We start from the raw sequence: 72,089 nt of genomic DNA, 5'->3' as shown, positions 1-72,089 counted from the left end.
GAAACAGATATCCTCACACAAAAACTAGTGAAAAGCATTCTCACAAACTACTTTGTGATGTGTGCTTTCAGCTGACAGAGTTGAACCTTTCTTTTGATGGAGCAGATTTGAAACACCCTTTTTGTAGAATCTGGATGTGGACACTTGGAGAGCTTGAGGCCTGTGGTAGAAAAGGAAATATCTTCACATAAAACCCAGCAAGAAGCATTCTCAGAAACTACTTTGTGATGTTTGGATTCATCTCATGGAGTTGAACATTCCCTTTGTTAGAGCAGTTTTGAAACACTCTTTTTGTAGAAACTGGAAGTGGACATTTGGGGAGCTTGGAGGCCTGTGTTAGAAAAGGAAATACCTTCACATAAAACCTAGAAAGAAGAATTTTCAGAAACTAATTTCTGATATTTGCATTCAACACACGGAGTTGAATATCAGTTTTGTTAGAGCACTTTTGAAGCACTCTTTTAGTAGAATCTGCAAGTGGATATTTGGAATGCTTATGGGAATTCGTTGGAAACGGGATATCCTCACATAAAAACTACACAGAAGCATTCTCACAAACTACTTTGTGATGTGTGCATTCGACTCACAGAGTTGAATGTGTCTTTTGATAGATAGAGCAGCTTTGAAACACTGTTTTTGTAGAATCTGCAAGTGGACATTTTGAGCACTTTGAGGCCTATGGTGGAAGAGGAAATATCTTCAAATGAAAACTAAACGGAAGCATTTTCAGTAACTTCTATGTGGTGTGTGCATTCAACTCACAGAGTTGCACATTCTTTTTGATAGTGTAGTTTTCACACACTCTTTTTGTAGATGCTGCAAGTGGCTATTTGGACTGCTTTCAGGCCTTTGGTGTAAACGGGAATATCTTCAGATAAAAACTAGAAAGAAGCCTTCTCAGAAATTTCTTTGTGATGTGTGCATTCAATTGACCAAGTTGAACCTTCCTTCTGATAGAGCAGATTTGAAATAAGCTTTTTGTAGAATCTGCAAGTGGATATTTGGAGCACTTTGAGGCCTATAGTTGAAATGGAGATATCTTCGTGTAAAGACTAGGCAGAAGCATTCTCAGAAAGTAATTTGTGATGTGTGCATTCAACTCACAGAGTTGAACCTTTCTTTTGATAGAGCAGTTTGACACATTCTTTTTGTAGAATCTGAAAGTGGACATTTTGAGCACTATGAAGCCTCTGGTGGAAAAGGAAATATTTTAACATAAAAACTACACAGAATCATTCGCAGTAACTGCTTTGTGGTGTGTGCATTCAACTCACAGAGTTGAACATTCCTTTTGATAGAGTAGTTTTTAAAAACTCTTTCTGTAGTATCTGCAAGTGGATATTTGGACTGCTTATAGGAATTCATTGGAAACGGTATATCCTCAGAGAAACACTAGACAGAAACACTCTCACAATCTTGTTGGTGATGTGTGCATTCAACTCACCGGGTTGAAGGTGTTTTTTGATGGAGCAGTTTTGAAATGCTGTTTTTGTAGGATCTGGAAGTGGACATTTTGACCGCTTTGAGGCCAAAGATGGAAAAGGAAACATCTTCAAATGAAAACTACACAGAAGCATTCTCAGTAACTTCTATGTGGTGTGGGCATGCAACTCACAAACTTAAACATTCCTTTAGATAGTGTAGTTTTGAAACACTCTTTTTGTAGAATCTGCAAGTGGATATTTGGACCGCTTACAGGAATTCGTTGGAAACGGATATCCTCACACAAAAACTAGAGAAAAGCATTCTCACAAACTACTTTGTGATGTGTGCTTTCAGCTGACAGAGTTGAACCTTTATTTTCATGGAGCAGATTTGAAACAACCTTTTTGTAGAATCTGCATGTGGACATTTGAAGAGCTTGAGGCCTGTGGTAGAAAAGGAAATATCTTCACATAAAACGCAGCAAGAAGATTCTCAGAAACGACTTTGTGATGTTTGGATTCATCTCACGGAGTTGAACATTCCCTTTGTTAGAGCAGATTTGAAACACTCTTTTTGTAGAATCTGCAAGTGAACATTTGGAGAGCTTGGAGGCCTGTGGTAGAAAAGGGAATACCTTCACATAAAATCTAGAAAGAAGAATTTTCAGAAACTAATTTCTGATATTTGCATTCAACACACGGAGTTGAATATCAGTTTTGTTAGAGCACTTTTGAAGCACTCTTTTAGTAGATTCCGCAAGTGGATATTTGGAACGCATATGGGAATTCGTTGGAAACGGGATATCCTCACATAAAAACGACACAGAAGCATTCTCACAAACTACTTTGTGATGTGTGCATTCGACTCACAGAGTTGAATGTGTCTTTTGATAGAGCAGTTCTGAAACACTGTTTTTGTAGAATCTGCAAGTGAACATTTTGAGCGCTTTGAGGCCTATGGTGGAAAAGGAAATATCTTGAAATGAAAACTAAACAGAAGCATTCTCAGTAACTTCTATGTGGTGTGTGCATTCAACTCACAGAGTTGCACATTCTTTTTGATAGTGTAGTTTTCCCACACTCTTTTTGTAGATGCTGCAAGTGTCTATTTGGACTGCTTTCAGGCCTTTGGTGTAAACGGGAATATCTTCAGATAAAAACTAGAAAGAAGCCTTCTCAGAAATTTCTTTGTGATGTGTGCATTCAATTGACCGAGTTGAACCTTCCTTCTGATAGAGCAGATTTGAAACAATCTTTTTGTAGAATCTGTAAGTGTATATTTGGAGCGCTTTGAGGCCTAAAGTTGAAATGGAGAGATCTTCATATAAAGACTAGGCAGAAGCATTCTCAGAAAGTAATTTGTGATGTGTGCATTCAACTCACAGAGTTGAACCTTTCTTTTAATAGAGCAGTTTGACACATTCTTTTTGTAGAATCTGAAAGTGGACATTTTGAGCACTATGAAGCCTCTGGTGGAAAAGGAAATATTTTAACATAAAAACTACACAGAAGCATTCTCATTAACTGCTTTGTGGTGTGTGCATTCAACTCACAGAGTTGAACATTCCTTTTGATTGAGTAGTTTTGAAAAATTCTTTTTGTAGTATCTGCAAGTGGATATTTGGACTGCTTATAGGAATTCGTTGGAAACGGGATATCCTCAGAGAAACACTAGACAGAAGAAATCTCACAAACTTGTTGGTGATGTGTGCATTCAACTCACCGGGTTGAAGGTGTTTTTTGATGGAGCAGTTTTGAAATACTGTTTTTGTAGGATCTGGAAGTGGACATTTTGAGCGCTTTGAGGCCTATGGTGGAAAAGGAAATATCTTCAAATGAAAAATACACAGAAGCATGCTCAGTAACTTCTATGTGGTGAGGGATTGTAACTTACAGAGTTGAACATTCCTTTTGATAGTGTAGTTTTGAAACACTCTTTTTGTAGAATCTGCAAGTGGCTATTTGGACCACTTTCAGGCCTTTAGTGGAAACGGGAATATCTTCAGATAAAAACTAGAGAAAAGCCTTCTCAGAAATTTCTTTGCAATGTGTGCATTCAACTGACAGATTTGAACCTTCTTTTTGAAAGAGCAATTTTGAAACACTCTTTTGTAGAATCTGAAATTGGACATTTGCAGCACTATGAGGCCTATGGTGGAAAAGGAAATATCTTCACCTAAAAACCACACAGAAGCATTCTCAGTAACTTTTTGTGGTGTGTGCATTCAACTCACAGAGTTGAACCTGTCTTTTGATAGAGCAGTTTGACACACTCTTTTTGTAGAATCTGAAAGTGGACACTTTGAGCGGTATGAAACCTCTGGTGGAAAAGGAAATATTTTAACATGAAAACTACACATAAGCATTCTCAGTAACTTCTTTGTGGTGTGAGCATTCAACTCACAGAGTTCAAATTCCTTTTGATAGAGTAGTTTTGAAAAACTCTTTTTGTAGAATCTGCAATTGGATATTTGGGCTGCTTACGGGAATTCGTTGGAAACGGAATATCCTCTTACAAAAACTAGACAGAAGCATTCTCACAAACTTCTTTGTGATGTGTGCATTCAACTCACAGAGTTGAATCTTTCTTTTGATAGAATACTTTGAAACACTCTTTTTATTGGATCTGAAAGTGGACAATTGGAGCGCTATGAGACCTATGGCGTAAAAGGAAATATCATCACATAAAAACTACACAGAAGGATTCTCAGTAACTTCCTAGTGGTATGTGAATTCAACTCAAGGAGTTGAACCTTCCTTTTGATAGAGTAGTTTTGAAACACTCTTCTTGTAGAATCTGCAGGTGGATATTTGGACAGCTTAAAGGAATTCATTGGAAACAGGTTATGCTCACACAAAAACTATACAGAAGCATTCTCACAAACTTCTTTGTAATGTGGGCATTCAGCTCACAGAGTTGAACGTGTCTTTTGATAGAGCAGTTTTGAAACACTGTTTTTGTAGAATCTGTAAGTGGACATTTGGAGAGCTTTGAGGCCTATGGTGGAAAAGGAAATGTCTTGAAATACAAACTACACAGAAGCATTCCCAGTAACTAATTTGTGGTGTGTGCATTCAACTGACAGAGTTGAACATTCCTTTTCATAGAGTAGATTTGAAACACTCTTTTGGTATAATCTGCATGTGGCTTTTTGGACCACTTTCAGGCCTTCGGTGGAAACGGGAATATCTTCAGATAAAAACTAGAAAAAAGCATTCTCAGAAATTTCTTCGTGATGTGTGCATTCAACTGACAGAGTTAAACCTTCCTTTTGAAAGAGCAGTTTTGAAACACTCCTCTCGTAGAATCTGCAAGTGGATATTTGGAGCACTCTGAGTCCTCTGGTAGAATAGGAGATCTCTTCATATAAAGACTAGGCAGAAGCATTCTCAGAGAGTTATTTGTAATGTGTGCATTCAACTCACATTGTTGAACCTTTCGTTTGATAGAGCAGTTTGAAACCCTCTTTTTGTAGAATCTGAAAGTGGACATTTGGAGCGCTATGAGGCCTATGGTTGAAAAGGAAATATCTTCAAATAGAAACTACACAGAAGGATTCTTAGTAACGTCTATGTGGTGTGTGTATTCAACTCACAGAGTTGAACGTGTCTTTTGATAGAGCAGTTTTGAAACACTGTTTTTGCAGAATCCGCAAGGGGATATTTGGAGCGCTTTGAGGCCCATGGTGGAAAAGGAAATATCTTCAAATAGAAACTACACAGCAGCATTCTCTCTAACATCTTTGTGGTGTGTGCATTCAGTTCACCGAGTTGAACATTCCTTTTGATAGAGTAGTTTTAAAACATTCTTTTTGTAGAATCTGCATGTGGCTATTTGGACTGCTTTCAGGCATTCGGTAGAAACGGGAATATCTTCAGATAAAAACAGGAAAGAAGCATTCCCCGAAATTTCCTTGTGACGTGTGCATTCAGCTGACAGAGTTGAACCTTCCTTTTCATAGAGCAGTTTGGAAACACTGTTTTTGTAGAATCTGCAAGAGGATATTTGGAGCGATTTGAGGTCTATGGTAGAAAAGGAGAGGTCTTCATATAAAGACTAGGCAAAAGCATTCTCAGAAAGCAATTTGTGATGTTTGCATTCACCACACAGAGTTGAACCTTTCTTTTGATAGAGAAGATTTAAACACTCTTTTTGTAAAATCTGAAAGTGGACATTTGCGGCTCTATGAGGCCTGTGGTGGAAAAGGAAATATCTTCACATAAAAACTACACAGAAGCTTTCTCAGTAACTTCTTTGTGGTGTGTGCATTCAACTCACAGAGTTGAACATTCCTTGTGATACAATAGTTTTGAAACACTCTTTTTATAGCATATGGAAGTCGATATTTGGACCGCTTATAGGAATTCATTGGAAACGGTATATCCTCACATAAAAACTAGACAGAAGAATTCTCAAAAATGCCTTTGTGATGTGTGCATTCAACTCACAGAATTGAATGTGTCTTTTGATAGAGCACTTTTGAAACACTCTTTTTGTAGAATCTGCAATTGCAGATTTGGAGCGCTTTGAGGCCTACTGTGGAAAAGCAAAGATCTTCAAATAGAAACTACACAGAAGCTTTCTCAGCAACTTCTTTTTAGTGTGTGCATTCCACTCACAGAGTTGAACATTCTTTTTGGTAGAGTAGTTTTGAAACATTCTTTTGGTAGAATCTGCATGTAGCTATTTGGTCTGCTTTCCGGCCTTCGGTGGAAACGGGAATAACTTCAGAAAAAAACCACTGAGAAGCATTCTCAGAAATTTCTTTGTGATGCGGGCATGCAACTGACAGGGTGGAACCTTCCTTTTGATAGAGCAGTTTTGAAACACTCTTTTTGTAGAATCTGCAAGTGGATATTTGGAGCGCTTTGAAACCTATGGTAGAAAAGGGGATATCTTCATAGAAAGACTAGGCAGAAGCATTCTCAGGAAGTAATTTGTGATGTGTGCATTCAACTCACAGAGTTGAACCTTTCTTTTGATAGAGCAGTTTGAAACACTCTATATGTACAATCTCAAAGTAGACAATTGGAGCACTATGAGGCCTACGGTGGAAAAGGAACCATCTTCACAAAAAGCTACACAGAATCATTCTCAGAAAGTAATTTGTGATGTGTGCATTCAACTCACAGAGTTGACTCTTTCTTTTGATAGAGCAATTTGAAACACTCTTTTTGTGGAATCTGGAAGTGGACAATTGGAGCGCTATGAGAAATACGGTGTAAAAGGAAATATCTTCACATAAAAATTACACAGAAGCATTCTTAGTAACTTCCTTGTGGTGTGTGAATCTAACTCGAGGAGTTGAACATTCCTTTTGATAGAGTAGTTTTGAAACACTCTTCTTGTAGAATCTGCAAGTGGATATTTGGACAGCTTATAGGAATTCTTTGGAAACGGGATAATCTCACACAAAAACTAGACAGAAGCATTCTCACAAACTTCTTTGTGATATGTGCATTCAGCTCAGAGAGTTGAACCTTTCTCTTCATGGAGGAGATTTGAAACAGTGTTTTTGTAGAATCTGCAGATGGACATTTGGAGAGCTTTGAGGCCTGTGGTAGAAAAGGAAATATCTTCATATAAAACCTAGCAAGAAGTCTTCTCAGAAACTACTGTGTGATGTTTACATTCAAGTTATAGAGTTGAATATTCCCTTTGTTAGAGCAGTTCAGAAACACACTTTTTGTGGAAACCGCAAGTGGACATTTGGAGAGCTTTGAGGCCTGTGGTGGAAAAGGAAATATCTTCACATAAAACCTTCAAAGAAGCATTTTCAGAAACTACTTTCTGATGTTTGCATTCAACTCATGGGGTTGAATATACTTTTTGATAGAGAACTTTTGAAACACTTTATTGGTAGAATCTGCAAGTGGATATTTGAATCGCTTAGAGGAATTCATTGGAAACGGGATATCCTCACAAAAACACTAGATAGAAGCATTCTCACAAACTTCTTTGTGATGTGTGCATTAAACTCACATAGTTGAACGTGTCTTTTGATAGAGCAGTTTTGGAACACTGTTTTTGTAGAATCTGCAATTGGACATTTGGAGAGCTGTGAGGCCTATGGTGGAAAAGGAAACATCTTCAAATAGAAACTACACAGAAGAATTCTCAGCAACTACTTTGTGGTGTGTGCATTCAACTCACCGGGTTGAACATTCCTTTGGCTACAGTAGTTTTGAAACACTCTTTTTGTAGAATCTGCAAGTGGATATTTGGATCGCTGATAGGAATTCATTGGAAACGGGATATCCTCACACAAAAACTAGAAAGAAACATTTTCACAAACTACTTTGTGATGTGTGCATTCAGCTCACAGAGTTGAACCTTTCTTTTCATGGAGCAGATTTGAAACACTCTCTTTGTAGAATCTGCAAGAGGACGTTTGGAGAGCTTTAAGGCCTGTGGTAGAAAAGAAAATCTCTTCACAAGAAACCTAGCAAGAAGCCTTCTCAGAAACTGCGTTCTGATGTTTGCATTCAAGTCACAGAGTTGATCATTCCCTTTGTTAGAGCAGTTCTGAAACACTCTTTTTGTAGGAGCTGCAAGTGGACATTTGGAGAGCTCTGAGGCCAGTGGTAGAAAAGGAAATATCTTCCCATAAAACCTAGCAAGAACCCTTATAAGACTACTTTTTGATGATTACATTCAAGTCACAGAGTTGAACATTCGCTTTGTTAGAGCAGTTCTGAAATAGTCTTTCTGTAGAAACTGCAAGTGGACATTTGGAGAGCTTTGAGGCCCGTGGTGGGAAAGGAAATATCTTCACATAAAACCTAGCAAGAAGCATTCTCAGAACTACTTTGTGATGTTTACATTCAACTCACAGAGTTGAACATTTCTTTTGTTAGAGGAGTTTTGAAACATTACTTTTGTAGAAACTGCAAGTGGACATTTGGAGACCTTTGAGGCCTGTGGTGGAAAAGGAAATATCTTCACATAAAATCTAGAAAGAAGCATTCTCAGAAACTACTTTCTGATGTTTGCGTTCAACAAATGCAGTTGAATATACCTTTCTTTATAGCACTTTTCAAACAATATTTTTGTAGAATCTGCAAGTGAATATTTGGACCGCTTGTAGGAATTTGTTGGAAACGGGATATCCACTCACAAAAACTACACAGAAACATTCTCAAAAACATCTTAGTGATGAGACCATTCAACTCGCAGAGTTGAACATGTGTGTTGATAGAGCAGTTTTGAAACACTGTTTTTGTAGAATCTGCAAGTGGATACTTGGACCGCTTATAGGAATTCATTGGAAACGGGATATCCTCACTCAAAAACAAGACAGAAGCATTCTTACAAACTACTTTGAGATGTGTGCATTCAACTCACCGGGTTGAACGTGTCTCTACATACAGCAGTTTTGAAACACTATTTTTGTAGAAACTGGAATTGGACATTTTGAGTGCTTTGAGGCCAATGATGGAAAAGGAAACATCTTCAAATGAAAACTACACAGAAGCATTCTCAGTAACTTCTATGTGGTGTGGGCATGCAACTCACAAACTTAAACATTCCTTTTGATAGTGTAGTTTTGAAACACTCTTTTTGTAGAATCTGCAAGTGGATATTTGGACCGCTTACAGGAATTCGTTGGAAACGGATATCCTCACACAAAAACTAGAGAAAAGCATTCTCACAAACTACTTTGTGATGTGTGCTTTCAGCTGACAGAGTTGAACCTTTATTTTCATGGAGCAGATTTGAAACAACCTTTTTGTAGAATCTGCATGTGGACATTTGAAGAGCTTGAGGCCTGTGGTAGAAAACGAAATATCTTCACATAAAACGCAGCAAGAAGATTCTCAGAAACGACTTTGTGATGTTTGGATTCATCTCACGGAGTTGAACATTCCCTTTGTTAGAGCAGATTTGAAACACTCTTTTTGTAGAATCTGCAAGTGAACATTTGGAGAGCTTGGAGGCCTGTGGTAGAAAAGGGAATACCTTCACATAAAATCTAGAAAGAAGAATTTTCAGAAACTAATTTCTGATATTTGCATTCAACACACGGAGTTGAATATCAGTTTTGTTAGAGCACTTTTGAAGCACTCTTTTCGTAGATTCCGCAAGTGGATATTTGGAACGCATATGGGAATTCGTTGGAAACGGGATATCCTCACATAAAAACGACACAGAAGCATTCTCACAAACTACTTTGTGATGTGTGCATTCGACTCACAGAGTTGAATGTGTCTTTTGATAGAGCAGTTCTGAAACACTGTTTTTGTAGAATCTGCAAGTGAACATTTTGAGCGCTTTGAGGCCTATGGTGGAAAAGGAAATATCTTGAAATGAAAACTAAACAGAAGCATTCTCAGTAACTTCTATGTGGTGTGTGCATTCAACTCACAGAGTTGCACATTCTTTTTGATAGTGTAGTTTTCCCACACTCTTTTTGTAGATGCTGCAAGTGTCTATTTGGACTGCTTTCAGGCCTTTGGTGTAAACGGGAATATCTTCAGATAAAAACTAGAAAGAAGCCTTCTCAGAAATTTCTTTGTGATGTGTGCATTCAATTGACCGAGTTGAACCTTCCTTCTGATAGAGCAGATTTGAAACAATCTTTTTGTAGAATCTGCAAGTGTATATTTGGAGCGCTTTGAGGCCTAAAGTTGAAATGGAGATATCTTCATATAAAGACTAGGCAGAAGCATTCTCAGAAAGTAATTTGTGATGTGTGCATTCAACTCACAGAGTTGAACCTTTCTTTTAATAGAGCAGTTTGACACATTCTTTTTGTAGAATCTGAAAGTGGACATTTTGAGCACTATGAAGCCTCTGGTGGAAAAGGAAATATTTTAACATAAAACCTACACAGAAGCATTCTCATTAACTGCTTTGTGGTGTGTGCATTCAACTCACAGAGTTGAACATTCCTTTTGATTGAGTAGTTTTGAAAAATTCTTTTTGTAGTAACTGCAAGTGGATATTTGGACTGCTTATAGGAATTCATTGGAAACGGGATATCCTCAGAGAAACACTAGACAGAAGAAATCTCACAAACTTGTTGGTGATGTGTGCATTCAACTCACCGGGTTGAAGGTGTTTTTTGATGGAGCAGTTTTGAAATACTGTTTTTGTAGGATCTGGAAGTGGACATTTTGAGCGCTTTGAGGCCTATGGTGGAAAAGGAAATATCTTCAAATGAAAAATACACAGAAGCATGCTCAGTAACTTCTATGTGGTGAGGGATTGTAACTTACAGAGTTGAACATTCCTTTTGATAGTGTAGTTTTGAAACACTCTTTTTGTAGAATCTGCAAGTGGCTATTTGGACCACTTTCAGGCCTTTAGTGGAAACGGGAATATCTTCAGATAAAAACTAGAGAAAAGCCTTCTCAGAAATTTCTTTGTGATGTGTGCATTCAACTGACAGATTTGAACCTTCTTTTTGAAAGAGCAATTTTGAAACACTCTTTTGTAGAATCTGAAATTGGACATTTGCAGCACTATGAGGCCTATGGTGGAAAAGGAAATATCTTCACCTAAAAACCACACAGAAGCATTCTCAGTAACTTTTTGTGGTGTGTGCATTCAACTCACAGAGTTGAACATTCCTTTTGATAGAGTAGTTTTGAAACACTCTTTTTGTAGAAGCTGCAAGTGGATATTTGGACCGCTTATAGGAATTCGTTGGAAACGAATATCCTCACACAAAAACTAGAGAAAAGCATTCTCACAAACTACTTTGTGATGTGTGCATTCTGCTGACAGAGTTGAACCTTTCTTTTGATGGAGCAGATTTGAAACACCCTTTTTGTAGAATCTGCATGTGGACATTTGGAGAGCTTGAGGCCTGTGGTAGAAAAGGAAATATCTTCACATAAAACCCAGCAAGAAGCATTCTCAGAAACTACTTTGTGATGTTTGGATACATCTCACGGAGTTGAACATTCCCTTTGTTAGAGCAGTTTTGAAACACTCTTTTTGTAGAATCTGCAAGTGGACATTTGGAGAGCTTGAAGGCCTGTGGTAGAAAAGGAAATATCTTCACATAAAACCTAGAAAGAATCATTTTCAGAAACTAATTTCTGATGTTTGCATTCAACTCATGGAGTTGAATGTAAGTTTTGTTAGAGCACTTTTGAAACACTCTTTTAGTAGAATCTGCAAGTGGATATTTGGAAAGCTTATGGGAATTCGTTGGAAACGGGATATCCTCACATAAAACTACACAGAAAAATTCTCACTAACTACTTTGTGATGTGTGCATTCGATTCACAGAGTTGAACGTGTCTTTTGACAGAGCAGTTTTGAAACACTGTTTTTGTAGAATCTGCAAGTGGATACTTTGAGCGCTTTGAGGCCTATGGTGGAAAAGGAAATATCTTCAAATGAAAACTAAAACAGAAGCATTTTCAGTAACTTAAAAAGAAGCATTTTCACTCAACTTACAGATTTGAACATTCTTTTTGATAGTGTAGTTTTCAAACACTCTTTCTTTAGATTCTGCAAGAGGCTATTTGGACTGTTTTCAGGCCTTTGGTGTAAACGGGAATATCTTTAGATAAAAACTAGAAAGAAGCCTTCTCAGAAATTTCTTTGTGATGTGTGCAGTCAGTTGACACAGTTGAACCTTCCTTCTGCTAGAGTAGATTTGAAACAATCTTTTTATAGAATCTGCAAGTGGATATTTGGAGGGCTTTGAGGCCTAAGGTTGAAATAGAGATATCTTCATATAAAGACTAGGCAGAAGAATTCTCAGAAAGTAATTTGTGACGTGTTCATTCAACTCACAGAGTTGAACCTGTCTTTTGATAGAGCAGTTTGACACACTCTTTTTGTAGAATCTGAAAGTGGACACTTTGAGCGGTATGAAACCTCTGGTGGAAAAGGAAATATTTTAACATGAAAACTACACATAAGCATTCTCAGTAACTTCTTTGTGGTGTGAGCATTCAACTCACAGAGTTCAAATTCCTTTTGATAGAGTAGTTTTGAAAAACTCTTTTTGTAGAATCTGCAATTGGATATTTGGGCTGCTTACGGGAATTCGTTGGAAACGGAATATCCTCTTACAAAAACTAGACAGAAGCATTCTCACAAACTTCTTTGTGATGTGTGCATTCAACTCACAGAGTTGAGCATTTCCTGTCATTTAGCAGATCTGAAACATTCTTTCGGTAGAATTTGCAAGTGGACATTTGGACTTCTTTGATGCCATTGGTAGAAAAGGAAATATCTTCCCATTAAGCCTAGCAAGAAGACTCCTAGAAACTACTTTGTGATGTTTGCATTCAAATCACAGAATTGAACATTCCCTTTGTTAGAGCAGTTCTAAAATACTCTTTTGGTAGATACTGCAAGTGGACATTTGAAGAGCTTTGAGGCCTGTGGTGAGAAAGGAAATATCTTCACATAAAACCTAGCAAGAAGAATTCTCAGAACTGCTTTGTGATGTTAACATTCAATTCAGAGAGTTGAACTTTCCTTCTGTTAGAACAGCTTTGAAATACTTTTTTTTGTAGAATCTGCAAGTGGATATTTGGACCGCTTATCGGAATTTGTTGGAAACGGGATATCCTCTCATAAAAACTAGACAGAAACATTCTCATAAACTTCTTTGTGATGTGTGAATTCAAGTCACAGAGTTGAACGTACCTTTGGATACAGCAGTTTTGAAACACTGTTTTTGTAGTATCTGCAGTTAGACCTTTGTGGTGCTTTGAGAAAAGGAAATATCTTCCAATAGAAACTACACAGGTTCATTCTCAGTAACTTCTTTCTGGTGTGTGCATTCAATTCACAGATTTGAACATTCCTTTTGATAGTATAGTTTTGAAACACTCTTTTTGTCGAATCTGCATGTGGCTGTTTGGACCGCTTTTAGGCCTTTGGTGGAAATGGGAATATCTTCAGATAAACACTAGAGATAAGCTTTCTCAGAAATTTCTTTGTGATGTGTGCATTCAACTGACAGAGTTGAAGCTTCCTGTTGATAGAGCAGTTTTGAAACAGTCTTTTTGTAGAATCTGTAAGTGGATATTTGGAGCGGTTTGAGGCCTATGATAGAAAAGGAGACATCTTCATATAAAGAATAGGCAGAAGCATTCTCAGAAAGTAATTTGTGATGTGCGGATTCAACACACAGAGTTGAAACTTTCTTTTGATTAGGCAGTTTGAAACACACTTTTTGTTGCAACTGAAATTGGACTTTTGGAGCGCTATGAGGCCTATGGTGGAAAAGGAAATATCTTCACATAAAAACGACACAGAAGCATTCTCAGTAATTCCTTTGTGGTGTGTGCATTCAACTCACAGAGTTGAACATTCCTTTTGATACAGTAGTTTTGAAACACTTTTTTTGTAGAATCTGCTAGTGGATATTTGGACCACTTACAGTAATTCGTTGGAAACAGTATATTCTCACACAAAAACTAGACAGAAGGATTCTCACAAACTTCTTTGTTATGTGTGCATTCAGCTCACAGATTTGAACCATTCTCTACATTTATCAGATATGAAACACTCTTTTTGTAGAATCTACAAGTGGACATTTAGAGAGCTTTGAGGCAGGTGGTAGAAAAGGAAATATCTCTGCACAAAACCTAGCAAGAAGACTTGTCAGAAAGTAGTTCGTGATGTTTGCATTCAACACAGAGAGTTGAACATTCCCTTTGTTAGAGCAGTTGTGAAACACTGCTTTTGTAGAATCTGCAAGTGGATATTTGGACAGCTTTGACACAGCTGGTAGAAATGAAATACCTTGACATAAAATCTTGCAAGAAATGTTCTCAGAAAGTACTTTGCGATGTTTGCATTGAACTCACACAGTTGAACATTCCTTGTTAGAGCAGTTCTGAAACTCTCTTTCTGTAGAATCCGCAAGTGGACATTTGGAGAGCTTTGTGGCCTGTGGTGGAATAGGAAATATCTTCACATAAAACGTAGAAAGAAACATTCTGAGAAACTATATTTTGATGTTTGCATTCAACTCACCGATTTGAATACACATTTTGTTAGAGCACATTTGAAACACTTTTTTTAGAATCTGCAAGTGGATATTTGGACTGCTTATAGAAATTCATTGGAAACGTTATATCCTCTCATAAAAACTAGACAGAAGCATTCTCACAAACTTCTTTGTGATGTGCTCATTCAACTCACAGAGTTGAAGGTGTCTTTTGATAGACCAGTTTTGAAACACTGTTTTTGTAGAGTCTGTAAGTGGACATCTGGAGCGCTTTGAGGCCTATGGTGGAAAAGGAAATATCTTCAGATAGACACTACCCAGAAGCATTCTCAGTAACTCTTTTGTGGTATGTGCATTCAACTCACAGAGTTGAACATTCCTTTTGATAGAAAAGTTTTGAAACACAATTTTTGTAGGAACTGCATGTGGTTATTTGGACCGCTTTCAGGCCTTCGGTGGAAACTGGAATATCTTCAGATAAAAACTAGAGAGAAGCATTCTCAGAAATCTCTATGTGATGTGTGCATTCAACTGACACAGTTGAAACTTCCTTTAGATAGAGCAGTTTTGAAACACTCTTTATGTAGAATCTTCAAGTGGATATTTGTAGCAATTTGAGGCATACGGTTGAAAAGGAGATATCTTTGACTAAAGACGTGTCGGAAGCATTCTCAGAAAGTAATTTGTGATGGGTGTATTCAACTGACAGAGTTGAAACTTTCTTTTGATAGAGCAGTTTGAAACACTCTTTTTGTGGAATCTGCAAGTGGATATTTGGACCGCTTATAGGAATTCGTTGGAAACGGGATATCCTCACAGAAATACTAAACAGAAGAATTCTCCCAAACTTTTTGTGATGGGTGCATTCAGCTCACAGAGTTGAAAATTTTTTTTCATGGAGCAGATTTGAAACACTATTTTTGTAGACTCTGCAAGGGGACATTTGGAGAGCATTGATGCCTGTGTTAGACAAGGAAATCTATTCACATAAAACTTATCAAGAATCCTTCTCAGAAACTAGTTTGTGATGTTTGCATTCAACTCACAGAGTTGAATATACCTTTTGTTAGACCACTTTTGAAACACTAGTTTTGTAGAATCTGCAAGTAAATATTTGGACTGCTTTTAGGAATTCGTTGGAAACGGGATATCCTCACATAAAAACTACACAGAAGCATTCTCACAAACTTCTTTATGATGTGTGCATTCACCTCACAGAGTTGAACGTGTCTTTTGATAGAGCAGTTTTGAAACAATATTTTTGTAGAATCTTCATTGGACATTTGAGCGCTATGAGGCCTATGGTGGAAAAGGGAATATCTTCACATAAAAACTACACAGAAGCATTCTCAGTAACTTCTTTGTGGTGTGTGCATTCAACTCACAGAGTTGAATATTCCTCGTGATAGAGTAGTTTTGAAACACTCTTTTTGTAGAATCTGAAGGTGACATTTGGACCGCTTATAGGAATTTGTTGGAAAGGGTATATCCTCACATAAAAACTAGACAGAAGCATTCTCAAAAACTCCTTTGTGATGTGGGCATTCAACACACAGAGTTGAACGTGGCTTTTGATAGAGCAGTTTTGAAACACTCTTTTTGCAGAATCTGCAATTGGACATTTGGAGCGCTTTGAGGCCTGTGGTGGAAAAGGAAAGATCTTCAAATAGAAACTACACAGAAGTTTTCTCACAGCTACTTTGTGGTGTGTGCATTCAACTAACAGAGTTCAACCGTCTTTTGATAGATTAGTTTTGAAACCCTCTTTTGGTAGAATCTGCAAGTGGCTATTTTGTCAACTTTCAGGCCTTCGGTGGAAACTGCAATATCTTCAGAAAAAAACTAGAGAGAAGCATTCTTAGAAATTTCTTTGTGACGTGTGCATTCAACTGAAAGAGTGGAACTTTCCTTTTGATAGAGCAGTTTTGAAACACTCTTTTTGTAGAATCTGCAAGTGGATATTAGGAGCGATTTGAAGCCTATGGTAGAAAAGGAGACATCTTATTATAAAGACTAGGCAGAAGCATTCTCAGAAAGTAATTTGTGATGTGTGCATTCAACTCACAGAGTGGAACCTTTCTTTTGATAGAGCAGTTTGAAACACACTATATGTAGAATCTGAAAGTGGACAATTTGAGTGCTATGAGGCCTATGGTTGAAAAGGAAATATATTCACATAAAAACGACACAGAAGCATTCGCAGAAAGTAATTTGTGATGTGTGCATTCAACTCACAGAGTTGAATCTTTCTTTTGATAGAATACTTTGAAACACTCTTTTTATTGGATCTGAAAGTGGACAATTGGAGCGCTATGAGACCTATGGCGTAAAAGGAAATATCATCACATAAAAACTACACAGAAGGATTCTCAGTAACTTCCTAGTGGTATGTGAATTCAACTCAAGGAGTTGAACATTCCTTTTGATAGAGTAGTTTTGAAACACTCTTCTTGTAGAATCTGCAGGTGGATATTTGGACAGCTTAAAGGAATTCATTGGAAACAGGTTATGCTCACACAAAAACTATACAGAAGCATTCTCACAAACTTCTTTGTAATGTGGGCATTCAGCTCACAGAGTTGAACGTGTCTTTTGATAGAGCAGTTTTGAAACACTGTTTTTGTAGAATCTGTAAGTGGACATTTGGAGAGCTTTGAGGCCTATGGTGGAAAAGGAAATGTCTTGAAATACAAACTACACAGAAGCATTCCCAGTAACTAATTTGTGGTGTGTGCATTCAACTGACAGAGTTGAACATTCCTTTTCATAGAGTAGATTTGAAACACTCTTTTGGTATAATCTGCATGTGGCTTTTTGGACCACTTTCAGGCCTTCGGTGGAAACGGGAATATCTTCAGATAAAAACTAGAAAAAAGCATTCTCAGAAATTTCTTCGTGATGTGTGCATTCAACTGACAGAGTTAAACCTTCCTTTTGAAAGAGCAGTTTTGAAACACTCCTCTCGTAGAATCTGCAAGTGGATATTTGGAGCACTCTGAGTCCTCTGGTAGAATAGGAGATCTCTTCATATAAAGACTAGGCAGAAGCATTCTCAGAGAGTTATTTGTAATGTGTGCATTCAACTCACATTGTTGAACCTTTCGTTTGATAGAGCAGTTTGAAACCCTCTTTTTGTAGAATCTGAAAGTGGACATTTGGAGCGCTATGAGGCCTATGGTTGAAAAGGAAATATCTTCAAATAGAAACTACACAGAAGGATTCTTAGTAACGTCTATGTGGTGTGTGTATTCAACTCACAGAGTTGAACGTGTCTTTTGATAGAGCAGTTTTGAAACACTGTTTTTGCAGAATCCGCAAGGGGATATTTGGAGCGCTTTGAGGCCCATGGTGGAAAAGGAAATATCTTCAAATAGAAACTACACAGCAGCATTCTCTCTAACATCTTTGTGGTGTGTGCATTCAGTTCACCGAGTTGAACATTCCTTTTGATAGAGTAGTTTTAAAACATTCTTTTTGTAGAATCTGCATGTGGCTATTTGGACTGCTTTCAGGCATTCGGTAGAAACGGGAATATCTTCAGATAAAAACAGGAAAGAAGCATTCCCCGAAATTTCTTTGTGACGTGTGCATTCAGCTGACAGAGTTGAACCTTCCTTTTCATAGAGCAGTTTGGAAACACTGTTTTTGTAGAATCTGCAAGAGGATATTTGGAGCGATTTGAGGTCTATGGTAGAAAAGGAGAGGTCTTCATATAAAGACTAGGCAAAAGCATTCTCAGAAAGCAATTTGTGATGTTTGCATTCACCACACAGAGTTGAACCTTTCTTTTGATAGAGAAGATTTAAACACTCTTTTTGTAAAATCTGAAAGTGGACATTTGCGGCTCTATGAGGCCTGTGGTGGAAAAGGAAATATCTTCACATAAAAACTACACAGAAGCTTTCTCAGTAACTTCTTTGTGGTGTGTGCATTCAACTCACAGAGTTGAACATTCCTTGTGATACAATAGTTTTGAAACACTCTTTTTATAGCATATGGAAGTCGATATTTGGACCGCTTATAGGAATTCATTGGAAACGGTATATCCTCACATAAAAACTAGACAGAAGAATTCTCAAAAATGCCTTTGTGATGTGTGCATTCAACTCACAGAATTGAATGTGTCTTTTGATAGAGCACTTTTGAAACACTCTTTTTGTAGAATCTGCAATTGCAGATTTGGAGCGCTTTGAGGCCTACTGTGGAAAAGCAAAGATCTTCAAATAGAAACTACACAGAAGCTTTCTCAGCAACTTCTTTTTAGTGTGTGCATTCCACTCACAGAGTTGAACATTCTTTTTGGTAGAGTAGTTTTGAAACATTCTTTTGGTAGAATCTGCATGTAGCTATTTGGTCTGCTTTCCGGCCTTCGGTGGAAACGGGAATAACTTCAGAAAAAAACCACTGAGAAGCATTCTCAGAAATTTCTTTGTGATGCGGGCATGCAACTGACAGGGTGGAACCTTCCTTTTGATAGAGCAGTTTTGAAACACTCTTTTTGTAGAATCTGCAAGTGGATATTTGGAGCGCTTTGAAACCTATGGTAGAAAAGGGGATATCTTCATAGAAAGACTAGGCAGAAGCATTCTCAGGAAGTAATTTGTGATGTGTGCATTCAACTCACAGAGTTGAACCTTTCTTTTGATAGAGCAGTTTGAAACACTCTATATGTACAATCTCAAAGTAGACAATTGGAGCACTATGAGGCCTACGGTGGAAAAGGAACCATCTTCACAAAAAGCTACACAGAATCATTCTCAGAAAGTAATTTGTGATGTGTGCATTCAACTCACAGAGTTGACTCTTTCTTTTGATAGAGCAATTTGAAACACTCTTTTTGTGGAATCTGGAAGTGGACAATTGGAGCGCTATGAGAAATACGGTGTAAAAGGAAATATCTTCACATAAAAATTACACAGAAGCATTCTTAGTAACTTCCTTGTGGTGTGTGAATCTAACTCGAGGAGTTGAACATTCCTTTTGATAGAGTAGTTTTGAAACACTCTTCTTGTAGAATCTGCAAGTGGATATTTGGACAGCTTATAGGAATTCTTTGGAAACGGGATAATCTCACACAAAAACTAGACAGAAGCATTCTCACAAACTTCTTTGTGATATGTGCATTCAGCTCAGAGAGTTGAACCTTTCTCTTCATGGAGGAGATTTGAAACAGTGTTTTTGTAGAATCTGCAGATGGACATTTGGAGAGCTTTGAGGCCTGTGGTAGAAAAGGAAATATCTTCATATAAAACCTAGCAAGAAGTCTTCTCAGAAACTACTGTGTGATGTTTACATTCAAGTTATGGAGTAGAATATTCCCTTTGTTAGAGCAGTTCAGAAACACACTTTTTGTGGAAACCGCAAGTGGACATTTGGAGAGCTTTGAGGCCTGTGGTGGAAAAGGAAATATCTTCACATAAAACCTTCAAAGAAGCATTTTCAGAAACTACTTTCTGATGTTTGCATTCAACTCATGGGGTTGAATATACTTTTTGATAGAGAACTTTTGAAACACTTTATTGGTAGAATCTGCAAGTGGATATTTGAATCGCTTAGAGGAATTCATTGGAAACGGGATATCCTCACAAAAACACTAGATAGAAGCATTCTCACAAACTTCTTTGTGATGTGTGCATTAAACTCACATAGTTGAACGTGTCTTTTGATAGAGCAGTTTTGGAACACTGTTTTTGTAGAATCTGCAATTGGACATTTGGAGAGCTGTGAGGCCTATGGTGGAAAAGGAAACATCTTCAAATAGAAACTACACAGAAGAATTCTCAGCAACTACTTTGTGGTGTGTGCATTCAACTCACCGGGTTGAACATTCCTTTGGCTATAGTAGTTTTGAAACACTCTTTTTGTAGAATCTGCAAGTGGATATTTGGATCGCTGATAGGAATTCATTGGAAACGGGATATCCTCACACAAAAACTAGAAAGAAACATTTTCACAAACTACTTTGTGATGTGTGCATTCAGCTCACAGAGTTGAACCTTTCTTTTCATGGAGCAGATTTGAAACACTCTCTTTGTAGAATCTGCAAGAGGACGTTTGGAGAGCTTTAAGGCCTGTGGTAGAAAAGAAAATCTCTTCACAAGAAACCTAGCAAGAAGCCTTCTCAGAAACTGCGTTCTGATGTTTGCATTCAAGTCACAGAGTTGATCATTCCCTTTGTTAGAGCAGTTCTGAAACACTCTTTTTGTAGGAGCTGCAAGTGGACATTTGGAGAGCTTTGAGGCCAGTGGTAGAAAAGGAAATATCTTCCCATAAAACCTAGCAAGAACCCTTATAAGACTACTTTTTGATGATTACATTCAAGTCACAGAGTTGAACATTCGCTTTGTTAGAGCAGTTCTGAAATAGTCTTTCTGTAGAAACTGCAAGTGGACATTTGGAGAGCTTTGAGGCCCGTGGTGGGAAAGGAAATATCTTCACATAAAACCTAGCAAGAAGCATTCTCAGAACTACTTTGTGATGTTTACATTCAACTCACAGAGTTGAACATTTCTTTTGTTAGAGGAGTTTTGAAACATTACTTTTGTAGAAACTGCAAGTGGACATTTGGAGACCTTTGAGGCCTGTGGTGGAAAAGGAAATATCTTCACATAAAATCTAGAAAGAAGCATTCTCAGAAACTACTTTCTGATGTTTGCGTTCAACAAATGCAGTTGAATATACCTTTCTTTATAGCACTTTTTAAACAATATTTTTGTAGAATCTGCAAGTGAATATTTGGACCGCTTGTAGGAATTTGTTGGAAACGGGATATCCACTCACAAAAACTACACAGAAACATTCTCAAAAACATCTTAGTGATGAGACCATTCAACTCGCAGAGTTGAACATGTGTGTTGATAGAGCAGTTTTGAAACACTGTTTTTGTAGAATCTGCAAGTGGATACTTGGACCGCTTATAGGAATTCATTGGAAACGGGATATCCTCACTCAAAAACAAGACAGAAGCATTCTTACAAACTTCTTTGAGATGTGTGCATTCAACTCACCGGGTTGAACGTGTCTCTACATACAGCAGTTTTGAAACACTATTTTTGTAGAAACTGGAATTGGACATTTTGAGTGCTTTGAGGCCAATGATGGAAAAGGAAACATCTTCAAATGAAAACTACACAGAAGCATTCTCAGTAACTTCTATGTGGTGTGGGCATGCAACTCACAAACTTAAACATTCCTTTTGATAGTGTAGTTTTGAAACACTCTTTTTGTAGAATCTGCAAGTGGATATTTGGACCGCTTACAGGAATTCGTTGGAAACGGATATCCTCACACAAAAACTAGAGAAAAGCATTCTCACAAACTACTTTGTGATGTGTGCTTTCAGCTGACAGAGTTGAACCTTTATTTTCATGGAGCAGATTTGAAACAACCTTTTTGTAGAATCTGCATGTGGACATTTGAAGAGCTTGAGGCCTGTGGTAGAAAAGGAAATATCTTCACATAAAACGCAGCAAGAAGATTCTCAGAAACGACTTTGTGATGTTTGGATTCATCTCACGGAGTTGAACATTCCCTTTGTTAGAGCAGATTTGAAACACTCTTTTTGTAGAATCTGCAAGTGAACATTTGGAGAGCTTGGAGGCCTGTGGTAGAAAAGGGAATACCTTCACATAAAATCTAGAAAGAAGAATTTTCAGAAACTAATTTCTGATATTTGCATTCAACACACGGAGTTGAATATCAGTTTTGTTAGAGCACTTTTGAAGCACTCTTTTCGTAGATTCCGCAAGTGGATATTTGGAACGCATATGGGAATTCGTTGGAAACGGGATATCCTCACATAAAAACGACACAGAAGCATTCTCACAAACTACTTTGTGATGTGTGCATTCGACTCACAGAGTTGAATGTGTCTTTTGATAGAGCAGTTCTGAAACACTGTTTTTGTAGAATCTGCAAGTGAACATTTTGAGCGCTTTGAGGCCTATGGTGGAAAAGGAAATATCTTGAAATGAAAACTAAACAGAAGCATTCTCAGTAACTTCTATGTGGTGTGTGCATTCAACTCACAGAGTTGCACATTCTTTTTGATAGTGTAGTTTTCCCACACTCTTTTTGTAGATGCTGCAAGTGTCTATTTGGACTGCTTTCAGGCCTTTGGTGTAAACGGGAATATCTTCAGATAAAAACTAGAAAGAAGCCTTCTCAGAAATTTCTTTGTGATGTGTGCATTCAATTGACCGAGTTGAACCTTCCTTCTGATAGAGCAGATTTGAAACAATCTTTTTGTAGAATCTGTAAGTGTATATTTGGAGCGCTTTGAGGCCTAAAGTTGAAATGGAGAGATCTTCATATAAAGACTAGGCAGAAGCATTCTCAGAAAGTAATTTGTGATGTGTGCATTCAACTCACAGAGTTGAACCTTTCTTTTAATAGAGCAGTTTGACACATTCTTTTTGTAGAATCTGAAAGTGGACATTTTGAGCACTATGAAGCCTCTGGTGGAAAAGGAAATATTTTAACATAAAACCTACACAGAAGCATTCTCATTAACTGCTTTGTGGTGTGTGCATTCAACTCACAGAGTTGAACATTCCTTTTGATTGAGTAGTTTTGAAAAATTCTTTTTGTAGTATCTGCAAGTGGATATTTGGACTGCTTATAGGAATTCGTTGGAAACGGGATATCCTCAGAGAAACACTAGACAGAAGAAATCTCACAAACTTGTTGGTGATGTGTGCATTCAACTCACCGGGTTGAAGGTGTTTTTTGATGGAGCAGTTTTGAAATACTGTTTTTGTAGGATCTGGAAGTGGACATTTTGAGCGCTTTGAGGCCTATGGTGGAAAAGGAAATATCTTCAAATGAAAAATACACAGAAGCATGCTCAGTAACTTCTATGTGGTGAGGGATTGTAACTTACAGAGTTGAACATTCCTTTTGATAGTGTAGTTTTGAAACACTCTTTTTGTAGAATCTGCAAGTGGCTATTTGGACCACTTTCAGGCCTTTAGTGGAAACGGGAATATCTTCAGATAAAAAGTAGAGAAAAGCCTTCTCAGAAATTTCTTTGTGATGTGTGCATTCAACTGACAGATTTGAACCTTCTTTTTGAAAGAGCAATTTTGAAACACTCTTTTGTAGAATCTGAAATTGGACATTTGCAGCACTATGAGGCCTATGGTGGAAAAGGAAATATCTTCACCTAAAAACCACACAGAAGCATTCTCAGTAACTTTTTGTGGTGTGTGCATTCAACTCACAGAGTTGAACATTCCTTTTGATAGAGTAGTTTTGAAACACTCTTTTTGTAGAAGCTGCAAGTGGATATTTGGACCGCTTATAGGAATTCGTTGGAAACGAATATCCTCACACAAAAACTAGAGAAAAGCATTCTCACAAACTACTTTGTGATGTGTGCATTCTGCTGACAGAGTTGAACCTTTCTTTTGATGGAGCAGATTTGAAACACCCTTTTTGTAGAATCTGCATGTGGACATTTGGAGAGCTTGAGGCCTGTGGTAGAAAAGGAAATATCTTCACATAAAACCCAGCAAGAAGCATTCTCAGAAACTACTTTGTGATGTTTGGATACATCTCACGGAGTTGAACATTCCCTTTGTTAGAGCAGTTTTGAAACACTCTTTTTGTAGAATCTGCAAGTGGACATTTGGAGAGCTTGAAGGCCTGTGGTAGAAAAGGAAATATCTTCACATAAAACCTAGAAAGAATCATTTTCAGAAACTAATTTCTGATGTTTGCATTCAACTCATGGAGTTGAATGTAAGTTTTGTTAGAGCACTTTTGAAACACTCTTTTAGTAGAATCTGCAAGTGGATATTTGGAAAGCTTATGGGAATTCGTTGGAAACGGGATATCCTCACATAAAACTACACAGAAAAATTCTCACTAACTACTTTGTGATGTGTGCATTCGATTCACAGAGTTGAACGTGTCTTTTGACAGAGCAGTTTTGAAACACTGTTTTTGTAGAATCTGCAAGTGGATACTTTGAGCGCTTTGAGGCCTATGGTGGAAAAGGAAACATCTTCAAATGAAAACTAAAAAAGAAGCATTTTCAGTAACCTCTATTTGGTGTGTGCACTCAACTTACATATTTGAACATTCTTTTTGATAGTGTAGTTTTCAAACACTCTTTCTTTAGATTCTGCAAGAGGCTATTTGGACTGTTTTCAGGCCTTTGGTGTAAACGGGAATATCTTTAGATAAAAACTAGAAAGAAGCCTTCTCAGAAATTTCTTTGTGATGTGTGCAGTCAGTTGACACAGTTGAACCTTCCTTCTGCTAGAGTAGATTTGAAACAATCTTTTTATAGAATCTGCAAGTGGATATTTGGAGGGCTTTGAGGCCTAAGGTTGAAATAGAGATATCATCATATAAAGACTAGGCAGAAGAATTCTCAGAAAGTAATTTGTGACGTGTTCATTCAACTCACAGAGTTGAACCTGTCTTTTGATAGAGCAGTTTGACACACTCTTTTTGTAGAATCTGAAAGTGGACACTTTGAGCGGTATGAAACCTCTGGTGGAAAAGGAAATATTTTAACATGAAAACTACACATAAGCATTCTCAGTAACTTCTTTGTGGTGTGAGCATTCAACTCACAGAGTTCAAATTCCTTTTGATAGAGTAGTTTTGAAAAACTCTTTTTGTAGAATCTGCAATTGGATATTTGGGCTGCTTACGGGAATTCGTTGGAAACGGAATATCCTCTTACAAAAACTAGACAGAAGCATTCTCACAAACTTCTTTGTGATGTGTGCATTCAACTCACAGAGTTGAGCATTTCCTGTCATTTAGCAGATCTGAAACATTCTTTCGGTAGAATTTGCAAGTGGACATTTGGAGTTCTTTGATGCCATTGGTAGAAAAGGAAATATCTTCCCATTAAGCCTAGCAAGAAGACTCCTAGAAACTACTTTGTGATGTTTGCATTCAAATCACAGAATTGAACATTCCCTTTGTTAGAGCAGTTCTAAAATACTCTTTTGGTAGATACTGCAAGTGGACATTTGGAGAGCTTTGAGGCCTGTGGTGAGAAAGGAAATATCTTCACATAAAACCTAGCAAGAAGAATTCTCAGAACTGCTTTGTGATGTTAACATTCAATTCAGAGAGTTGAACATTCCTTCTGTTAGAACAGCTTTGAAATACTTTTTTTTGTAGAATCTGCAAGTGGATATTTGGACCGCTTATCGGAATTTGTTGGAAACGGGATATCCTCTCATAAAAACTAGACAGAAACATTCTCATAAACTTCTTTGTGATGTGTGAATTCAAGTCACAGAGTTGAACGTACCTTTGGATACAGCAGTTTTGAAACACTGTTTTTGTAGTATCTGCAGTTAGACCTTTGTGGTGCTTTGAGAAAAGGAAATATCTTCCAATAGAAACTACACAGGTTCATTCTCAGTAACTTCTTTCTGGTGTGTGCATTCAATTCACAGATTTGAACATTCCTTTTGATAGTATAGTTTTGAAACACTCTTTTTGTCGAATCTGCATGTGGCTGTTTGGACCGCTTTTAGGCCTTTGGTGGAAATGGGAATATCTTCAGATAAACACTAGAGATAAGCTTTCTCAGAAATTTCTTTGTGATGTGTGCATTCAACTGACAGAGTTGAAGCTTCCTGTTGATAGAGCAGTTTTGAAACAGTCTTTTTGTAGAATCTGTAAGTGGATATTTGGAGCGGTTTGAGGCCTATGATAGAAAAGGAGACATCTTCATATAAAGAATAGGCAGAAGCATTCTCAGAAAGTAATTTGTGATGTGCGGATTCAACACACAGAGTTGAAACTTTCTTTTGATTAGGCAGTTTGAAACACACTTTTTGTTGCAACTGAAATTGGACTTTTGGAGCGCTATGAGGCCTATGGTGGAAAAGGAAATATCTTCACATAAAAACGACACAGAAGCATTCTCAGTAATTCCTTTGTGGTGTGTGCATTCAACTCACAGAGTTGAACATTCCTTTTGATACAGTAGTTTTGAAACACTTTTTTTGTAGAATCTGCTAGTGGATATTTGGACCACTTACAGTAATTCGTTGGAAACAGTATATTCTCACACAAAAACTAGACAGAAGGATTCTCACAAACTTCTTTGTTATGTGTGCATTCAGCTCACAGATTTGAACCATTCTCTACATTTATCAGATATGAAACACTCTTTTTGTAGAATCTACAAGTGGACATTTAGAGAGCTTTGAGGCAGGTGGTAGAAAAGGAAATATCTCTGCACAAAACCTAGCAAGAAGACTTGTCAGAAAGTAGTTCGTGATGTTTGCATTCAACACAGAGAGTTGAACATTCCCTTTGTTAGAGCAGTTGTGAAACACTGCTTTTGTAGAATCTGCAAGTGGATATTTGGACAGCTTTGACACAGCTGGTAGAAATGAAATACCTTGACATAAAATCTTGCAAGAAATGTTCTCAGAAAGTACTTTGCGATGTTTGCATTGAACTCACACAGTTGAACATTCCTTGTTAGAGCAGTTCTGAAACTCTCTTTCTGTAGAATCCGCAAGTGGACATTTGGAGAGCTTTGTGGCCTGTGGTGGAATAGGAAATATCTTCACATAAAACGTAGAAAGAAACATTCTGAGAAACTATATTTTGATGTTTGCATTCAACTCACCGATTTGAATACACATTTTGTTAGAGCACATTTGAAACACTTTTTTTAGAATCTGCAAGTGGATATTTGGACTGCTTATAGAAATTCATTGGAAACGTTATATCCTCTCATAAAAACTAGACAGAAGCATTCTCACAAACTTCTTTGTGATGTGCTCATTCAACTCACAGAGTTGAAGGTGTCTTTTGATAGACCAGTTTTGAAACACTGTTTTTGTAGAGTCTGTAAGTGGACATCTGGAGCGCTTTGAGGCCTATGGTGGAAAAGGAAATATCTTCAGATAGACACTACCCAGAAGCATTCTCAGTAACTCTTTTGTGGTGTGTGCATTCAACTCACAGAGTTGAACATTCCTTTTGATAGAAAAGTTTTGAAACACAATATTTGTAGGAACTGCATGTGGTTATTTGGACCGCTTTCAGGCCTTCGGTGGAAACTGGAATATCTTCAGATAAAAACTAGAGAGAAGCATTCTCAGAAATTTCTATGTGATGTGTGCATTCAACTGACACAGTTGAAACTTCCTTTTGATAGAGCAGTTTTGAAACACTCTTTATGTAGAATCTTCAAGTGGATATTTGTAGCAATTTGAGGCATACGGTTGAAAAGGAGATATCTTTGACTAAAGACGTGTCGGAAGAATTCTCAGAAAGTAATTTGTGATGGGTGTATTCAACTGACAGAGTTGAAACTTTCTTTTGATAGAGCAGTTTGAAACACTCTTTTTGTGGAATCTGCAAGTGGATATTTGGACCGCTTATAGGAATTCGTTGGAAACGGGATATCCTCACAGAACTACTAAACAGAAGAATTCTCCCAAACTTTTTGTGATGGGTGCATTCAGCTCACAGAGTTGAAAATTTTTTTTCATGGAGCAGATTTGAAACACTATTTTTGTAGACTCTGCAAGGGGACATTTGGAGAGCATTGATGCCTGTGTTAGACAAGGAAATCTATTCACATAAAACTTATCAAGAATCCTTCTCAGAAACTAGTTTGTGATGTTTGCATTCAACTCACAGAGTTGAATATACCTTTTGTTAGACCACTTTTGAAACACTAGTTTTGTAGAATCTGCAAGTAAATATTTGGACTGCTTTTAGGAATTCGTTGGAAACGGGATATCCTCACATAAAAACTACACAGAAGCATTCTCACAAACTTCTTTATGATGTGTGCATTCACCTCACAGAGTTGAACGTGTCTTTTGATAGAGCAGTTTTGAAACAATATTTTTGTAGAATCTTCATTGGACATTTGAGCGCTATGAGGCCTATGGTGGAAAAGGGAATATCTTCACATAAAAACTACACAGAAGCATTCTCAGTAACTTCTTTGTGGTGTGTGCATTCAACTCACAGAGTTGAATATTCCTGGTGATAGAGTAGTTTTGAAACACTCTTTTTGTAGAATCTGAAGGTGACATTTGGACCGCTTATAGGAATTTGTTGGAAAGGGTATATCCTCACATAAAAACTAGACAGAAGCATTCTCAAAAACTCCTTTGTGATGTGGGCATTCAACACACAGAGTTGAACGTGGCTTTTGATAGAGCAGTTTTGAAACACTCTTTTTGCAGAATCTGCAATTGGACATTTGGAGCGCTTTGAGGCCTGTGGTGGAAAAGGAAAGATCTTCAAATAGAAACTACACAGAAGTTTTCTCACAGCTACTTTGTGGTGTGTGCATTCAACTAACAGAGTTCAACCGTCTTTTGATAGATTAGTTTTGAAACACTCTTTTGGTAGAATCTGCAAGTGGCTATTTTGTCAACTTTCAGGCCTTCGGTGGAAACTGCAATATCTTCAGAAAAAAACTAGAGAGAAGCATTCTTAGAAATTTCTTTGTGATGTGTGCATTCAACTGAAAGAGTGGAACTTTCCTTTTGATAGAGCAGTTTTGAAACACTCTTTTTGTAGAATCTGCAAGTGGATATTAGGAGTGATTTGAAGCCTATGGTAGAAAAGGAGATATCTTATTATAAAGACTAGGCAGAAGCATTCTCAGAAAGTAATTTGTGATGTGTGCATTCAACTCACAGAGTGGAACCTTTCTTTTGATAGAGCAGTTTGAAACACACTATATGTAGAATCTGAAAGTGGACAATTTGAGTGCTATGAGGCCTATGGTTGAAAAGGAAATATATTCACATAAAAACGACACAGAAGCATTCGCAGAAAGTAATTTGTGATGTGTGCATTCAACTCACAGAGTTGAATCTTTCTTTTGATAGAATACTTTGAAACACTCTTTTTATTGGATCTGAAAGTGGACAATTGGAGCGCTATGAGACCTATGGCGTAAAAGGAAATATCATCACATAAAAACTACACAGAAGGATTCTCAGTAACTTCCTAGTGGTATGTGAATTCAACTCAAGGAGTTGAACATTCCTTTTGATAGAGTAGTTTTGAAACACTCTTCTTGTAGAATCTGCAGGTGGATATTTGGACAGCTTAAAGGAATTCATTGGAAACAGGTTATGCTCACACAAAAACTATACAGAAGCATTCTCACAAACTTCTTTGTAATGTGGGCATTCAGCTCACAGAGTTGAACGTGTCTTTTGATAGAGCAGTTTTGAAACACTGTTTTTGTAGAATCTGTAAGTGGACATTTGGAGAGCTTTGAGGCCTATGGTGGAAAAGGAAATGTCTTGAAATACAAACTACACAGAAGCATTCCCAGTAACTAATTTGTGGTGTGTGCATTCAACTGACAGAGTTGAACATTCCTTTTCATAGAGTAGATTTGAAACACTCTTTTGGTATAATCTGCATGTGGCTTTTTGGACCACTTTCAGGCCTTCGGTGGAAACGGGAATATCTTCAGATAAAAACTAGAAAAAAGCATTCTCAGAAATTTCTTCGTGATGTGTGCATTCAACTGACAGAGTTAAACCTTCCTTTTGAAAGAGCAGTTTTGAAACACTCCTCTCGTAGAATCTGCAAGTGGATATTTGGAGCACTCTGAGTCCTCTGGTAGAATAGGAGATCTCTTCATATAAAGACTAGGCAGAAGCATTCTCAGAGAGTTATTTGTAATGTGTGCATTCAACTCACATTGTTGAACCTTTCGTTTGATAGAGCAGTTTGAAACCCTCTTTTTGTAGAATCTGAAAGTGGACATTTGGAGCGCTATGAGGCCTATGGTTGAAAAGGAAATATCTTCAAATAGAAACTACACAGAAGGATTCTTAGTAACGTCTATGTGGTGTGTGTATTCAACTCACAGAGTTGAACGTGTCTTTTGATAGAGCAGTTTTGAAACACTGTTTTTGCAGAATCCGCAAGGGGATATTTGGAGCGCTTTGAGGCCCATGGTGGAAAAGGAAATATCTTCAAATAGAAACTACACAGCAGCATTCTCTCTAACATCTTTGTGGTGTGTGCATTCAGTTCACCGAGTTGAACATTCCTTTTGATAGAGTAGTTTTAAAACATTCTTTTTGTAGAATCTGCATGTGGCTATTTGGACTGCTTTCAGGCATTCGGTAGAAACGGGAATATCTTCAGATAAAAACAGGAAAGAAGCATTCCCCGAAATTTCTTTGTGACGTGTGCATTCAGCTGACAGAGTTGAACCTTCCTTTTCATAGAGCAGTTTGGAAACACTGTTTTTGTAGAATCTGCAAGAGGATATTTGGAGCGATTTGAGGTCTATGGTAGAAAAGGAGAGGTCTTCATATAAAGACTAGGCAAAAGCATTCTCAGAAAGCAATTTGTGATGTTTGCATTCACCACACAGAGTTGAACCTTTCTTTTGATAGAGAAGATTTAAACACTCTTTTTGTAAAATCTGAAAGTGGACATTTGCGGCTCTATGAGGCCTGTGGTGGAAAAGGAAATATCTTCACATAAAAACTACACAGAAGCTTTCTCAGTAACTTCTTTGTGGTGTGTGCATTCAACTCACAGAGTTGAACATTCCTTGTGATACAATAGTTTTGAAACACTCTTTTTATAGCATATGGAAGTCGATATTTGGACCGCTTATAGGAATTCATTGGAAACGGTATATCCTCACATAAAAACTAGACAGAAGAATTCTCAAAAATGCCTTTGTGATGTGTGCATTCAACTCACAGAATTGAATGTGTCTTTTGATAGAGCACTTTTGAAACACTCTTTTTGTAGAATCTGCAATTGCAGATTTGGAGCGCTTTGAGGCCTACTGTGGAAAAGCAAAGATCTTCAAATAGAAACTACACAGAAGCTTTCTCAGCAACTTCTTTTTAGTGTGTGCATTCCACTCACAGAGTTGAACATTCTTTTTGGTAGAGTAGTTTTGAAACATTCTTTTGGTAGAATCTGCATGTAGCTATTTGGTCTGCTTTCCGGCCTTCGGTGGAAACGGGAATAACTTCAGAAAAAAACCACTGAGAAGCATTCTCAGAAATTTCTTTGTGATGCGGGCATGCAACTGACAGGGTGGAACCTTCCTTTTGATAGAGCAGTTTTGAAACACTCTTTTTGTAGAGTCTGCAAGTGGATATTTGGAGCGCTTTGAAACCTATGGTAGAAAAGGGGATATCTTCATAGAAAGACTAGGCAGAAGCATTCTCAGGAAGTAATTTGTGATGTGTGCATTCAACTCACAGAGTTGAACCTTTCTTTTGATAGAGCAGTTTGAAACACTCTATATGTACAATCTCAAAGTAGACAATTGGAGCACTATGAGGCCTACGGTGGAAAAGGAACCATCTTCACAAAAAGCTACACAGAATCATTCTCAGAAAGTAATTTGTGATGTGTGCATTCAACTCACAGAGTTGACTCTTTCTTTTGATAGAGCAATTTGAAACACTCTTTTTGTGGAATCTGGAAGTGGACAATTGGAGCGCTATGAGAAATACGGTGTAAAAGGAAATATCTTCACATAAAAATTACACAGAAGCATTCTTAGTAACTTCCTTGTGGTGTGTGAATCTAACTCGAGGAGTTGAACATTCCTTTTGATAGAGTAGTTTTGAAACACTCTTCTTGTAGAATCTGCAAGTGGATATTTGGACAGCTTATAGGAATTCTTTGGAAACGGGATAATCTCACACAAAAACTAGACAGAAGCATTCTCACAAACTTCTTTGTGATATGTGCATTCAGCTCAGAGAGTTGAACCTTTCTCTTCATGGAGGAGATTTGAAACAGTGTTTTTGTAGAATCTGCAGATGGACATTTGGAGAGCTTTGAGGCCTGTGGTAGAAAAGGAAATATCTTCATATAAAACCTAGCAAGAAGTCTTCTCAGAAACTACTGTGTGATGTTTACATTCAAGTTATAGAGTTGAATATTCCCTTTGTTAGAGCAGTTCAGAAACACACTTTTTGTGGAAACCGCAAGTGGACATTTGGAGAGCTTTGAGGCCTGTGGTGGAAAAGGAAATATCTTCACATAAAACCTTCAAAGAAGCATTTTCAGAAACTACTTTCTGATGTTTGCATTCAACTCATGGGGTTGAATATACTTTTTGATAGAGAACTTTTGAAACACTTTATTGGTAGAATCTGCAAGTGGATATTTGAATCGCTTAGAGGAATTCATTGGAAACGGGATATCCTCACAAAAACACTAGATAGAAGCATTCTCACAAACTTCTTTGTGATGTGTGCATTAAACTCACATAGTTGAACGTGTCTTTTGATAGAGCAGTTTTGGAACACTGTTTTTGTAGAATCTGCAATTGGACATTTGGAGAGCTGTGAGGCCTATGGTGGAAAAGGAAACATCTTCAAATAGAAACTACACAGAAGAATTCTCAGCAACTACTTTGTGGTGTGTGCATTCAACTCACCGGGTTGAACATTCCTTTGGCTACAGTAGTTTTGAAACACTCTTTTTGTAGAATCTGCAAGTGGATATTTGGATCGCTGATAGGAATTCATTGGAAACGGGATATCCTCACACAAAAACTAGAAAGAAACATTTTCACAAACTACTTTGTGATGTGTGCATTCAGCTCACAGAGTTGAACCTTTCTTTTCATGGAGCAGATTTGAAACACTCTCTTTGTAGAATCTGCAAGAGGACGTTTGGAGAGCTTTAAGGCCTGTGGTAGAAAAGAAAATCTCTTCACAAGAAACCTAGCAAGAAGCCTTCTCAGAAACTGCGTTCTGATGTTTGCATTCAAGTCACAGAGTTGATCATTCCCTTTGTTAGAGCAGTTCTGAAACACTCTTTTTGTAGGAGCTGCAAGTGGACATTTGGAGAGCTCTGAGGCCAGTGGTAGAAAAGGAAATATCTTCCCATAAAACCTAGCAAGAACCCTTATAAGACTACTTTTTGATGATTACATTCAAGTCACAGAGTTGAACATTCGCTTTGTTAGAGCAGTTCTGAAATAGTCTTTCTGTAGAAACTGCAAGTGGACATTTGGAGAGCTTTGAGGCCCGTGGTGGGAAAGGAAATATCTTCACATAAAACCTAGCAAGAAGCATTCTCAGAACTACTTTGTGATGTTTACATTCAACTCACAGAGTTGAACATTTCTTTTGTTAGAGGAGTTTTGAAACATTACTTTTGTAGAAACTGCAAGTGGACATTTGGAGACCTTTGAGGCCTGTGGTGGAAAAGGAAATATCTTCACATAAAATCTAGAAAGAAGCATTCTCAGAAACTACTTTCTGATGTTTGCGTTCAACAAATGCAGTTGAATATACCTTTCTTTATAGCACTTTTCAAACAATATTTTTGTAGAATCTGCAAGTGAATATTTGGACCGCTTGTAGGAATTTGTTGGAAACGGGATATCCACTCACAAAAACTACACAGAAACATTCTCAAAAACATCTTAGTGATGAGACCATTCAACTCGCAGAGTTGAACATGTGTGTTGATAGAGCAGTTTTGAAACACTGTTTTTGTAGAATCTGCAAGTGGATACTTGGACCGCTTATAGGAATTCATTGGAAACGGGATATCCTCACTCAAAAACAAGACAGAAGCATTCTTACAAACTACTTTGAGATGTGTGCATTCAACTCACCGGGTTGAACGTGTCTCTACATACAGCAGTTTTGAAACACTATTTTTGTAGAAACTGGAATTGGACATTTTGAGTGCTTTGAGGCCAATGATGGAAAAGGAAACATCTTCAAATGAAAACTACACAGAAGCATTCTCAGTAACTTCTATGTGGTGTGGGCATGCAACTCACAAACTTAAACATTCCTTTTGATAGTGTAGTTTTGAAACACTCTTTTTGTAGAATCTGCAAGTGGATATTTGGACCGCTTACAGGAATTCGTTGGAAACGGATATCCTCACACAAAAACTAGAGAAAAGCATTCTCACAAACTACTTTGTGATGTGTGCTTTCAGCTGACAGAGTTGAACCTTTATTTTCATGGAGCAGATTTGAAACAACCTTTTTGTAGAATCTGCATGTGGACATTTGAAGAGCTTGAGGCCTGTGGTAGAAAAGGAAATATCTTCACATAAAACGCAGCAAGAAGATTCTCAGAAACGACTTTGTGATGTTTGGATTCATCTCACGGAGTTGAACATTCCCTTTGTTAGAGCAGATTTGAAACACTCTTTTTGTAGAATCTGCAAGTGAACATTTGGAGAGCTTGGAGGCCTGTGGTAGAAAAGGGAATACCTTCACATAAAATCTAGAAAGAAGAATTTTCAGAAACTAATTTCTGATATTTGCATTCAACACACGGAGTTGAATATCAGTTTTGTTAGAGCACTTTTGAAGCACTCTTTTCGTAGATTCCGCAAGTGGATATTTGGAACGCATATGGGAATTCGTTGGAAACGGGATATCCTCACATAAAAACGACACAGAAGCATTCTCACAAACTACTTTGTGATGTGTGCATTCGACTCACAGAGTTGAATGTGTCTTTTGATAGAGCAGTTCTGAAACACTGTTTTTGTAGAATCTGCAAGTGAACATTTTGAGCGCTTTGAGGCCTATGGTGGAAAAGGAAATATCTTGAAATGAAAACTAAACAGAAGCATTCTCAGTAACTTCTATGTGGTGTGTGCATTCAACTCACAGAGTTGCACATTCTTTTTGATAGTGTAGTTTTCCCACACTCTTTTTGTAGATGCTGCAAGTGTCTATTTGGACTGCTTTCAGGCCTTTGGTGTAAACGGGAATATCTTCAGATAAAAACTAGAAAGAAGCCTTCTCAGAAATTTCTTTGTGATGTGTGCATTCAATTGACCGAGTTGAACCTTCCTTCTGATAGAGCAGATTTGAAACAATCTTTTTGTAGAATCTGTAAGTGTATATTTGGAGCGCTTTGAGGCCTAAAGTTGAAATGGAGAGATCTTCATATAAAGACTAGGCAGAAGCATTCTCAGAAAGTAATTTGTGATGTGTGCATTCAACTCACAGAGTTGAACCTTTCTTTTAATAGAGCAGTTTGACACATTCTTTTTGTAGAATCTGAAAGTGGACATTTTGAGCACTATGAAGCCTCTGGTGGAAAAGGAAATATTTTAACATAAAACCTACACAGAAGCATTCTCATTAACTGCTTTGTGGTGTGTGCATTCAACTCACAGAGTTGAACATTCCTTTTGATTGAGTAGTTTTGAAAAATTCTTTTTGTAGTATCTGCAAGTGGATATTTGGACTGCTTATAGGAATTCGTTGGAAACGGGATATCCTCAGAGAAACACTAGACAGAAGAAATCTCACAAACTTGTTGGTGATGTGTGCATTCAACTCACCGGGTTGAAGGTGTTTTTTGATGGAGCAGTTTTGAAATACTGTTTTTGTAGGATCTGGAAGTGGACATTTTGAGCGCTTTGAGGCCTATGGTGGAAAAGGAAATATCTTCAAATGAAAAATACACAGAAGCATGCTCAGTAACTTCTATGTGGTGAGGGATTGTAACTTACAGAGTTGAACATTCCTTTTGATAGTGTAGTTTTGAAACACTCTTTTTGTAGAATCTGCAAGTGGCTATTTGGACCACTTTCAGGCCTTTAGTGGAAACGGGAATATCTTCAGATAAAAACTAGAGAAAAGCCTTCTCAGAAATTTCTTTGCGATGTGTGCATTCAACTGACAGATTTGAACCTTCTTTTTGAAAGAGCAATTTTGAAACACTCTTTTGTAGAATCTGAAATTGGACATTTGCAGCACTATGAGGCCTATGGTGGAAAAGGAAATATCTTCACCTAAAAACCACACAGAAGCATTCTCAGTAACTTTTTGTGGTGTGTGCATTCAACTCACAGAGTTGAACATTCCTTTTGATAGAGTAGTTTTGAAACACTCTTTTTGTAGAAGCTGCAAGTGGATATTTGGACCGCTTATAGGAATTCGTTGGAAACGAATATCCTCACACAAAAACTAGAGAAAAGCATTCTCACAAACTACTTTGTGATGTGTGCATTCTGCTGACAGAGTTGAACCTTTCTTTTGATGGAGCAGATTTGAAACACCCTTTTTGTAGAATCTGCATGTGGACATTTGGAGAGCTTGAGGCCTGTGGTAGAAAAGGAAATATCTTCACATAAAACCCAGCAAGAAGCATTCTCAGAAACTACTTTGTGATGTTTGGATACATCTCACGGAGTTGAACATTCCCTTTGTTAGAGCAGTTTTGAAACACTCTTTTTGTAGAATCTGCAAGTGGACATTTGGAGAGCTTGAAGGCCTGTGGTAGAAAAGGAAATATCTTCACATAAAACCTAGAAAGAATCATTTTCAGAAACTAATTTCTGATGTTTGCATTCAACTCATGGAGTTGAATGTAAGTTTTGTTAGAGCACTTTTGAAACACTCTTTTAGTAGAATCTGCAAGTGGATATTTGGAAAGCTTATGGGAATTCGTTGGAAACGGGATATCCTCACATAAAACTACACAGAAAAATTCTCACTAACTACTTTGTGATGTGTGCATTCGATTCACAGAGTTGAACGTGTCTTTTGACAGAGCAGTTTTGAAACACTGTTTTTGTAGAATCTGCAAGTGGATACTTTGAGCGCTTTGAGGCCTATGGTGGAAAAGGAAATATCTTCAAAAGAAAACTAAAAAAGAAGCATTTTCAGTAACCTCTATTTGGTGTGTGCACTCAACTTACAGATTTGAACATTCTTTTTGATAGTGTAGTTTTCAAACACTCTTTCTTTAGATTCTGCAAGAGGCTATTTGGACTGTTTTCAGGCCTTTGGTGTAAACGGGAATATCTTTAGATAAAAACTAGAAAGAAGCCTTCTCAGAAATTTCTTTGTGATGTGTGCAGTCAGTTGACACAGTTGAACCTTCCTTCTGCTAGAGTAGATTTGAAACAATCTTTTTATAGAATCTGCAAGTGGATATTTGGAGGGCTTTGAGGCCTAAGGTTGAAATAGAGATATCTTCATATAAAGACTAGGCAGAAGAATTCTCAGAAAGTAATTTGTGACGTGTTCATTCAACTCACAGAGTTGAACCTGTCTTTTGATAGAGCAGTTTGACACACTCTTTTTGTAGAATCTGAAAGTGGACACTTTGAGCGGTATGAAACCTCTGGTGGAAAAGGAAATATTTTAACATGAAAACTACACATAAGCATTCTCAGTAACTTCTTTGTGGTGTGAGCATTCAACTCACAGAGTTCAAATTCCTTTTGATAGAGTAGTTTTGAAAAACTCTTTTTGTAGAATCTGCAATTGGATATTTGGGCTGCTTACGGGAATTCGTTGGAAACGGAATATCCTCTTACAAAAACTAGACAGAAGCATTCTCACAAACTTCTTTGTGATGTGTGCATTCAACTCACAGAGTTGAGCATTTCCTGTCATTTAGCAGATCTGAAACATTCTTTCGGTAGAATTTGCAAGTGGACATTTGGAGTTCTTTGATGCCATTGGTAGAAAAGGAAATATCTTCCCATTAAGCCTAGCAAGAAGACTCCTAGAAACTACTTTGTGATGTTTGCATTCAAATCACAGAATTGAACATTCCCTTTGTTAGAGCAGTTCTAAAATACTCTTTTGGTAGATACTGCAAGTGGACATTTGGAGAGCTTTGAGGCCTGTGGTGAGAAAGGAAATATCTTCACATAAAACCTAGCAAGAAGAATTCTCAGAACTGCTTTGTGATGTTAACATTCAATTCAGAGAGTTGAACATTCCTTTTGTTAGAACAGTTTTGAAATACTTTTTTTTGTAGAATCTGCAAGTGGATATTTGGACCGCTTATCGGAATTTGTTGGAAACGGGATATCCTCTCATAAAAACTAGACAGAAACATTCTCATAAACTTCTTTGTGATGTGTGAATTCAAGTCACAGAGTTGAACGTACCTTTGGATACAGCAGTTTTGAAACACTGTTTTTGTAGTATCTGCAGTTAGACCTTTGTGGTGCTTTGAGAAAAGGAAATATCTTCCAATAGAAACTACACAGGTTCATTCTCAGTAACTTCTTTCTGGTGTGTGCATTCAATTCACAGATTTGAACATTCCTTTTGATAGTATAGTTTTGAAACACTCTTTTTGTCGAATCTGCATGTGGCTGTTTGGACCGCTTTTAGGCCTTTGGTGGAAATGGGAATATCTTCAGATAAACACTAGAGATAAGCTTTCTCAGAAATTTCTTTGTGATGTGTGCATTCAACTGACAGAGTTGAAGCTTCCTGTTGATAGAGCAGTTTTGAAACAGTCTTTTTGTAGAATCTGTAAGTGGATATTTGGAGCGGTTTGAGGCCTATGATAGAAAAGGAGACATCTTCATATAAAGAATAGGCAGAAGCATTCTCAGAAAGTAATTTGTGATGTGCGGATTCAACACACAGAGTTGAAACTTTCTTTTGATTAGGCAGTTTGAAACACACTTTTTGTTGCAACTGAAATTGGACTTTTGGAGCGCTATGAGGCCTATGGTGGAAAAGGAAATATCTTCACATAAAAACGACACAGAAGCATTCTCAGTAATTCCTTTGTGGTGTGTGCATTCAACTCACAGAGTTGAACATTCCTTTTGATACAGTAGTTTTGAAACACTTTTTTTGAAGAATCTGCTAGTGGATATTTGGACCACTTACAGTAATTCGTTGGAAACAGTATATTCTCACACAAAAACTAGACAGAAGGATTCTCACAAACTTCTTTGTTATGTGTGCATTCAGCTCACAGATTTGAACCATTCTCTACATTTATCAGATATGAAACACTCTTTTTGTAGAATCTACAAGTGGACATTTAGAGAGCTTTGAGGCAGGTGGTAGGAAAGGAAATATCTCTGCACAAAACCTAGCAAGAAGACTTGTCAGAAAGTAGTTCGTGATGTTTGCATTCAACACAGAGAGTTGAACATTCCCTTTGTTAGAGCAGTTGTGAAACACTGCTTTTGTAGAATCTGCAAGTGGATATTTGGACAGCTTTGACACAGCTGGTAGAAATGAAATACCTTGACATAAAATCTTGCAAGAAATGTTCTCAGAAAGTACTTTGCGATGTTTGCATTGAACTCACACAGTTGAACATTCCTTGTTAGAGCAGTTCTGAAACTCTCTTTCTGTAGAATCCGCAAGTGGACATTTGGAGAGCTTTGTGGCCTGTGGTGGAATAGGAAATATCTTCACATAAAACGTAGAAAGAAACATTCTGAGAAACTATATTTTGATGTTTGCATTCAACTCACCGATTTGAATACACATTTTGTTAGAGCACATTTGAAACACTTTTTTTAGAATCTGCAAGTGGATATTTGGACTGCTTATAGAAATTCATTGGAAACGTTATATCCTCTCATAAAAACTAGACAGAAGCATTCTCACAAACTTCTTTGTGACGTGCTCATTCAACTCACAGAGTTGAAGGTGTCTTTTGATAGACCAGTTTTGAAACACTGTTTTTGTAGAGTCTGTAAGTGGACATCTGGAGCGCTTTGAGGCCTATGGTGGAAAAGGAAATATCTTCAGATAGACACTACCCAGAAGCATTCTCAGTAACTCTTTTGTGGTGTGTGCATTCAACTCACAGAGTTGAACATTCCTTTTGATAGAAAAGTTTTGAAACACAATTTTTGTAGGAACTGCATGTGGTTATTTGGACCGCTTTCAGGCCTTCGGTGGAAACTGGAATATCTTCAGATAAAAACTAGAGAGAAGCATTCTCAGAAATTTCTATGTGATGTGTGCATTCAACTGACACAGTTGAAACTTCCTTTTGATAGAGCAGTTTTGAAACACTCTTTATGTAGAATCTTCAAGTGGATATTTGTAGCAATTTGAGGCATACGGTTGAAAAGGAGATATCTTTGACTAAAGACGTGTCGGAAGCATTCTCAGAAAGTAATTTGTGATGGGTGTATTCAACTGACAGAGTTGAAACTTTCTTTTGATAGAGCAGTTTGAAACACTCTTTTTGTGGAATCTGCAAGTGGATATTTGGACCGCTTATAGGAATTCGTTGGAAACGGGATATCCTCACAGAAATACTAAACAGAAGAATTCTCCCAAACTTTTTGTGATGGGTGCATTCAGCTCACAGAGTTGAAAATTTTTTTTCATGGAGCAGATTTGAAACACTATTTTTGTAGACTCTGCAAGGGGACATTTGGAGAGCATTGATGCCTGTGTTAGACAAGGAAATCTATTCACATAAAACTTATCAAGAATCCTTCTCAGAAACTAGTTTGTGATGTTTGCATTCAACTCACAGAGTTGAATATACCTTTTGTTAGACCACTTTTGAAACACTAGTTTTGTAGAATCTGCAAGTAAATATTTGGACTGCTTTTAGGAATTCGTTGGAAACGGGATATCCTCACATAAAAACTACACAGAAGCATTCTCACAAACTTCTTTATGATGTGTGCATTCACCTCACAGAGTTGAACGTGTCTTTTGATAGAGCAGTTTTGAAACAATATTTTTGTAGAATCTTCATTGGACATTTGAGCGCTATGAGGCCTATGGTGGAAAAGGGAATATCTTCACATAAAAACTACACAGAAGCATTCTCAGTAACTTCTTTGTGGTGTGTGCATTCAACTCACAGAGTTGAATATTCCTCGTGATAGAGTAGTTTTGAAACACTCTTTTTGTAGAATCTGAAGGTGACATTTGGACTGCTTATAGGAATTTGTTGGAAAGGGTATATCCTCACATAAAAACTAGACAGAAGCATTCTCAAAAACTCCTTTGTGATGTGGGCATTCAACACACAGAGTTGAACGTGGCTTTTGATAGAGCAGTTTTGAAACACTCTTTTTGCAGAATCTGCAATTGGACATTTGGAGCGCTTTGAGGCCTGTGGTGGAAAAGGAAAGATCTTCAAATAGAAACTACACAGAAGTTTTCTCACAGCTACTTTGTGGTGTGTGCATTCAACTAACAGAGTTCAACCGTCTTTTGATAGATTAGTTTTGAAACCCTCTTTTGGTAGAATCTGCAAGTGGCTATTTTGTCAACTTTCAGGCCTTCGGTGGAAACTGCAATATCTTCAGAAAAAAACTAGAGAGAAGCATTCTTAGAAATTTCTTTGTGACGTGTGCATTCAACTGAAAGAGTGGAACTTTCCTTTTGATAGAGCAGTTTTGAAACACTCTTTTTGTAGAATCTGCAAGTGGATATTAGGAGCGATTTGAAGCCTATGGTAGAAAAGGAGACATCTTATTATAAAGACTAGGCAGAAGCATTCTCAGAAAGTAATTTGTGATGTGTGCATTCAACTCACAGAGTGGAACCTTTCTTTTGATAGAGCAGTTTGAAACACACTATATGTAGAATCTGAAAGTGGACAATTTGAGTGCTATGAGGCCTATGGTTGAAAAGGAAATATATTCACATAAAAACGACACAGAAGCATTCGCAGAAAGTAATTTGTGATGTGTGCATTCAACTCACAGAGTTGAATCTTTCTTTTGATAGAATACTTTGAAACACTCTTTTTATTGGATCTGAAAGTGGACAATTGGAGCGCTATGAGACCTATGGCGTAAAAGGAAATATCATCACATAAAAACTACACAGAAGGATTCTCAGTAACTTCCTAGTGGTATGTGAATTCAACTCAAGGAGTTGAACATTCCTTTTGATAGAGTAGTTTTGAAACACTCTTCTTGTAGAATCTGCAGGTGGATATTTGGACAGCTTAAAGGAATTCATTGGAAACAGGTTATGCTCACACAAAAACTATACAGAAGCATTCTCACAAACTTCTTTGTAATGTGGGCATTCAGCTCACAGAGTTGAACGTGTCTTTTGATAGAGCAGTTTTGAAACACTGTTTTTGTAGAATCTGTAAGTGGACATTTGGAGAGCTTTGAGGCCTATGGTGGAAAAGGAAATGTCTTGAAATACAAACTACACAGAAGCATTCCCAGTAACTAATTTGTGGTGTGTGCATTCAACTGACAGAGTTGAACATTCCTTTTCATAGAGTAGATTTGAAACACTCTTTTGGTATAATCTGCATGTGGCTTTTTGGACCACTTTCAGGCCTTCGGTGGAAACGGGAATATCTTCAGATAAAAACTAGAAAAAAGCATTCTCAGAAATTTCTTCGTGATGTGTGCATTCAACTGACAGAGTTAAACCTTCCTTTTGAAAGAGCAGTTTTGAAACACTCCTCTCGTAGAATCTGCAAGTGGATATTTGGAGCACTCTGAGTCCTCTGGTAGAATAGGAGATCTCTTCATATAAAGACTAGGCAGAAGCATTCTCAGAGAGTTATTTGTAATGTGTGCATTCAACTCACATTGTTGAACCTTTCGTTTGATAGAGCAGTTTGAAACCCTCTTTTTGTAGAATCTGAAAGTGGACATTTGGAGCGCTATGAGGCCTATGGTTGAAAAGGAAATATCTTCAAATAGAAACTACACAGAAGGATTCTTAGTAACGTCTATGTGGTGTGTGTATTCAACTCACAGAGTTGAACGTGTCTTTTGATAGAGCAGTTTTGAAACACTGTTTTTGCAGAATCCGCAAGGGGATATTTGGAGCGCTTTGAGGCCCATGGTGGAAAAGGAAATATCTTCAAATAGAAACTACACAGCAGCATTCTCTCTAACATCTTTGTGGTGTGTGCATTCAGTTCACCGAGTTGAACATTCCTTTTGATAGAGTAGTTTTAAAACATTCTTTTTGTAGAATCTGCATGTGGCTATTTGGACTGCTTTCAGGCATTCGGTAGAAACGGGAATATCTTCAGATAAAAACAGGAAAGAAGCATTCCCCGAAATTTCTTTGTGACGTGTGCATTCAGCTGACAGAGTTGAACCTTCCTTTTCATAGAGCAGTTTGGAAACACTGTTTTTGTAGAATCTGCAAGAGGATATTTGGAGCGATTTGAGGTCTATGGTAGAAAAGGAGAGGTCTTCATATAAAGACTAGGCAAAAGCATTCTCAGAAAGCAATTTGTGATGTTTGCATTCACCACACAGAGTTGAACCTTTCTTTTGATAGAGAAGATTTAAACACTCTTTTTGTAAAATCTGAAAGTGGACATTTGCGGCTCTATGAGGCCTGTGGTGGAAAAGGAAATATCTTCACATAAAAACTACACAGAAGCTTTCTCAGTAACTTCTTTGTGGTGTGTGCATTCAACTCACAGAGTTGAACATTCCTTGTGATACAATAGTTTTGAAACACTCTTTTTATAGCATATGGAAGTCGATATTTGGACCGCTTATAGGAATTCATTGGAAACGGTATATCCTCACATAAAAACTAGACAGAAGAATTCTCAAAAATGCCTTTGTGATGTGTGCATTCAACTCACAGAATTGAATGTGTCTTTTGATAGAGCACTTTTGAAACACTCTTTTTGTAGAATCTGCAATTGCAGATTTGGAGCGCTTTGAGGCCTACTGTGGAAAAGCAAAGATCTTCAAATAGAAACTACACAGAAGCTTTCTCAGCAACTTCTTTTTAGTGTGTGCATTCCACTCACAGAGTTGAACATTCTTTTTGGTAGAGTAGTTTTGAAACATTCTTTTGGTAGAATCTGCATGTAGCTATTTGGTCTGCTTTCCGGCCTTCGGTGGAAACGGGAATAACTTCAGAAAAAAACCACTGAGAAGCATTCTCAGAAATTTCTTTGTGATGCGGGCATGCAACTGACAGGGTGGAACCTTCCTTTTGATAGAGCAGTTTTGAAACACTCTTTTTGTAGAATCTGCAAGTGGATATTTGGAGCGCTTTGAAACCTATGGTAGAAAAGGGGATATCTTCATAGAAAGACTAGGCAGAAGCATTCTCAGGAAGTAATTTGTGATGTGTGCATTCAACTCACAGAGTTGAACCTTTCTTTTGATAGAGCAGTTTGAAACACTCTATATGTACAATCTCAAAGTAGACAATTGGAGCACTATGAGGCCTACGGTGGAAAAGGAACCATCTTCACAAAAAGCTACACAGAATCATTCTCAGAAAGTAATTTGTGATGTGTGCATTCAACTCACAGAGTTGACTCTTTCTTTTGATAGAGCAATTTGAAACACTCTTTTTGTGGAATCTGGAAGTGGACAATTGGAGCGCTATGAGAAATACGGTGTAAAAGGAAATATCTTCACATAAAAATTACACAGAAGCATTCTTAGTAACTTCCTTGTGGTGTGTGAATCTAACTCGAGGAGTTGAACATTCCTTTTGATAGAGTAGTTTTGAAACACTCTTCTTGTAGAATCTGCAAGTGGATATTTGGACAGCTTATAGGAATTCTTTGGAAACGGGATAATCTCACACAAAAACTAGACAGAAGCATTCTCACAAACTTCTTTGTGATATGTGCATTCAGCTCAGAGAGTTGAACCTTTCTCTTCATGGAGGAGATTTGAAACAGTGTTTTTGTAGAATCTGCAGATGGACATTTGGAGAGCTTTGAGGCCTGTGGTAGAAAAGGAAATATCTTCATATAAAACCTAGCAAGAAGTCTTCTCAGAAACTACTGTGTGATGTTTACATTCAAGTTATGGAGTAGAATATTCCCTTTGTTAGAGCAGTTCAGAAACACACTTTTTGTGGAAACCGCAAGTGGACATTTGGAGAGCTTTGAGGCCTGTGGTGGAAAAGGAAATATCTTCACATAAAACCTTCAAAGAAGCATTTTCAGAAACTACTTTCTGATGTTTGCATTCAACTCATGGGGTTGAATATACTTTTTGATAGAGAACTTTTGAAACACTTTATTGGTAGAATCTGCAAGTGGATATTTGAATCGCTTAGAGGAATTCATTGGAAACGGGATATCCTCACAAAAACACTAGATAGAAGCATTCTCACAAACTTCTTTGTGATGTGTGCATTAAACTCACATAGTTGAACGTGTCTTTTGATAGAGCAGTTTTGGAACACTGTTTTTGTAGAATCTGCAATTGGACATTTGGAGAGCTGTGAGGCCTATGGTGGAAAAGGAAACATCTTCAAATAGAAACTACACAGAAGAATTCTCAGCAACTACTTTGTGGTGTGTGCATTCAACTCACCGGGTTGAACATTCCTTTGGCTATAGTAGTTTTGAAACACTCTTTTTGTAGAATCTGCAAGTGGATATTTGGATCGCTGATAGGAATTCATTGGAAACGGGATATCCTCACACAAAAACTAGAAAGAAACATTTTCACAAACTACTTTGTGATGTGTGCATTCAGCTCACAGAGTTGAACCTTTCTTTTCATGGAGCAGATTTGAAACACTCTCTTTGTAGAATCTGCAAGAGGACGTTTGGAGAGCTTTAAGGCCTGTGGTAGAAAAGAAAATCTCTTCACAAGAAACCTAGCAAGAAGCCTTCTCAGAAACTGCGTTCTGATGTTTGCATTCAAGTCACAGAGTTGATCATTCCCTTTGTTAGAGCAGTTCTGAAACACTCTTTTTGTAGGAGCTGCAAGTGGACATTTGGAGAGCTTTGAGGCCAGTGGTAGAAAAGGAAATATCTTCCCATAAAACCTAGCAAGAACCCTTATAAGACTACTTTTTGATGATTACATTCAAGTCACAGAGTTGAACATTCGCTTTGTTAGAGCAGTTCTGAAATAGTCTTTCTGTAGAAACTGCAAGTGGACATTTGGAGAGCTTTGAGGCCCGTGGTGGGAAAGGAAATATCTTCACATAAAACCTAGCAAGAAGCATTCTCAGAACTACTTTGTGATGTTTACATTCAACTCACAGAGTTGAACATTTCTTTTGTTAGAGGAGTTTTGAAACATTACTTTTGTAGAAACTGCAAGTGGACATTTGGAGACCTTTGAGGCCTGTGGTGGAAAAGGAAATATCTTCACATAAAATCTAGAAAGAAGCATTCTCAGAAACTACTTTCTGATGTTTGCGTTCAACAAATGCAGTTGAATATACCTTTCTTTATAGCACTTTTTAAACAATATTTTTGTAGAATCTGCAAGTGAATATTTGGACCGCTTGTAGGAATTTGTTGGAAACGGGATATCCACTCACAAAAACTACACAGAAACATTCTCAAAAACATCTTAGTGATGAGACCATTCAACTCGCAGAGTTGAACATGTGTGTTGATAGAGCAGTTTTGAAACACTGTTTTTGTAGAATCTGCAAGTGGATACTTGGACCGCTTATAGGAATTCATTGGAAACGGGATATCCTCACTCAAAAACAAGACAGAAGCATTCTTACAAACTTCTTTGAGATGTGTGCATTCAACTCACCGGGTTGAACGTGTCTCTACATACAGCAGTTTTGAAACACTATTTTTGTAGAAACTGGAATTGGACATTTTGAGTGCTTTGAGGCCAATGATGGAAAAGGAAACATCTTCAAATGAAAACTACACAGAAGCATTCTCAGTAACTTCTATGTGGTGTGGGCATGCAACTCACAAACTTAAACATTCCTTTTGATAGTGTAGTTTTGAAACACTCTTTTTGTAGAATCTGCAAGTGGATATTTGGACCGCTTACAGGAATTCGTTGGAAACGGATATCCTCACACAAAAACTAGAGAAAAGCATTCTCACAAACTACTTTGTGATGTGTGCTTTCAGCTGACAGAGTTGAACCTTTATTTTCATGGAGCAGATTTGAAACAACCTTTTTGTAGAATCTGCATGTGGACATTTGAAGAGCTTGAGGCCTGTGGTAGAAAAGGAAATATCTTCACATAAAACGCAGCAAGAAGATTCTCAGAAACGACTTTGTGATGTTTGGATTCATCTCACGGAGTTGAACATTCCCTTTGTTAGAGCAGATTTGAAACACTCTTTTTGTAGAATCTGCAAGTGAACATTTGGAGAGCTTGGAGGCCTGTGGTAGAAAAGGGAATACCTTCACATAAAATCTAGAAAGAAGAATTTTCAGAAACTAATTTCTGATATTTGCATTCAACACACGGAGTTGAATATCAGTTTTGTTAGAGCACTTTTGAAGCACTCTTTTCGTAGATTCCGCAAGTGGATATTTGGAACGCATATGGGAATTCGTTGGAAACGGGATATCCTCACATAAAAACGACACAGAAGCATTCTCACAAACTACTTTGTGATGTGTGCATTCGACTCACAGAGTTGAATGTGTCTTTTGATAGAGCAGTTCTGAAACACTGTTTTTGTAGAATCTGCAAGTGAACATTTTGAGCGCTTTGAGGCCTATGGTGGAAAAGGAAATATCTTGAAATGAAAACTAAACAGAAGCATTCTCAGTAACTTCTATGTGGTGTGTGCATTCAACTCACAGAGTTGCACATTCTTTTTGATAGTGTAGTTTTCCCACACTCTTTTTGTAGATGCTGCAAGTGTCTATTTGGACTGCTTTCAGGCCTTTGGTGTAAACGGGAATATCTTCAGATAAAAACTAGAAAGAAGCCTTCTCAGAAATTTCTTTGTGATGTGTGCATTCAATTGACCGAGTTGAACCTTCCTTCTGATAGAGCAGATTTGAAACAATCTTTTTGTAGAATCTGTAAGTGTATATTTGGAGCGCTTTGAGGCCTAAAGTTGAAATGGAGAGATCTTCATATAAAGACTAGGCAGAAGCATTCTCAGAAAGTAATTTGTGATGTGTGCATTCAACTCACAGAGTTGAACCTTTCTTTTAATAGAGCAGTTTGACACATTCTTTTTGTAGAATCTGAAAGTGGACATTTTGAGCACTATGAAGCCTCTGGTGGAAAAGGAAATATTTTAACATAAAACCTACACAGAAGCATTCTCATTAACTGCTTTGTGGTGTGTGCATTCAACTCACAGAGTTGAACATTCCTTTTGATTGAGTAGTTTTGAAAAATTCTTTTTGTAGTATCTGCAAGTGGATATTTGGACTGCTTATAGGAATTCGTTGGAAACGGGATATCCTCAGAGAAACACTAGACAGAAGAAATCTCACAAACTTGTTGGTGATGTGTGCATTCAACTCACCGGGTTGAAGGTGTTTTTTGATGGAGCAGTTTTGAAATACTGTTTTTGTAGGATCTGGAAGTGGACATTTTGAGCGCTTTGAGGCCTATGGTGGAAAAGGAAATATCTTCAAATGAAAAATACACAGAAGCATGCTCAGTAACTTCTATGTGGTGAGGGATTGTAACTTACAGAGTTGAACATTCCTTTTGATAGTGTAGTTTTGAAACACTCTTTTTGTAGAATCTGCAAGTGGCTATTTGGACCACTTTCAGGCCTTTAGTGGAAACGGGAATATCTTCAGATAAAAACTAGAGAAAAGCCTTCTCAGAAATTTCTTTGTGATGTGTGCATTCAACTGACAGATTTGAACCTTCTTTTTGAAAGAGCAATTTTGAAACACTCTTTTGTAGAATCTGAAATTGGACATTTGCAGCACTATGAGGCCTATGGTGGAAAAGGAAATATCTTCACCTAAAAACCACACAGAAGCATTCTCAGTAACTTTTTGTGGTGTGTGCATTCAACTCACAGAGTTGAACATTCCTTTTGATAGAGTAGTTTTGAAACACTCTTTTTGTAGAAGCTGCAAGTGGATATTTGGACCGCTTATAGGAATTCGTTGGAAACGAATATCCTCACACAAAAACTAGAGAAAAGCATTCTCACAAACTACTTTGTGATGTGTGCATTCTGCTGACAGAGTTGAACCTTTCTTTTGATGGAGCAGATTTGAAACACCCTTTTTGTAGAATCTGCATGTGGACATTTGGAGAGCTTGAGGCCTGTGGTAGAAAAGGAAATATCTTCACATAAAACCCAGCAAGAAGCATTCTCAGAAACTACTTTGTGATGTTTGGATACATCTCACGGAGTTGAACATTCCCTTTGTTAGAGCAGTTTTGAAACACTCTTTTTGTAGAGTCTGCAAGTGGACATTTGGAGAGCTTGAAGGCCTGTGGTAGAAAAGGAAATATCTTCACATAAAACCTAGAAAGAATCATTTTCAGAAACTAATTTCTGATGTTTGCATTCAACTCATGGAGTTGAATGTAAGTTTTGTTAGAGCACTTTTGAAACACTCTTTTAGTAGAATCTGCAAGTGGATATTTGGAAAGCTTATGGGAATTCGTTGGAAACGGGATATCCTCACATAAAACTACACAGAAAAATTCTCACTAACTACTTTGTGATGTGTGCATTCGATTCACAGAGTTGAACGTGTCTTTTGACAGAGCAGTTTTGAAACACTGTTTTTGTAGAATCTGCAAGTGGATACTTTGAGCGCTTTGAGGCCTATGGTGGAAAAGGAAATATCTTCAAATGAAAACTAAAACAGAAGCATTTTCAGTAACTTAAAAAGAAGCATTTTCACTCAACTTACAGATTTGAACATTCTTTTTGATAGTGTAGTTTTCAAACACTCTTTCTTTAGATTCTGCAAGAGGCTATTTGGACTGTTTTCAGGCCTTTGGTGTAAACGGGAATATCTTTAGATAAAAACTAGAAAGAAGCCTTCTCAGAAATTTCTTTGTGATGTGTGCAGTCAGTTGACACAGTTGAACCTTCCTTCTGCTAGAGTAGATTTGAAACAATCTTTTTATAGAATCTGCAAGTGGATATTTGGAGGGCTTTGAGGCCTAAGGTTGAAATAGAGATATCTTCATATAAAGACTAGGCAGAAGAATTCTCAGAAAGTAATTTGTGACGTGTTCATTCAACTCACAGAGTTGAACCTGTCTTTTGATAGAGCAGTTTGACACACTCTTTTTGTAGAATCTGAAAGTGGACACTTTGAGCAGTATGAAACCTCTGGTGGAAAAGGAAATATTTTAACATGAAAACTACCCATAAGCATTCTCAGTAACTTCTTTGTGGTGTGAGCATTCAACTCACAGAGTTCAAATTCCTTTTGATAGAGTAGTTTTGAAAAACTCTTTTTGTAGAATCTGCAATTGGATATTTGGGCTGCTTACGGGAATTCGTTGGAAACGGAATATCCTCTTACAAAAACTAGACAGAAGCATTCTCACAAACTTCTTTGTGATGTGTGCATTCAACTCACAGAGTTGAGCATTTCCTGTCATTTAGCAGATCTGAAACATTCTTTCGGTAGAATTTGCAAGTGGACATTTGGAGTTCTTTGATGCCATTGGTAGAAAAGGAAATATCTTCCCATTAAGCCTAGCAAGAAGACTCCTAGAAACTACTTTGTGATGTTTGCATTCAAATCACAGAATTGAACATTCCCTTTGTTAGAGCAGTTCTAAAATACTCTTTTGGTAGATACTGCAAGTGGACATTTGGAGAGCTTTGAGGCCTGTGGTGAGAAAGGAAATATCTTCACATAAAACCTAGCAAGAAGAATTCTCAGAACTGCTTTGTGATGTTAACATTCAATTCAGAGAGTTGAACATTCCTTCTGTTAGAACAGCTTTGAAATACTTTTTTTTGTAGAATCTGCAAGTGGATATTTGGACCGCTTATCGGAATTTGTTGGAAACGGGATATCCTCTCATAAAAACTAGACAGAAACATTCTCATAAACTTCTTTGTGATGTGTGAATTCAAGTCACAGAGTTGAACGTACCTTTGGATACAGCAGTTTTGAAACACTGTTTTTGTAGTATCTGCAGTTAGACCTTTGTGGTGCTTTGAGAAAAGGAAATATCTTCCAATAGAAACTACACAGGTTCATTCTCAGTAACTTCTTTCTGGTGTGTGCATTCAATTCACAGATTTGAACATTCCTTTTGATAGTATAGTTTTGAAACACTCTTTTTGTCGAATCTGCATGTGGCTGTTTGGACCGCTTTTAGGCCTTTGGTGGAAATGGGAATATCTTCAGATAAACACTAGAGATAAGCTTTCTCAGAAATTTCTTTGTGATGTGTGCATTCAACTGACAGAGTTGAAGCTTCCTGTTGATAGAGCAGTTTTGAAACAGTCTTTTTGTAGAATCTGTAAGTGGATATTTGGAGCGGTTTGAGGCCTATGATAGAAAAGGAGACATCTTCATATAAAGAATAGGCAGAAGCATTCTCAGAAAGTAATTTGTGATGTGCGGATTCAACACACAGAGTTGAAACTTTCTTTTGATTAGGCAGTTTGAAACACACTTTTTGTTGCAACTGAAATTGGACTTTTGGAGCGCTATGAGGCCTATGGTGGAAAAGGAAATATCTTCACATAAAAACGACACAGAAGCATTCTCAGTAATTCCTTTGTGGTGTGTGCATTCAACTCACAGAGTTGAACATTCCTTTTGATACAGTAGTTTTGAAACACTTTTTTTGTAGAATCTGCTAGTGGATATTTGGACCACTTACAGTAATTCGTTGGAAACAGTATATTCTCACACAAAAACTAGACAGAAGGATTCTCACAAACTTCTTTGTTATGTGTGCATTCAGCTCACAGATTTGAACCATTCTCTACATTTATCAGATATGAAACACTCTTTTTGTAGAATCTACAAGTGGACATTTAGAGAGCTTTGAGGCAGGTGGTAGAAAAGGAAATATCTCTGCACAAAACCTAGCAAGAAGACTTGTCAGAAAGTAGTTCGTGATGTTTGCATTCAACACAGAGAGTTGAACATTCCCTTTGTTAGAGCAGTTGTGAAACACTGCTTTTGTAGAATCTGCAAGTGGATATTTGGACAGCTTTGACACAGCTGGTAGAAATGAAATACCTTGACATAAAATCTTGCAAGAAATGTTCTCAGAAAGTACTTTGCGATGTTTGCATTGAACTCACACAGTTGAACATTCCTTGTTAGAGCAGTTCTGAAACTCTCTTTCTGTAGAATCCGCAAGTGGACATTTGGAGAGCTTTGTGGCCTGTGGTGGAATAGGAAATATCTTCACATAAAACGTAGAAAGAAACATTCTGAGAAACTATATTTTGATGTTTGCATTCAACTCACCGATTTGAATACACATTTTGTTAGAGCACATTTGAAACACTTTTTTTAGAATCTGCAAGTGGATATTTGGACTGCTTATAGAAATTCATTGGAAACGTTATATCCTCTCATAAAAACTAGACAGAAGCATTCTCACAAACTTCTTTGTGATGTGCTCATTCAACTCACAGAGTTGAAGGTGTCTTTTGATAGACCAGTTTTGAAACACTGTTTTTGTAGAGTCTGTAAGTGGACATCTGGAGCGCTTTGAGGCCTATGGTGGAAAAGGAAATATCTTCAGATAGACACTACCCAGAAGCATTCTCAGTAACTCTTTTGTGGTGTGTGCATTCAACTCACAGAGTTGAACATTCCTTTTGATAGAAAAGTTTTGAAACACAATATTTGTAGGAACTGCATGTGGTTATTTGGACCGCTTTCAGGCCTTCGGTGGAAACTGGAATATCTTCAGATAAAAACTAGAGAGAAGCATTCTCAGAAATTTCTATGTGATGTGTGCATTCAACTGACACAGTTGAAACTTCCTTTTGATAGAGCAGTTTTGAAACACTCTTTATGTAGAATCTTCAAGTGGATATTTGTAGCAATTTGAGGCATACGGTTGAAAAGGAGATATCTTTGACTAAAGACGTGTCGGAAGAATTCTCAGAAAGTAATTTGTGATGGGTGTATTCAACTGACAGAGTTGAAACTTTCTTTTGATAGAGCAGTTTGAAACACTCTTTTTGTGGAATCTGCAAGTGGATATTTGGACCGCTTATAGGAATTTGTTGGAAAGGGTATATCCTCACATAAAAACTAGACAGAAGCATTCTCAAAAACTCCTTTGTGATGTGGGCATTCAACACACAGAGTTGAACGTGGCTTTTGATAGAGCAGTTTTGAAACACTCTTTTTGCAGAATCTGCAATTGGACATTTGGAGCGCTTTGAGGCCTGTGGTGGAAAAGGAAAGATCTTCAAATAGAAACTACACAGAAGTTTTCTCACAGCTACTTTGTGGTGTGTGCATTCAACTAACAGAGTTCAACCGTCTTTTGATAGATTAGTTTTGAAACACTCTTTTGGTAGAATCTGCAAGTGGCTATTTTGTCAACTTTCAGGCCTTCGGTGGAAACTGCAATATCTTCAGAAAAAAACTAGAGAGAAGCATTCTTAGAAATTTCTTTGTGATGTGTGCATTCAACTGAAAGAGTGGAACTTTCCTTTTGATAGAGCAGTTTTGAAACACTCTTTTTGTAGAATCTGCAAGTGGATATTAGGAGTGATTTGAAGCCTATGGTAGAAAAGGAGATATCTTATTATAAAGACTAGGCAGAAGCATTCTCAGAAAGTAATTTGTGATGTGTGCATTCAACTCACAGAGTGGAACCTTTCTTTTGATAGAGCAGTTTGAAACACACTATATGTAGAATCTGAAAGTGGACAATTTGAGTGCTATGAGGCCTATGGTTGAAAAGGAAATATATTCACATAAAAACGACACAGAAGCATTCGCAGAAAGTAATTTGTGATGTGTGCATTCAACTCACAGAGTTGAATCTTTCTTTTGATAGAATACTTTGAAACACTCTTTTTATTGGATCTGAAAGTGGACAATTGGAGCGCTATGAGACCTATGGCGTAAAAGGAAATATCATCACATAAAAACTACACAGAAGGATTCTCAGTAACTTCCTAGTGGTATGTGAATTCAACTCAAGGAGTTGAACATTCCTTTTGATAGAGTAGTTTTGAAACACTCTTCTTGTAGAATCTGCAGGTGGATATTTGGACAGCTTAAAGGAATTCATTGGAAACAGGTTATGCTCACACAAAAACTATACAGAAGCATTCTCACAAACTTCTTTGTAATGTGGGCATTCAGCTCACAGAGTTGAACGTGTCTTTTGATAGAGCAGTTTTGAAACACTGTTTTTGTAGAATCTGTAAGTGGACATTTGGAGAGCTTTGAGGCCTATGGTGGAAAAGGAAATGTCTTGAAATACAAACTACACAGAAGCATTCCCAGTAACTAATTTGTGGTGTGTGCATTCAACTGACAGAGTTGAACATTCCTTTTCATAGAGTAGATTTGAAACACTCTTTTGGTATAATCTGCATGTGGCTTTTTGGACCACTTTCAGGCCTTCGGTGGAAACGGGAATATCTTCAGATAAAAACTAGAAAAAAGCATTCTCAGAAATTTCTTCGTGATGTGTGCATTCAACTGACAGAGTTAAACCTTCCTTTTGAAAGAGCAGTTTTGAAACACTCCTCTCGTAGAATCTGCAAGTGGATATTTGGAGCACTCTGAGTCCTCTGGTAGAATAGGAGATCTCTTCATATAAAGACTAGGCAGAAGCATTCTCAGAGAGTTATTTGTAATGTGTGCATTCAACTCACATTGTTGAACCTTTCGTTTGATAGAGCAGTTTGAAACCCTCTTTTTGTAGAATCTGAAAGTGGACATTTGGAGCGCTATGAGGCCTATGGTTGAAAAGGAAATATCTTCAAATAGAAACTACACAGAAGGATTCTTAGTAACGTCTATGTGGTGTGTGTATTCAACTCACAGAGTTGAACGTGTCTTTTGATAGAGCAGTTTTGAAACACTGTTTTTGCAGAATCCGCAAGGGGATATTTGGAGCGCTTTGAGGCCCATGGTGGAAAAGGAAATATCTTCAAATAGAAACTACACAGCAGCATTCTCTCTAACATCTTTGTGGTGTGTGCATTCAGTTCACCGAGTTGAACATTCCTTTTGATAGAGTAGTTTTAAAACATTCTTTTTGTAGAATCTGCATGTGGCTATTTGGACTGCTTTCAGGCATTCGGTAGAAACGGGAATATCTTCAGATAAAAACAGGAAAGAAGCATTCCCCGAAATTTCTTTGTGACGTGTGCATTCAGCTGACAGAGTTGAACCTTCCTTTTCATAGAGCAGTTTGGAAACACTGTTTTTGTAGAATCTGCAAGAGGATATTTGGAGCGATTTGAGGTCTATGGTAGAAAAGGAGAGGTCTTCATATAAAGACTAGGCAAAAGCATTCTCAGAAAGCAATTTGTGATGTTTGCATTCACCACACAGAGTTGAACCTTTCTTTTGATAGAGAAGATTTAAACACTCTTTTTGTAAAATCTGAAAGTGGACATTTGCGGCTCTATGAGGCCTGTGGTGGAAAAGGAAATATCTTCACATAAAAACTACACAGAAGCTTTCTCAGTAACTTCTTTGTGGTGTGTGCATTCAACTCACAGAGTTGAACATTCCTTGTGATACAATAGTTTTGAAACACTCTTTTTATAGCATATGGAAGTCGATATTTGGACCGCTTATAGGAATTCATTGGAAACGGTATATCCTCACATAAAAACTAGACAGAAGAATTCTCAAAAATGCCTTTGTGATGTGTGCATTCAACTCACAGAATTGAATGTGTCTTTTGATAGAGCACTTTTGAAACACTCTTTTTGTAGAATCTGCAATTGCAGATTTGGAGCGCTTTGAGGCCTACTGTGGAAAAGCAAAGATCTTCAAATAGAAACTACACAGAAGCTTTCTCAGCAACTTCTTTTTAGTGTGTGCATTCCACTCACAGAGTTGAACATTCTTTTTGGTAGAGTAGTTTTGAAACATTCTTTTGGTAGAATCTGCATGTAGCTATTTGGTCTGCTTTCCGGCCTTCGGTGGAAACGGGAATAACTTCAGAAAAAAACCACTGAGAAGCATTCTCAGAAATTTCTTTGTGATGCGGGCATGCAACTGACAGGGTGGAACCTTCCTTTTGATAGAGCAGTTTTGAAACACTCTTTTTGTAGAATCTGCAAGTGGATATTTGGAGCGCTTTGAAACCTATGGTAGAAAAGGGGATATCTTCATAGAAAGACTAGGCAGAAGCATTCTCAGGAAGTAATTTGTGATGTGTGCATTCAACTCACAGAGTTGAACCTTTCTTTTGATAGAGCAGTTTGAAACACTCTATATGTACAATCTCAAAGTAGACAATTGGAGCACTATGAGGCCTACGGTGGAAAAGGAACCATCTTCACAAAAAGCTACACAGAATCATTCTCAGAAAGTAATTTGTGATGTGTGCATTCAACTCACAGAGTTGACTCTTTCTTTTGATAGAGCAATTTGAAACACTCTTTTTGTGGAATCTGGAAGTGGACAATTGGAGCGCTATGAGAAATACGGTGTAAAAGGAAATATCTTCACATAAAAATTACACAGAAGCATTCTTAGTAACTTCCTTGTGGTGTGTGAATCTAACTCGAGGAGTTGAACATTCCTTTTGATAGAGTAGTTTTGAAACACTCTTCTTGTAGAATCTGCAAGTGGATATTTGGACAGCTTATAGGAATTCTTTGGAAACGGGATAATCTCACACAAAAACTAGACAGAAGCATTCTCACAAACTTCTTTGTGATCTGTGCATTCAGCTCAGAGAGTTGAACCTTTCTCTTCATGGAGGAGATTTGAAACAGTGTTTTTGTAGAATCTGCAGATGGACATTTGGAGAGCTTTGAGGCCTGTGGTAGAAAAGGAAATATCTTCATATAAAACCTAGCAAGAAGTCTTCTCAGAAACTACTGTGTGATGTTTACATTCAAGTTATAGAGTTGAATATTCCCTTTGTTAGAGCAGTTCAGAAACACACTTTTTGTGGAAACCGCAAGTGGACATTTGGAGAGCTTTGAGGCCTGTGGTGGAAAAGGAAATATCTTCACATAAAACCTTCAAAGAAGCATTTTCAGAAACTACTTTCTGATGTTTGCATTCAACTCATGGGGTTGAATATACTTTTTGATAGAGAACTTTTGAAACACTTTATTGGTAGAATCTGCAAGTGGATATTTGAATCGCTTAGAGGAATTCATTGGAAACGGGATATCCTCACAAAAACACTAGATAGAAGCATTCTCACAAACTTCTTTGTGATGTGTGCATTAAACTCACATAGTTGAACGTGTCTTTTGATAGAGCAGTTTTGGAACACTGTTTTTGTAGAATCTGCAATTGGACATTTGGAGAGCTGTGAGGCCTATGGTGGAAAAGGAAACATCTTCAAATAGAAACTACACAGAAGAATTCTCAGCAACTACTTTGTGGTGTGTGCATTCAACTCACCGGGTTGAACATTCCTTTGGCTACAGTAGTTTTGAAACACTCTTTTTGTAGAATCTGCAAGTGGATATTTGGATCGCTGATAGGAATTCATTGGAAACGGGATATCCTCACACAAAAACTAGAAAGAAACATTTTCACAAACTACTTTGTGATGTGTGCATTCAGCTCACAGAGTTGAACCTTTCTTTTCATGGAGCAGATTTGAAACACTCTCTTTGTAGAATCTGCAAGAGGACGTTTGGAGAGCTTTAAGGCCTGTGGTAGAAAAGAAAATCTCTTCACAAGAAACCTAGCAAGAAGCCTTCTCAGAAACTGCGTTCTGATGTTTGCATTCAAGTCACAGAGTTGATCATTCCCTTTGTTAGAGCAGTTCTGAAACACTCTTTTTGTAGGAGCTGCAAGTGGACATTTGGAGAGCTCTGAGGCCAGTGGTAGAAAAGGAAATATCTTCCCATAAAACCTAGCAAGAACCCTTATAAGACTACTTTTTGATGATTACATTCAAGTCACAGAGTTGAACATTCACTTTGTTAGAGCAGTTCTGAAATAGTCTTTCTGTAGAAACTGCAAGTGGACATTTGGAGAGCTTTGAGGCCCGTGGTGGGAAAGGAAATATCTTCACATAAAACCTAGCAAGAAGCATTCTCAGAACTACTTTGTGATGTTTACATTCAACTCACAGAGTTGAACATTTCTTTTGTTAGAGGAGTTTTGAAACATTACTTTTGTAGAAACTGCAAGTGGACATTTGGAGACCTTTGAGGCCTGTGGTGGAAAAGGAAATATCTTCACATAAAATCTAGAAAGAAGCATTCTCAGAAACTACTTTCTGATGTTTGCGTTCAACAAATGCAGTTGAATATACCTTTCTTTATAGCACTTTTCAAACAATATTTTTGTAGAATCTGCAAGTGAATATTTGGACCGCTTGTAGGAATTTGTTGGAAACGGGATATCCACTCACAAAAACTACACAGAAACATTCTCAAAAACATCTTAGTGATGAGACCATTCAACTCGCAGAGTTGAACATGTGTGTTGATAGAGCAGTTTTGAAACACTGTTTTTGTAGAATCTGCAAGTGGATACTTGGACCGCTTATAGGAATTCATTGGAAACGGGATATCCTCACTCAAAAACAAGACAGAAGCATTCTTACAAACTACTTTGAGATGTGTGCATTCAACTCACCGGGTTGAACGTGTCTCTACATACAGCAGTTTTGAAACACTATTTTTGTAGAAACTGGAATTGGACATTTTGAGTGCTTTGAGGCCAATGATGGAAAAGGAAACATCTTCAAATGAAAACTACACAGAAGCATTCTCAGTAACTTCTATGTGGTGTGGGCATGCAACTCACAAACTTAAACATTCCTTTTGATAGTGTAGTTTTGAAACACTCTTTTTGTAGAATCTGCAAGTGGATATTTGGACCGCTTACAGGAATTCGTTGGAAACGGATATCCTCACACAAAAACTAGAGAAAAGCATTCTCACAAACTACTTTGTGATGTGTGCTTTCAGCTGACAGAGTTGAACCTTTATTTTCATGGAGCAGATTTGAAACAACCTTTTTGTAGAATCTGCATGTGGACATTTGAAGAGCTTGAGGCCTGTGGTAGAAAAGGAAATATCTTCACATAAAACGCAGCAAGAAGATTCTCAGAAACGACTTTGTGATGTTTGGATTCATCTCACGGAGTTGAACATTCCCTTTGTTAGAGCAGATTTGAAACACTCTTTTTGTAGAATCTGCAAGTGAACATTTGGAGAGCTTGGAGGCCTGTGGTAGAAAAGGGAATACCTTCACATAAAATCTAGAAAGAAGAATTTTCAGAAACTAATTTCTGATATTTGCATTCAACACACGGAGTTGAATATCGGTTTTGTTAGAGCACTTTTGAAGCACTCTTTTCGTAGATTCCGCAAGTGGATATTTGGAACGCATATGGGAATTCGTTGGAAACGGGATATCCTCACATAAAAACGACACAGAAGCATTCTCACAAACTACTTTGTGATGTGTGCATTCGACTCACAGAGTTGAATGTGTCTTTTGATAGAGCAGTTCTGAAACACTGTTTTTGTAGAATCTGCAAGTGAACATTTTGAGCGCTTTGAGGCCTATGGTGGAAAAGGAAATATCTTGAAATGAAAACTAAACAGAAGCATTCTCAGTAACTTCTATGTGGTGTGTGCATTCAACTCACAGAGTTGCACATTCTTTTTGATAGTGTAGTTTTCCCACACTCTTTTTGTAGATGCTGCAAGTGTCTATTTGGACTGCTTTCAGGCCTTTGGTGTAAACGGGAATATCTTCAGATAAAAACTAGAAAGAAGCCTTCTCAGAAATTTCTTTGTGATGTGTGCATTCAATTGACCGAGTTGAACCTTCCTTCTGATAGAGCAGATTTGAAACAATCTTTTTGTAGAATCTGTAAGTGTATATTTGGAGCGCTTTGAGGCCTAAAGTTGAAATGGAGAGATCTTCATATAAAGACTAGGCAGAAGCATTCTCAGAAAGTAATTTGTGATGTGTGCATTCAACTCACAGAGTTGAACCTTTCTTTTAATAGAGCAGTTTGACACATTCTTTTTGTAGAATCTGAAAGTGGACATTTTGAGCACTATGAAGCCTCTGGTGGAAAAGGAAATATTTTAACATAAAACCTACACAGAAGCATTCTCATTAACTGCTTTGTGGTGTGTGCGTTCAACTCACAGAGTTGAACATTCCTTTTGATTGAGTAGTTTTGAAAAATTCTTTTTGTAGTATCTGCAAGTGGATATTTGGACTGCTTATAGGAATTCGTTGGAAACGGGATATCCTCAGAGAAACACTAGACAGAAGAAATCTCACAAACTTGTTGGTGATGTGTGCATTCAACTCACCGGGTTGAAGGTGTTTTTTGATGGAGCAGTTTTGAAATACTGTTTTTGTAGGATCTGGAAGTGGACATTTTGAGCGCTTTGAGGCCTATGGTGGAAAAGGAAATATCTTCAAATGAAAAATACACAGAAGCATGCTCAGTAACTTCTATGTGGTGAGGGATTGTAACTTACAGAGTTGAACATTCCTTTTGATAGTGTAGTTTTGAAACACTCTTTTTGTAGAATCTGCAAGTGGCTATTTGGACCACTTTCAGGCCTTTAGTGGAAACGGGAATATCTTCAGATAAAAACTAGAGAAAAGCCTTCTCAGAAATTTCTTTGCGATGTGTGCATTCAACTGACAGATTTGAACCTTCTTTTTGAAAGAGCAATTTTGAAACACTCTTTTGTAGAATCTGAAATTGGACATTTGCAGCACTATGAGGCCTATGGTGGAAAAGGAAATATCTTCACCTAAAAACCACACAGAAGCATTCTCAGTAACTTTTTGTGGTGTGTGCATTCAACTCACAGAGTTGAACATTCCTTTTGATAGAGTAGTTTTGAAACACTCTTTTTGTAGAAGCTGCAAGTGGATATTTGGACCGCTTATAGGAATTCGTTGGAAACGAATATCCTCACACAAAAACTAGAGAAAAGCATTCTCACAAACTACTTTGTGATGTGTGCATTCTGCTGACAGAGTTGAACCTTTCTTTTGATGGAGCAGATTTGAAACACCCTTTTTGTAGAATCTGCATGTGGACATTTGGAGAGCTTGAGGCCTGTGGTAGAAAAGGAAATATCTTCACATAAAACCCAGCAAGAAGCATTCTCAGAAACTACTTTGTGATGTTTGGATACATCTCACGGAGTTGAACATTCCCTTTGTTAGAGCAGTTTTGAAACACTCTTTTTGTAGAATCTGCAAGTGGACATTTGGAGAGCTTGAAGGCCTGTGGTAGAAAAGGAAATATCTTCACATAAAACCTAGAAAGAATCATTTTCAGAAACTAATTTCTGATGTTTGCATTCAACTCATGGAGTTGAATGTAAGTTTTGTTAGAGCACTTTTGAAACACTCTTTTAGTAGAATCTGCAAGTGGATATTTGGAAAGCTTATGGGAATTCGTTGGAAACGGGATATCCTCACATAAAACTACACAGAAAAATTCTCACTAACTACTTTGTGATGTGTGCATTCGATTCACAGAGTTGAACGTGTCTTTTGACAGAGCAGTTTTGAAACACTGTTTTTGTAGAATCTGCAAGTGGATACTTTGAGCGCTTTGAGGCCTATGGTGGAAAAGGAAATATCTTCAAAAGAAAACTAAAAAAGAAGCATTTTCAGTAACCTCTATTTGGTGTGTGCACTCAACTTACAGATTTGAACATTCTTTTTGATAGTGTAGTTTTCAAACACTCTTTCTTTAGATTCTGCAAGAGGCTATTTGGACTGTTTTCAGGCCTTTGGTGTAAACGGGAATATCTTTAGATAAAAACTAGAAAGAAGCCTTCTCAGAAATTTCTTTGTGATGTGTGCAGTCAGTTGACACAGTTGAACCTTCCTTCTGCTAGAGTAGATTTGAAACAATCTTTTTATAGAATCTGCAAGTGGATATTTGGAGGGCTTTGAGGCCTAAGGTTGAAATAGAGATATCTTCATATAAAGACTAGGCAGAAGAATTCTCAGAAAGTAATTTGTGACGTGTTCATTCAACTCACAGAGTTGAACCTGTCTTTTGATAGAGCAGTTTGACACACTCTTTTTGTAGAATCTGAAAGTGGACACTTTGAGCGGTATGAAACCTCTGGTGGAAAAGGAAATATTTTAACATGAAAACTACACATAAGCATTCTCAGTAACTTCTTTGTGGTGTGAGCATTCAACTCACAGAGTTCAAATTCCTTTTGATAGAGTAGTTTTGAAAAACTCTTTTTGTAGAATCTGCAATTGGATATTTGGGCTGCTTACGGGAATTCGTTGGAAACGGAATATCCTCTTACAAAAACTAGACAGAAGCATTCTCACAAACTTCTTTGTGATGTGTGCATTCAACTCACAGAGTTGAGCATTTCCTGTCATTTAGCAGATCTGAAACATTCTTTCGGTAGAATTTGCAAGTGGACATTTGGAGTTCTTTGATGCCATTGGTAGAAAAGGAAATATCTTCCCATTAAGCCTAGCAAGAAGACTTCTAGAAACTACTTTGTGATGTTTGCATTCAAATCACAGAATTGAACATTCCCTTTGTTAGAGCAGTTCTAAAATACTCTTTTGGTAGATACTGCAAGTGGACATTTGGAGAGCTTTGAGGCCTGTGGTGAGAAAGGAAATATCTTCACATAAAACCTAGCAAGAAGAATTCTCAGAACTGCTTTGTGATGTTAACATTCAATTCAGAGAGTTGAACATTCCTTTTGTTAGAACAGTTTTGAAATACTTTTTTTTGTAGAATCTGCAAGTGGATATTTGGACCGCTTATCGGAATTTGTTGGAAACGGGATATCCTCTCATAAAAACTAGACAGAAACATTCTCATAAACTTCTTTGTGATGTGTGAATTCAAGTCACAGAGTTGAACGTACCTTTGGATACAGCAGTTTTGAAACACTGTTTTTGTAGTATCTGCAGTTAGACCTTTGTGGTGCTTTGAGAAAAGGAAATATCTTCCAATAGAAACTACACAGGTTCATTCTCAGTAACTTCTTTCTGGTGTGTGCATTCAATTCACAGATTTGAACATTCCTTTTGATAGTATAGTTTTGAAACACTCTTTTTGTCGAATCTGCATGTGGCTGTTTGGACCGCTTTTAGGCCTTTGGTGGAAATGGGAATATCTTCAGATAAACACTAGAGATAAGCTTTCTCAGAAATTTCTTTGTGATGTGTGCATTCAACTGACAGAGTTGAAGCTTCCTGTTGATAGAGCAGTTTTGAAACAGTCTTTTTGTAGAATCTGTAAGTGGATATTTGGAGCGGTTTGAGGCCTATGATAGAAAAGGAGACATCTTCATATAAAGAATAGGCAGAAGCATTCTCAGAAAGTAATTTGTGATGTGCGGATTCAACACACAGAGTTGAAACTTTCTTTTGATTAGGCAGTTTGAAACACACTTTTTGTTGCAACTGAAATTGGACTTTTGGAGCGCTATGAGGCCTATGGTGGAAAAGGAAATATCTTCACATAAAAACGACACAGAAGCATTCTCAGTAATTCCTTTGTGGTGTGTGCATTCAACTCACAGAGTTGAACATTCCTTTTGATACAGTAGTTTTGAAACACTTTTTTTGAAGAATCTGCTAGTGGATATTTGGACCACTTACAGTAATTCGTTGGAAACAGTATATTCTCACACAAAAACTAGACAGAAGGATTCTCACAAACTTCTTTGTTATGTGTGCATTCAGCTCACAGATTTGAACCATTCTCTACATTTATCAGATATGAAACACTCTTTTTGTAGAATCTACAAGTGGACATTTAGAGAGCTTTGAGGCAGGTGGTAGGAAAGGAAATATCTCTGCACAAAACCTAGCAAGAAGACTTGTCAGAAAGTAGTTCGTGATGTTTGCATTCAACACAGAGAGTTGAACATTCCCTTTGTTAGAGCAGTTGTGAAACACTGCTTTTGTAGAATCTGCAAGTGGATATTTGGACAGCTTTGACACAGCTGGTAGAAATGAAATACCTTGACATAAAATCTTGCAAGAAATGTTCTCAGAAAGTACTTTGCGATGTTTGCATTGAACTCACACAGTTGAACATTCCTTGTTAGAGCAGTTCTGAAACTCTCTTTCTGTAGAATCCGCAAGTGGACATTTGGAGAGCTTTGTGGCCTGTGGTGGAATAGGAAATATCTTCACATAAAACGTAGAAAGAAACATTCTGAGAAACTATATTTTGATGTTTGCATTCAACTCACCGATTTGAATACACATTTTGTTAGAGCACATTTGAAACACTTTTTTTAGAATCTGCAAGTGGATATTTGGACTGCTTATAGAAATTCATTGGAAACGTTATATCCTCTCATAAAAACTAGACAGAAGCATTCTCACAAACTTCTTTGTGACGTGCTCATTCAACTCACAGAGTTGAAGGTGTCTTTTGATAGACCAGTTTTGAAACACTGTTTTTGTAGAGTCTGTAAGTGGACATCTGGAGCGCTTTGAGGCCTATGGTGGAAAAGGAAATATCTTCAGATAGACACTACCCAGAAGCATTCTCAGTAACTCTTTTGTGGTGTGTGCATTCAACTCACAGAGTTGAACATTCCTTTTGATAGAAAAGTTTTGAAACACAATTTTTGTAGGAACTGCATGTGGTTATTTGGACCGCTTTCAGGCCTTCGGTGGAAACTGGAATATCTTCAGATAAAAACTAGAGAGAAGCATTCTCAGAAATTTCTATGTGATGTGTGCATTCAACTGACACAGTTGAAACTTCCTTTTGATAGAGCAGTTTTGAAACACTCTTTATGTAGAATCTTCAAGTGGATATTTGTAGCAATTTGAGGCATACGGTTGAAAAGGAGATATCTTTGACTAAAGACGTGTCGGAAGCATTCTCAGAAAGTAATTTGTGATGGGTGTATTCAACTGACAGAGTTGAAACTTTCTTTTGATAGAGCAGTTTGAAACACTCTTTTTGTGGAATCTGCAAGTGGATATTTGGACCGCTTATAGGAATTCGTTGGAAACGGGATATCCTCACAGAAATACTAAACAGAAGAATTCTCCCAAACTTTTTGTGATGGGTGCATTCAGCTCACAGAGTTGAAAATTTTTTTTCGTGGAGCAGATTTGAAACACTATTTTTGTAGACTCTGCAAGGGGACATTTGGAGAGCATTGATGCCTGTGTTAGACAAGGAAATCTATTCACATAAAACTTATCAAGAATCCTTCTCAGAAACTAGTTTGTGATGTTTGCATTCAACTCACAGAGTTGAATATACCTTTTGTTAGACCACTTTTGAAACACTAGTTTTGTAGAATCTGCAAGTAAATATTTGGACTGCTTTTAGGAATTCGTTGGAAACGGGATATCCTCACATAAAAACTACACAGAAGCATTCTCACAAACTTCTTTATGATGTGTGCATTCACCTCACAGAGTTGAACGTGTCTTTTGATAGAGCAGTTTTGAAACAATATTTTTGTAGAATCTTCATTGGACATTTGAGCGCTATGAGGCCTATGGTGGAAAAGGGAATATCTTCACATAAAAACTACACAGAAGCATTCTCAGTAACTTCTTTGTGGTGTGTGCATTCAACTCACAGAGTTGAATATTCCTGGTGATAGAGTAGTTTTGAAACACTCTTTTTGTAGAATCTGAAGGTGACATTTGGACCGCTTATAGGAATTTGTTGGAAAGGGTATATCCTCACATAAAAACTAGACAGAAGCATTCTCAAAAACTCCTTTGTGATGTGGGCATTCAACACACAGAGTTGAACGTGGCTTTTGATAGAGCAGTTTTGAAACACTCTTTTTGCAGAATCTGCAATTGGACATTTGGAGCGCTTTGAGGCCTGTGGTGGAAAAGGAAAGATCTTCAAATAGAAACTACACAGAAGTTTTCTCACAGCTACTTTGTGGTGTGTGCATTCAACTAACAGAGTTCAACCGTCTTTTGATAGATTAGTTTTGAAACACTCTTTTGGTAGAATCTGCAAGTGGCTATTTTGTCAACTTTCAGGCCTTCGGTGGAAACTGCAATATCTTCAGAAAAAAACTAGAGAGATCATTCTTAGAAATTTCTTTGTGACGTGTGCATTCAACTGAAAGAGTGGAACTTTCCTTTTGATAGAGCAGTTTTGAAACACTCTTTTTGTAGAATCTGCAAGTGGATATTAGGAGCGATTTGAAGCCTATGGTAGAAAAGGAGACATCTTATTATAAAGACTAGGCAGAAGCATTCTCAGAAAGTAATTTGTGATGTGTGCATTCAACTCACAGAGTGGAACCTTTCTTTTGATAGAGCAGTTTGAAACACACTATATGTAGAATCTGAAAGTGGACAATTTGAGTGCTGTGAGGCCTATGGTTGAAAAGGAAATATATTCACATAAAAACGACACAGAAGCATTCGCAGAAAGTAATTTGTGATGTGTGCATTCAACTCACAGAGTTGAATCTTTCTTTTGATAGAATAAAATAACTATAGAATAAAAAAACACTATTTTTAATGGATCTGAAAGTGGACAATTCGAGCGCTATGAGACCTATGGCGTAAAAGGAAATATCATCACATAAAAACTACACAGAAGGATTCTCAGTAACTTCCTAGTGGTATGTGAATTCAACTCAAGGAGTTGAACATTCCTTTTGATAGAGTAGTTTTGAAACACTCTTCTTGTAGAATCTGCAGGTGGATATTTGGACAGCTTAAAGGAATTCATTGGAAACAGGTTATGCTCACACAAAAACTATACAGAAGCATTCTCACAAACTTCTTTGTAATGTGGGCATTCAGCTCACAGAGTTGAACGTGTCTTTTGATAGAGCAGTTTTGAAACACTGTTTTTGTAGAATCTGTAAGTGGACATTTGGAGAGCTTTGAGGCCTATGGTGGAAAAGGAAATGTCTTGAAATACAAACTACACAGAAGCATTCCCAGTAACTAATTTGTGGTGTGTGCATTCAACTGACAGAGTTGAACATTCCTTTTCATAGAGTAGATTTGAAACACTCTTTTGGTATAATCTGCATGTGGCTTTTTGGACCACTTTCAGGCCTTCGGTGGAAACGGGAATATCTTCAGATAAAAACTAGAAAAAAGCATTCTCAGAAATTTCTTCGTGATGTGTGCATTCAACTGACAGAGTTAAACCTTCCTTTTGAAAGAGCAGTTTTGAAACACTCCTCTCGTAGAATCTGCAAGTGGATATTTGGAGCACTCTGAGTCCTCTGGTAGAATAGGAGATCTCTTCATATAAAGACTAGGCAGAAGCATTCTCAGAGAGTTATTTGTAATGTGTGCATTCAACTCACATTGTTGAACCTTTCGTTTGATAGAGCAGTTTGAAACCCTCTTTTTGTAGAATCTGAAAGTGGACATTTGGAGCGCTATGAGGCCTATGGTTGAAAAGGAAATATCTTCAAATAGAAACTACACAGAAGGATTCTTAGTAACGTCTATGTGGTGTGCGTATTCAACTCACAGAGTTGAACGTGTCTTTTGATAGAGCAGTTTTGAAACACTGTTTTTGCAGAATCCGCAAGGGGATATTTGGAGCGCTTTGAGGCCCATGGTGGAAAAGGAAATATCTTCAAATAGAAACTACACAGCAGCATTCTCTCTAACATCTTTGTGGTGTGTGCATTCAGTTCACCGAGTTGAACATTCCTTTTGATAGAGTAGTTTTAAAACATTCTTTTTGTAGAATCTGCATGTGGCTATTTGGACTGCTTTCAGGCATTCGGTAGAAACGGGAATATCTTCAGATAAAAACAGGAAAGAAGCATTCCCCGAAATTTCTTTGTGACGTGTGCATTCAGCTGACAGAGTTGAACCTTCCTTTTCATAGAGCAGTTTGGAAACACTGTTTTTGTAGAATCTGCAAGAGGATATTTGGAGCGATTTGAGGTCTATGGTAGAAAAGGAGAGGTCTTCATATAAAGACTAGGCAAAAGCATTCTCAGAAAGCAATTTGTGATGTTTGCATTCACCACACAGAGTTGAACCTTTCTTTTGATAGAGAAGATTTAAACACTCTTTTTGTAAAATCTGAAAGTGGACATTTGCGGCTCTATGAGGCCTGTGGTGGAAAAGGAAATATCTTCACATAAAAACTACACAGAAGCTTTCTCAGTAACTTCTTTGTGGTGTGTGCATTCAACTCACAGAGTTGAACATTCCTTGTGATACAATAGTTTTGAAACACTCTTTTTATAGCATATGGAAGTCGATATTTGGACCGCTTATAGGAATTCATTGGAAACGGTATATCCTCACATAAAAACTAGACAGAAGAATTCTCAAAAATGCCTTTGTGATGTGTGCATTCAACTCACAGAATTGAATGTGTCTTTTGATAGAGCACTTTTGAAACACTCTTTTTGTAGAATCTGCAATTGCAGATTTGGAGCGCTTTGAGGCCTATTGTGGAAAAGCAAAGATCTTCAAATAGAAACTACACAGAAGCTTTCTCAGCAACTTCTTTTTAGTGTGTGCATTCCACTCACAGAGTTGAACATTCTTTTTGGTAGAGTAGTTTTGAAACATTCTTTTGGTAGAATCTGCATGTAGCTATTTGGTCTGCTTTCCGGCCTTCGGTGGAAACGGGAATAACTTCAGAAAAAAACCACTGAGAAGCATTCTCAGAAATTTCTTTGTGATGCGGGCATGCAACTGACAGGGTGGAACCTTCCTTTTGATAGAGCAGTTTTGAAACACTCTTTTTGTAGAATCTGCAAGTGGATATTTGGAGCGCTTTGAAACCTATGGTAGAAAAGGGGATATCTTCATAGAAAGACTAGGCAGAAGCATTCTCAGGAAGTAATTTGTGATGTGTGCATTCAACTCACAGAGTTGAACCTTTCTTTTGATAGAGCAGTTTGAAACACTCTATATGTACAATCTCAAAGTAGACAATTGGAGCACTATGAGGCCTACGGTGGAAAAGGAACCATCTTCACAAAAAGCTACACAGAATCATTCTCAGAAAGTAATTTGTGATGTGTGCATTCAACTCACAGAGTTGACTCTTTCTTTTGATAGAGCAATTTGAAACACTCTTTTTGTGGAATCTGGAAGTGGACAATTGGAGCGCTATGAGAAATACGGTGTAAAAGGAAATATCTTCACATAAAAATTACACAGAAGCATTCTTAGTAACTTCCTTGTGGTGTGTGAATCTAACTCGAGGAGTTGAACATTCCTTTTGATAGAGTAGTTTTGAAACACTCTTCTTGTAGAATCTGCAAGTGGATATTTGGACAGCTTATAGGAATTCTTTGGAAACGGGATAATCTCACACAAAAACTAGACAGAAGCATTCTCACAAACTTCTTTGTGATATGTGCATTCAGCTCAGAGAGTTGAACCTTTCTCTTCATGGAGGAGATTTGAAACAGTGTTTTTGTAGAATCTGCAGATGGACATTTGGAGAGCTTTGAGGCCTGTGGTAGAAAAGGAAATATCTTCATATAAAACCTAGCAAGAAGTCTTCTCAGAAACTACTGTGTGATGTTTACATTCAAGTTATAGAGTTGAATATTCCCTTTGTTAGAGCAGTTCAGAAACACACTTTTTGTGGAAACCGCAAGTGGACATTTGGAGAGCTTTGAGGCCTGTGGTGGAAAAGGAAATATCTTCACATAAAACCTTCAAAGAAGCATTTTCAGAAACTACTTTCTGATGTTTGCATTCAACTCATGGGGTTGAATATACTTTTTGATAGAGAACTTTTGAAACACTTTATTGGTAGAATCTGCAAGTGGATATTTGAATCGCTTAGAGGAATTCATTGGAAACGGGATATCCTCACAAAAACACTAGATAGAAGCATTCTCACAAACTTCTTTGTGATGTGTGCATTAAACTCACATAGTTGAACGTGTCTTTTGATAGAGCAGTTTTGGAACACTGTTTTTGTAGAATCTGCAATTGGACATTTGGAGAGCTGTGAGGCCTATGGTGGAAAAGGAAACATCTTCAAATAGAAACTACACAGAAGAATTCTCAGCAACTACTTTGTGGTGTGTGCATTCAACTCACCGGGTTGAACATTCCTTTGGCTATAGTAGTTTTGAAACACTCTTTTTGTAGAATCTGCAAGTGGATATTTGGATCGCTGATAGGAATTCACTGGAAACGGGATATCCTCACACAAAAACTAGAAAGAAACATTTTCACAAACTACTTTGTGATGTGTGCATTCAGCTCACAGAGTTGAACCTTTCTTTTCATGGAGCAGATTTGAAACACTCTCTTTGTAGAATCTGCAAGAGGACGTTTGGAGAGCTTTAAGGCCTGTGGTAGAAAAGAAAATCTCTTCACAAGAAACCTAGCAAGAAGCCTTCTCAGAAACTGCGTTCTGATGTTTGCATTCAAGTCACAGAGTTGATCATTCCCTTTGTTAGAGCAGTTCTGAAACACTCTTTTTGTAGGAGCTGCAAGTGGACATTTGGAGAGCTTTGAGGCCAGTGGTAGAAAAGGAAATATCTTCCCATAAAACCTAGCAAGAACCCTTATAAGACTACTTTTTGATGATTACATTCAAGTCACAGAGTTGAACATTCGCTTTGTTAGAGCAGTTCTGAAATAGTCTTTCTGTAGAAACTGCAAGTGGACATTTGGAGAGCTTTGAGGCCCGTGGTGGGAAAGGAAATATCTTCACATAAAACCTAGCAAGAAGCATTCTCATTCTCAGAACTACTTTGTGATGTTTACATTCAACTCACAGAGTTGAACATTTCTTTTGTTAGAGGAGTTTTGAAATATTACTTTTGTAGAAACTGCAAGTGGACATTTGGAGACCTTTGAGGCCTGTGGTGGAAAAGGAAATATCTTCACATAAAATCTAGAAAGAAGCATTCTCAGAAACTACTTTCTGATGTTTGCGTTCAACAAATGCAGTTGAATATACCTTTCTTTATAGCACTTTTTAAACAATATTTTTGTAGAATCTGCAAGTGAATATTTGGACCGCTTGTAGGAATTTGTTGGAAACGGGATATCCACTCACAAAAACTACACAGAAACATTCTCAAAAACATCTTAGTGATGAGACCATTCAACTCGCAGAGTTGAACATGTGTGTTGATAGAGCAGTTTTGAAACACTGTTTTTGTAGAATCTGCAAGTGGATACTTGGACCGCTTATAGGAATTCATTGGAAACGGGATATCCTCACTCAAAAACAAGACAGAAGCATTCTTACAAACTTCTTTGAGATGTGTGCATTCAACTCACCGGGTTGAACGTGTCTCTACATACAGCAGTTTTGAAACACTATTTTTGTAGAAACTGGAATTGGACATTTTGAGTGCTTTGAGGCCAATGATGGAAAAGGAAATATCTTCAAATGAAAACTACACAGAAGCATTCTCAGTAACTTCTATGTGGTGTGGGCATGCAACTCACAGACTTAAACATTCCTTTTGATAGAGTAGTTTTGAAACTCTCTTTTTGTAGAATCTGCAAGTGGATATTTGGACCACTTATAGGAATTCGTTGGAAACAGATATCCTCACACAAAAACTAGTGAAAAGCATTCTCACAAACTACTTTGTGATGTGTGCTTTCAGCTGACAGAGTTGAACCTTTCTTTTGATGGAGCAGATTTGAAACACCCTTTTTGTAGAATCTGGATGTGGACACTTGGAGAGCTTGAGGCCTGTGGTAGAAAAGGAAATATCTTCACATAAAACCCAGCAAGAAGCATTCTCAGAAACTACTTTGTGATGTTTGGATTCATCTCATGGAGTTGAACATTCCCTTTGTTAGAGCAGTTTTGAAACACTCTTTTTGTAGAAACTGGAAGTGGACATTTGAGGAGCTTGGAGGCCTGTGTTAGAAAAGGAAATACCTTCACATAAAATCTAGAAAGAAGAATTTTCAGAAACTAATTTCTGATATTTGCATTCAACACACGGAGTTGAATATCAGTTTTGTTAGAGCACTTTTGAAGCACTCTGTTAGTAGAATCTGCAAGTGGATATTTGGAATGCTTATGGGAATTCGTTGGAAACGGGATATCCTCACATAAAAACTACACAGAAGCATTCTCACAAACTACTTTGTGATGTGTGCATTCGACTCACAGAGTTGAATGTGTCTTTTGATAGATAGAGCAGCTTTGAAACACTGTTTTTGTAGAATCTGCAAGTGGACATTTTGAGCACTTTGAGGCCTATGGTGGAAGAGGAAATATCTTCAAATGAAAACTAAACGGAAGCATTTTCAGTAACTTCTATGTGGTGTGTGCATTCAACTCACA

The sequence above is a fragment of the Pongo abelii genome, chromosome 5 (assembly GCF_028885655.2).
Source record: "Pongo abelii isolate AG06213 chromosome 5, NHGRI_mPonAbe1-v2.0_pri, whole genome shotgun sequence".
Taxonomy (NCBI): Eukaryota; Metazoa; Chordata; class Mammalia; order Primates; family Hominidae; genus Pongo; species Pongo abelii.
Note: the sequence above shows the minus strand (reverse complement) of the source record.